Source organism: Chroicocephalus ridibundus, chromosome 12 (assembly GCF_963924245.1).
Source record: "Chroicocephalus ridibundus chromosome 12, bChrRid1.1, whole genome shotgun sequence".
NCBI classification, from domain to species: Eukaryota; Metazoa; Chordata; class Aves; order Charadriiformes; family Laridae; genus Chroicocephalus; species Chroicocephalus ridibundus.
Window position 1 is genome coordinate 17,155,278 of NC_086295.1, and position 68,962 is coordinate 17,224,239.

Below are 68,962 nucleotides of genomic sequence, written 5' to 3' on the forward strand. Positions count from 1 at the left end.
CTTAAAGGCTTGAGTCGCCGGAATGAATGCATCCATGAGCCCTTGTCATAATGTCAGAGGGACTAGGCAAAGATTTGCCCTGCAAAAGTAGCCAGTATCAAAGCAGTCGGACTGATCTGCACGTTTCATAGACTTGCGTGCCTTAAACTTGTTTAAGGTTCAACCTTGAGGTGTTTCAGTTTTAAACACCTTAAAGGTGTTTAAATGCTCGTCAGCTGTCCCTTGTTCCCGTGAAAGCCAAACCAGGCACACAGTGATGGCAGGACGACCAGAGCATCCGCCCAAGAAAGGCAGAAGAGCGTCTTACCGTGTCTCTCGGCCCCTGGAGTCACGCGATTGCCACCTTTATCCCACCGCTGCTTAAACAGGTTGTGCTCTACCTCCAGCTGCTGCTCTCCTGCTCCCTCCATGGCTTCGATGCTCAAATCTGAAAGCAGTGAGCAAGGGAAGTGGTCTGTAAAGGCACAGTCATTATGGCCTGTGGTGGGCTGAGGAAGCATTCAACCCGTGAAAACACAGAATCTTGCAGCCAGGGGGACAAGAATGTGCCAAAGTGAAAGGCTGTGTATGCTTGGGGCCGAGTGTCACCCAGGGAAGAAAACGCACGTTGCAGCAGCCAAAATGCCCCTTCCAAATACGGGGTTGGGTTTGGTGTACAAGAAGGACTGTTTCCAGCTGCCACAGAAAGCGTTACCCTGAAGGGTAATACACTTAAGGCCAAACAAATCCACAAACCAAGCCCCTCCAAGCCCATAACCATCTTCACAAACACCGCTTCAGGAGCACAGCTTAAAACGGGTTGAAAGCTGCCTCCTACCTCAACCCCCCCACCTTCGGCTGTCTGACTCCTTCGCAGCTGTGGTCAGGGATCCCAAAGCTGCTGTTCTGGAGGCAGAGACCCAGAAGCTCGATTGGTCTCTGAACCTTTTCTTTTTCCAATACACTCATTTCTCCAAAACCCGGGACAGGCTCTGGGCAGAAATCTCCTTGCAGTGATGTCCTGTTGCTCCTCTGCTTTCTTCAGCGGCAGCTCCAGGGGGGCTATTGGTGGTCTTCCTCCCCCTCACTGTCGAAGGGCAGGTGCGCTGCTGGCTCAGACAGTGACCCAAGGTAGGGAAGGTGGCCTCCGAAAGGCCCCAGCCGGCTTCCGCAGCCTGGCGGCAACATCTCTTTTCTCCTGCCGAGCGTTTGAGACATGAACTCTTCTGGCTTCTCAGCCTCTTACACCACCCCGTGGCTCAAACAGGCGGGTGAATCTCACTCCTGTACGGCCCGTCTTCTTCTCGGGTGGTGATCCGTCCATAGCGAGCAGAGGGTGAAAGGAGAGAGGAAGCCGAAGAGAATAAACGATTAATCATACATCGCACAAGCCAATAATCAGAAATTTAAAATCCACATAACAGCGTTCGCCTGATACTCAGTAGCCACTTTCCCCACCCGGTGAGTCCCAACCCCCTCAGAATTGGCACTCCATCCGTCAAAGCAGTCCTTGAGCTGCACACTGTAGAATAGTTCCCCAGCCCGGGCAGCGATTTGCTTTGTCTTAGCGCGAGCTTCTTCCGTCGGGGGAGTGGCCTTGTGAACTGTAACACAGCCTTCTTCTTCAGTATGATACCGCAAACTCCATGGTCTTTTAAGAACAGCAAATCCAAGGCCAACCTGGTTTGTCATGTCCTTCTAGATACCTGTTGCAATTGAGTGTTCATTTTCCCAAAGGCGTACCGGGCCCAGGTACTTAAAATAGGCATTTTACATTTTTGTACATACATTTTTGTTCCTTGTGCTTGATTTTCTCTAATTGACTTTATGGACCAGGCCCACTGGAGTTGTGTCCTGTCCGTAAAGAGGGTCCATTCGTAGGGATTTGGAAGTTGGATGCACCACCCCGAGTCCCACTTGAAATGAGAGTCAAACACAAATTTGTGACTGGCTGTAGTGGGAGCGGGGTGTCTCTGAGGGTGCCAGGGATAATTTAGACATTTCCCAACAGCGGTTTCCGAAGATTTCCGAAGGGCAAACTTTGGCCTGCTTAGGAGCATGGTTGAGAGTGTCCCTTGGGGGACAGTCCTGAAGGGCAAAGGTGCCCAGGAAGGCTGGTCTTACTTCAAGGAGGAACTCCTAAAAGCTCAGGAGAAGGCCATCCCCAAGTCCCAGAAAACAAGCAGACAGGGAAGAAGACCAGCCTGGCTAAATAGAGAGCTTAGGCTGGCTATCAGGAGAAAAAAAGAAAGTTTATGATCCTTGAAAAAGGGGGTTGGCTACTTATGAAGAATAGCAAGATGTAGTGAAGCTGTGCAGGGCGAAAATCAGAAGGGCCAAAGCTCAAGCAGAACTCGTCTTGGCCACCACGGTTAAAGAGAACAAGAGGTTCTTTCAGTATATCAATAGCAAAAGGAAGAGTAGGGAAAATGTAGGCCCACTAACGAATGAGATGGGCGCCCTAGTGGTGGAAGACACAGAGAAGGCAGAGCTACCGAATGCCTTCTTTGCTTCAGCCCTCACTGCTAAAGCCGACCCGCATGAATCCCAGGCCCTGGAGGCAAGGGGGAAGGTCTGGAGGGAGGAAGAGTTTTCCCCAGTAGAGGAAGATCAGGTTAGAGACCACTGGCCAAACTGGACATCCATAAGTCCGTGGGCCCTGACCAGATGCACCCGCGAGTGCCGAGAGAGCTGGCAGATGTTATTGCTTGGCCACTCTCCATCATCTTTGGAAGGTCATGGAGAAGAGGAGAGGTGCCTGAGGACTGGAGGAAGGCCAATATCACTCCAGTCTTCAAAAAGGGCAGGAAGGAGCACCCAGGGAACTACAGACCAGTTAGTCTCACCTCCGGCCCGGGAAGGTAATGGAGCGACTCGTTCTGGATGTCGTATCCACGCACGTTCAGGAGCAGGAAGTGATTGGAAGTGATCAACATGGATTTCCCAAGGGTAAATCATGCTTGACCAATCTCAGAGCCCTCTATGATGTTATAACTGGTTGGCTGGATGAGGGCAGAGCGGCAGGTGTCACCTACCTTGGCTTCAGCAAGGCTTTTGACACTGTCTCTCATAACATCCTCCTTAGGAAACTGAGGAAGTGTGGACTAGACGAGGGGACAGTGAGGTGGATTGAGAGCTGGCTGTGTGACAGGACTCAGAGGGTCGTCGTTAATGGAGCAGGGTTGAGTTGGAGGCCTGTAACCAGTGGTGTCCCCCAGGGGTCAATCCTTGGACCAGTATTGTTTAACGTATTCATCAACGGCCTGGACGAGGGGACAGAGCGTATGCTCAGCAAGTTCGCGATGACACCAAAGCGGGTGGGGTGGCTGACACCCCAGAGGGCCGTGCTGCCATCCAGCGTGACCCGGACAGGCTGGAGAGCTGGGCAGAGAAAAAACTAATGAGGTTCAACAAGGACAAGTGTAGGGTCCTGCACCTGGGGAGGAAGAGTGTCAGGCACCAGTAGAGGTGAGGGGTGGACCTGCTGGAAAGCAGCTCTGGAGAAAAGGATCTGGGGGTCTTGGTAGACAGTAAATTATCCATGAGCAAGGAATGTGCCCTTGTCGCCAAGGCGGACAATGGAATTCTGGGCTGCAGAGGGAAGAGTGTGGCCAGCAGGTCCAGGGAGGTCATTCTCCCCCTCTACTCTGCACTGGTGAGGCCACAACTGGAATACTGTGTCCAGTTCTGGGCTCCCCAGTTCAAGAGAGACAGGGAACTGCCGGAGAGAGTCCAGCGTAGGGCAACAAAGACGATGGAGGCATTGGAGCATCTCCCTTATGAGGAAAGGCTGAGAGAGCTGGGACTCTTTAGCCTGGAGAAGAGAAGGCCGAGGGGAGACCTTATTAATGTTGCCAAGTATCTAAAGGGTGGGTTTAAAGAGGATGGAGACAGACTCTTTTCAGTGGTTCCCAGTAACAGGTGATGGGCACAAGGAGCCTTGGGGCCTCCCTGTAGGGCTGCCTACACTTTCTGCATTCCTTGTGCAGTGGAAAGGGTCCCCGTCTTGACCTCTCCTGTCAGGGGACACTACACCCAGGAATCAGCAGCTCTCTGCCGTTTGGCAGGACTCGGAGCGAACCCACCTTCTGCAGCCTTAAAGCCCTCCCCTGAGCAGCCCGTGGGGGCGAGCAGCCCGTGCAGAGCAGGGTCGGGAGAACTGGACCTGGCGAAGCAAAGCTCCTGCTGCGCTGGTGGATGAGCCTGGGACCCCCGGCTCTGCAGCGCAGTCGGGGCTCTGCCCCTTATCTCAGCCCTTTGCCGGCCAGGGCTGCTGCGGGGGCACCAAAACTCTTCATTCCTGCACCTGTGAGCAAAAAATAAACAAGTCCTTTCCCCAGCCAACGGTGAGAGTGCTCATCCCTCCTCCTCCCCCCTCACCTCCTCCTTTTGCCAGTGGGCAGCAACCCCACTCCCGACACCAACCTGGGGGGGATTCTGCATCTCCGGGGCCTCAGCCCAGAGAGAATTTTCATCCCGAGCCAGCCTGTCCCGTGGAGAAGGGGCAATAAAGAGCAGGACACAGACAACCTCCCATCGGCATTTTGCTGGCAGAAGAAACAGTTTGCTGCCCCCCGCCCGCCTCAGCCCTGACACATGCCAGCCAGCGGGGCTGGCACCAAGGAGCGCGTCCCACAGCCTCCACCCCACCGCTGAGGGCGATGCCTTCCCCTCCCAGCCCACGGGGGGCTCGGCAGCAGCTTGGGAAGCCTGACCCACCGGGCACTCGGCCCCCGCCTTGCCCTGGCACCTTTCCTCCGAGCCAAGGCACCGGGGCTTTCCCTTTATCGCTCCCTGCGGTTCTCCGAGTGGAGACCGGGTGCAGGCTGCTCCCTGCAGCGCCTGACCCTGGGACAGCCCGGACACCTGCGAGTCCCTGGCTGAAGCCCCTGTGTCCAGGGGAGCCTTGACAGCCGGGGGGGCACGGACAGCTCGGCTCCGCCAGCCGACACCCCCCGGACACACACACACAGCCCCGACCCAGCCACACGGAGAGAGGGGACCCCGCATCGCCCCCCGACTCCGCACCCCAGGCAGCGGCCCCTCCGCAGCCCGGCCCCCGCAGCCCGACCCCCGCCCGGGCAGCCTCCCCCAGGGACAGGAGCAGCACGGCGGGGCGCCGCCGCCCGCAACCCCCATGGCCGGCAGCGCTCCCCGACCGCCTCCGCGGGGAGGGCACCACGCCCCGGCCGCCGCTAATGAGGCGCTAATGAGGCGCGGGTAATGAGGGGGCGGGCGGGGCCGCGGCTCCCGAGCGGCCGGGGGCAGCCCCGTGCCCGCAGCCCCGGCCCCCCGCGGCTCCCCGCATCCCGCACCCCCGGCCCGCACGGCATCGCCCCCCCTCGCCACTCTGCCGGCACCCACGGCTCCCCGCACCCCGACACCCTGCGCCCACCGCACCCCTGCACCAGCTCCCTCTCCCCAAAGCCCCCCGCAGCCTGCGCTGCCCCCTCCACGGCTCGCCCCGAGTGGGGACCAGGGCCCGGGGCCGCTGCCGGCAGCAGGAATGCCGGAGGGCAAGGAGGGCTTTGCTCCGGGCTTCGGCTCTGGGCACGGCCCCGGGTAAAGCACGGCAGGACCAGAAGCAAAGACCCGAGCGTGGGGAGGTTCACACCATTAAACATCAGCCCCTGCAGCTCCAAAACCTTCTCCCCTGAGCCTTGTACCAGCCATTCCCAAGGATGTCATGGCCCTCGGCTGATCAGTTTGCATTTTGCAGCTCTACGGCCCCATCCTGGCTTGTGCCCCGTCCCTCCCTTTCCTTTCCCTCCAGCAGCAAGGCAGCAGCAGGTTTCCTGCCTGCTTTGATGGCATCATGGCAGGGGTCGGTCATGGCAGAGTCCGTGCTTGGCTGGGGACCCCTTTGCTGTTGGGGACCCCACTCCCCAGCAGCCCATGAACCCCGCTGGTGCCCAGGGACGTCCCTTTCATCAGCCACATCCCATCTGTGCACAGGGACCCCCGGGGTGGCCGTGCCACCACCCCCAGCCGCTTCCAGCGCCGCCATCCCCGAGACACTGGAACCACAACTCTGCAAAGGCCGCGGCTCCCAAGAAATGCACACAGAGCTTGGGTGTGAAAAACAGGAACACAACTCTTTATTAACAACAACACAACTACCTACAACTACTGACAACCAGTAACAACTCTTACAACTCTTAACAACTCTGAACAACTAACAAAAATATTAACAACTAACAAAACTATTAACAAACACCAAAACTATTAACAAACTGTAGACAGCTATTTACAACACTTCCTCTTCCTTGGTCTGCTCTTGGTCTGGCCTCCGCACGCCTGCTGCCCCTGGAAGAAAAGCCAGCGGCACGGCCGTTTGGCTAACGAGCAGCGCCTCACCCAGCAGAGCTGGGGCTTCCCGAGCCGGCTCAGCGGCAGCAGCTGCTTCGGGTCGGGCTTCGCCCCGACGGGCGTTCCATGGCCACAGCCCTGGGACACGCTGGGGACAGGGGGACTCTGCCACCAGCGCTGAGCCCCACCTGGGCTCGGGCTTACACTTGCCTGTCCCGGCCCTAAGGAATCGCTCCCGGCCCAAACCGGACGGGGGCTCAGGGCAGCGCGGTGGGGGCCGTTGTGCCGCCAGCACGAGGGCAGCGGGCGCCATGTCCCTGCAGCGGGGACCACCCAGCCCAGCCCCAGCCCCATCCCGGTGGCAGGAGACCCTCCCTCCCTGCGGGCAGCGCATGGTGAGCACGTGCCTGTCCTCCTGATGGCGGGTCCACATCCATCGCCTCCTCCTCCTCCACATCCACCTCCATCTCCTCCTCCTCAGCCACATCCACCTCCATCGCCATCTCTTCCTCCGTCCCCACACTCCTGGCAGCCGCCTCTGCAGCCTCCAGCGCAGTCTGGCACATCCTAAGCCGAAAGGCAAGCAGAAAAGGGCATTGGTCCTGCCCTGGCCAGCCCAGCGGACCTGTGGGACGGGGGTCTCCGCACCCCTGCCCCTCTTGCTGCCCGGGGAGAGCCGTGGGGCCATGGGGCTCCAGCAGGAACTGGCTGGACCTGAGTGGCTCCTTGGCCACCAGCACCCACCAGCACTGACGCCCCAGTGCCTGCAGCTGGAGGCTCCTCTTCTTCCTCTCCTTCAGCAGCTTGGAGTGCGGCACGGTCCTGTGGATCTGGCGGAGCAGAGAGGGCAGGGGTGAGCAGCCCTGCTCCCTGCCCCACGGGGCTCTGGGCACAGTCCCCGGCGCCCCCCGCTTAGACCCCGGCCCCGCGCCTGCCCTGGCGCCCAGAAGCTCCTTACTCGGTGCAGGCGGCCTTTGGGCTCGGCGCTGCTCCGCTGGCAGGGCTCAGCTCCCACGGCTCCAGCCTGGAAAGGGGCAGCGCAGGCACCGGCTCAGGCTCCGGCCAGCACCCGCCTGCTCCCGGCGAGCATCCCTGCGGCACCAGCCCGGGGCAGCCTGGGCTGTGTGTGGGGACGTGTCCCCCCGGCGCAGGGATGCTGCATCCCAGCAGGGCATGAGCAGCCCAGAAGGGCTTCTGCCAGCCCCTGGCCTTGCAGGGGTGGGGGGAGAGGGCGAGACAAGGTCTCGGCCCCCCAGCCACTGCGGGCTGCCCACCTCCAGGGAACAGGGATGTACCTCTGCCAGTACACATGGATTCTTCTTCATCGCCTTCATTATCACAACGCTAGGGGAAAGAAACTGGGATCAGGCGGGATGGGAAGGGAAGGGCTGGGTGGAGGGTAGGAGCTGTGAGGAGCAGGAGAGCAGGGCTGTGTGGGGAGCAGGAGAGAAGGGCTGTCGGGCGCAGGGCAGAGGGGATGCGTTGTGCCCGTCGCCAGGGACTGGCAGTTACAGATGGAACACGGGCCATGGCAACGGGAGCGCAGTGGGGAGGGGGACGAGCCCCCTTAAAGAGGGGGGCAGCTGAATACATACCTACCCCCCAAAGTTAAGAATCCCAACACATTACACTTCAGTCCTGTCTTCAGCGGCTCTTCCTGACCATCCCCTCATGCCTGACCATCCCCTCATGCCAAGCTGCTCCTCAGGTTAGTCTCAGAAGCGTGCCAGAGAAGACGTGCCCAACAGCATCCAGCCTACGCTGCTGCGGGCTACGCTGGCCGAAGAGCAGGAGCTTAAAGAGGAGGCTGAGACCGTGGTCGGGGAAGTGCTGGATGGGGGAAGGCGCTGGATCAGCCCCTCCACGTCTTCAGGAGGGCTCCCCATGGGGTCGGCGGGAGGTTGTTTGCCAGTGCCAGAGAGGCAGAGCCTTTGGACACTTCTCCTGCGGAGCGATGGGAGGAATTTGGACTGGAGGCTCGAGAGATTGTGGCGAGCGTGTTGGGGAGCTTTGGGCAGCGTTTGGTCCTGAGGAGGTTTGCGGCTCCTGGGGCACAGAGCCCCCGCGCAGCTCCACCAGGCGGACAATAAAACCTTTGCTCCCAGGGGGTGCCTTGTGCCTTCCTTCCTTCAGGCCAGGCCATACTGTGTCTGTCTGGGCATCTTCCCTGCAATGATTTCCCTCTTCTTCCTCCCGCCCACAGCCTGGGTCAGGCGAAGACCCAGCTTTTGTCTCCTTTGGGAAGCTTTGTGGCCGGGCTATCGGAGGGGCTGCTCCAGCTCTGCTGAGCCGGGGTTCTGGCGGTCCTTGTGTCGAGATCCTTTCTCCAGGGCTCTTTCTCCTCAGAGCAAGCAGCCCTGCACAAAACCCTTGTTCCCGCCGCTCTGGGGACGGACGCTGGCGTCTCCCCCTGGGGACCGCTCTGCCACCTGTCCTTTGGGTCTCCTCGCTGCGCAGCGGGGAGGCAGGTCTATTGTGGAGGCCCAGAACGGTGCAGCGGAGCAGGTTCGAGCAGCCGGTGCCAGGGCTCACCCAAAGGGAGCTGCAAGCAGGGAATGGGAAAAACCAGGGCCGGAGGAGATGGCCCTAAATCAGGGTTCTTCACCCGCTGGGCAAAAACCAATCAACACACTGAGTCGAGATATTTGGCTTTATTTCAGTTCTGCAGAATCGGGTGCCGGGCCTTTAACAACAGCCAGCACACCACGCGTTTCCGACAGTCCCAGGTTCACAGTGATGAGATACAGCCCATGAGTGAGCTACAGTTCCCTTACCAGCCCTCATCAGACACATGCATTCAAGTCCAAGTTTGGAACGGTTTGGGAGATCCCCCTAATTAGGCCAATTAAGGATTAATTTCAGGAGTTCAGCTCAAGCTCCATCAAAGGTCTACTACAATTCTATACAAAGCGCTCCTGGAACTTTTTAACCATATTCTTTTGACATCCCTACTCTAACATTTTCCTGACCCATGAATGTACCAAGCACTCTCCTTTAACTTCAAGAAACAGTACAAAATGGCTTTTATTACAAAAAAGGTAAAAACCCCACTCTCTCTTTCCTTCAGAAACAGTACAAAATGGCTTTTATTACAAAAACATAAAAACCCCTCTCCCTTTTCCCTTCAGAAATAGTACAAAACGGCTTTTAGTACAAAAACATAAACCCCCACTATCACTAGCACATGCTGCAAAATCTAAACAGAACAAATGCACCCCCCCTGCCCGCAGGAAAACAAACACAGTCCAGGGAAGGGCCCAAGACGGGAACCCCGCGATGCTGCAGCTGCTCCGCGGCAGGACAAGGTTCAGCGCAGCTCCCGAGTCTCTGCCACCGGAGCAGCAGCTTTGGCCTTCAAGGTCTTCAAGTTCCTGGCCGGTCTTTGCACAGCACTCAATCCAGTCCCGCTTCTATTTTCCGTCTTGCGCCAGCTGCGTCTGCGGAAGGGACACCTGAAAGAGGCCAAAGGCCGAGCTCAGACAAGCCCACGCTGGTAGGACCAGCCCTAGCTCCACGGTACCGGCTCTCGGGGAAGACGCACCCTCTAACGCCAGCCCCGACAAACACTTGCTCTTCGGGGAATGGAAGTCACAGGCTCCCAGAGTCACCCTGGCCTCACCTCACACTATCAACACGTTGACTTTCTCTCTGGCTCACCATTCACACGTACAACCCCGAGACATCCCATGGATATGAGAGAGAGAGGTTCCTACGGGATTAAGTCACCCAACTCCCCTTTCCGAGGGAGAGACCGGGGCTACTGCCACCTTACTGCCACAGGCTTTTTCCTCAGCAGGAGAGTTACTGGTGACACAAGGCACTGAGGAACTCTTCTGCTCTCATCTGCCTTGAAAACGTGACAGCTAGCGCGTGAAAAGGGAAAATGGGAAAGCTCAACAAGACGAGCAAGACTCAAGGGGGACGTCCTTAGACTATTCTCTGTTTCCCATCCATTCCGTTTTCTGAGTTTCCTCCAATCCCTCTCCCACCCTGCCTGACCCACAGGCACCACAGAGACCAGACCTCGGGGAACGATGCTGTCTGGCCATGGCCAAGGGACGCGTCTGACTGGGTATTCCCACCGCCTGCCGGCCTCCCTTCCTGATGGCCAAACAAAACTCGGGCCACAGCATCGTGCAGAGCTGTGCCCACCAGCACAGCCACAGCGGCTCTGGATGAGAGCTTTCCTGCTCCTCACCCGCTCTATACTGGGGGGCTGCTGCCATCGTTCCTCCATCTGGCCAGAGCCTCCTCCCACCAAGGAAGATCCTGGTCTCACCTGCTGAGACGCCGGCATCTTGTGCTGGTCAGACTCGGAGAGAGAAGATCCGCCTGCATCTGGCAGCGCCCGACCTCTGCAATATCTCCTCAGCCTCCTCCATTCACGTTCCACCTGCACGTTGGATAGGAGAAAGGGTCACAGAAACCTGCCACCACACAAGGAGCAAAAGGACCTCTGGGCATCCTGGCAAGGAGATGGCTGCTCAGAGACTGTGAATTGCACCACAGAACGCTGGGGCCAAAAAGCACTCCAAGCAGCCCACGGAAGAGAGCGAGCAGGAGGAAAGAGTTCCTGACACAAGAGTGTCCAGTGGGTGTGGATGGGGACACTGGGGCAAGAAGGCTGGTACCGCAGTGAACGTGCATTTGCGAAGGCAACGGGGTGCCAGAAGAGAGAGAAAAGACAAAAGCGTGTGGCCACGGGGGACAGTGGGAGAGGGAAGGAAACAAGCCGAGGACTCCACAGTGCTGCCTCTGGAAATGCGGTGCCTTCCAGAGGACCGTGATGCTGCGCAGAGGCAGCGAAAGCCTGGTCTACCTCCTCCAGAGTCCTCCTGAGCTCAGCACTGTATTGCTTCAGCTCCGTCTTCTCCCGGTCCAGCCTTGCAACTGCTCGCTGCAGACGTTCCAGCCGCTGCGACAGGAGTCTCTTCTCCGAGAGCCAGGACAGCCGCTGCCCTTCTGCAATCGCCTGCTGGGCATTCAGAGAGCAGATGATGGGAGTGGTGCCACAGAAAGGAGAGAAGGGCCAGAGTCAACACATCGCGGAGAGTGACCATGGAGGAGAGGACAGTGCTACGTCCCTTCTCCTCCTCCTCCCGGCCCACAGCCCAAAACAACACTCTCCCTTCCCAGGGGCCCTCCTCCACATCACCTCGGAGAAATCCCTGCGCCAAAAGAACACCCTGAAAGCGCAATGAAGCCTTCAACCTCACCAGCCAACGGTACCATTTCCATTCTCTCTAATACCCTGGGAAAGCTGGACCTCAGGAGTCTCCATCTCTGAAAGCCTCCTCTAAGCACCATCAGTGTCGCTGCTGTTCAGCCATCCTTACAACATTCTACTACGTTTAGTACATTCGCTTGGTCAACTGTGCCCTTTCCAGGCCAAATCCCAACCGCCACACATTGCTTCATCTTGCCTAGATAGGAGAGAACCAACCACCCACGCACAGCTCTTGGACTCGCATTCATTTTAACGGCAAGCTGCATAGTTCTTTCATTAGTTCTGGGCTTGACGGAAAGCGTTTGAGCAGCTGAATGGTCAATTACTAGCAAACATTTTCTTCTCGGCCCAAGCACAAACACAGGCTGGGCAGAGAATGGATTGAGAGAGCCCTGAGCAGAAGGACTTGGGGGTGATGGTCGATGAGAGCCGGCAACGTGCACTTGCAGCCCAGAAAGCCCCCCGTATCCTGGGCTGCATCCCCAGTAGCGTGGCCAGCAGAGCGAGGGAGGGGATTCTGCCCCTCTGCTCTGCTCTGCTCTGGGGAGAACCCCTGCAGTGCTGCCTCCAGCTCTGGGGCCATGAATATCAGCACACGGACCTGTTGGAGCGGGGACAGAGGAGGCCACAGAGATGCTGGGAGGGCTGGAGCTGGGAGGACAGGCTGAGAGAGCTGGGGGGGTTCAGCCCGGAGAAGAGCAGGCCCCGGGGAGACCTTAGAGCCCCTTCCAGTCCCTAAAGGGGCTCGGGGGGAACGGTTTTAGACTGAAAGAAGGGAGACTGAGATGAGATATTAGGAAGAAAGTCTTTGCTGTGAGGGGGGTGAGACGCTGGCCCAGGTTGCCCAGAGAAGCTGTGGCTGGCCCATCCCTGGAGGTGCTCAAGGCCAGGCTGGACGGGGCTTGGAGCAACCTGGTCTAGTGGGAGGTGTCCCACTGGCATGGGGGTAGGAACTAGAAGATCTTTAAGGTCTCTTCCAACCCAAACCATTCAGTCATTTGATGAAGTCTCGGCCAAGCTCCTCAGAACAGCGTAGGCTCACAGCCTCCATTGTCACAGCTCGGCTCCCTTTTCATCAAGGAAAAGGTGCAGACGGACTGCAGGGTCAGAAAGGGACCAGACCCTCGTGCCCTCCTCACAAGACAGGCCGCGAACGCCAGTCCCAGGAACAAGGGGCCTGTTCCGTCTGCTCCAACACCTCTGTCAGCCGCCAAAGGACAGAAAGGAAGGAACAAAGTTCCCCCGCCTGCAGCTGGCAGCAGCGTTAGGAGTCTACTCCATGGCGGGCGGGAGGCTGCTGAGATCCCAGCCCTTTGCTGCCGTGCTTTGGCTGGGGACCACCCAACCTTCTGTTGAACTCCTCTTACGCCCACACGCAACCCGTGCCTGCATTTACTGTCCCACCAGAGTCCTGGGGGTCTCCACGCTCCTTCCAGGACGAGCCACTGGCTCTGCTGCCTGGCCCGGCACCGTGTCGCCCGGGACAGACCATTGCTGCCATTTCCCACGCTCAGGCTGTTCTTCTCCTCAAGCCAGCCCACAAAGCTGGCTTGAAGCATTCAGAAGCATAGTGTTTCCTACCACGTCTTGCAGGAGCTTGTTTATCTCCCCTTGGTGGTCGGCCTCCCGAACTTTGAGGGTGTCGGTATGCTGCTGTCCTTCCTGCAGGAGCTCTTGCGCCATGTTTTGCCGTTCCCGCTTCAGGAGAGACCTCTCCGCTTCCAGCTCCCACTGAAGGCACTTCACTTCCCCTGCAAACACGACAAATGGCAAGAGTCAGAGTCTGCACAAACAGCGGCTCTGACTTTACTGACCTTACGCCCTTTGAGTTTCCGTGGAGGAGGGGTCTGTCTCCAGCTCCTTCACTCCTCAGAAGCACTGCGGACAGAGAGCTGCTTTCATACCACCTTCCCCAGGCACGGGATCACCAGAAACGGGAGGCTCTCACCTTGGATCACCTCCTTGGCCTGCGCCACCGCGTGGAGCTGGGTTTCGAGATGACTCCTGCTGATCTCCAGCTCAGACAAGTGCTGCTGAGCCTCCAACAGGCTGCATTCCAGGGTCTCCTTCCCTGACCTGCAAATCGTGAATACAGAGAGAAAGGAGCTGCTTGCTCCTGACACCCACAGGGAGTTGTTCCAGGAAGAAGCGGTGCAAGATCCCTACCCCTGCCTACGGAAAAAGGCTCGCGTGGAAACTCCTACACAGAGAGCCTATTTCTGCCCTTCCAAATAGCAATGCGGGCCCCTGCCAGGGGATGGCCAGGCTTCCCTTGTCACCTGGCAGCACACAGAAAGCCCAGCCGAATTGGACTGCAATAGCCAGATCTTCACTTGCTGGGGTCTGATCCACGACACACGGGTAGCTGCGCCCACCAAGCCTGTGCCAGCAAGCAAAACTTGGATGGACAACGGAGGACGTATCTTCAAGAAGGAGAACAAGCACACAGTTCCGATTACACCGGTCTCTGGCAGGCCAAAGTAACTATGTCCATTTTAACAGACATCAGTGATGGGCAGGAACCCCTGAAGGCTGGCGAGAATTCAAGAGAGGGTTCCCTGCTGCTGGTGTCACCAGCTCTAGCTCCTGCACCACACTAACACCAGTTAGCTTAGAAACAGAAGGCCCTCCACATTTTCTGCAGGAGCCTCTGGCTTCTCCCGAAGGGCAGCGTCCTGCTCACAACCTCCATAAGCAACAGCCGTCAATTCTGAAGATCCCACCTCAAACTACGTGACAAGGAAAGATCGATGTTCAAATGCACAGAACAAGAATCCAAGACCAGAGAGAAACTTCACGTTCTGGGAAACGTCTGCGTGGTTTAATTATGGCTCCGTTCAGAGCCCACTCGGCTTGCTGTGGACGTCACAGAGGAACACGTAAGGGGGCAGAAACATGAGCCCAACGCTCAGGAGAGCTTTGCCAGCTTCAGCTGTCAGAAAAATAACCTTCAAATCAAGGTAGACTTTTTTTTTTTTTGCTTGAAATTCTTCCATTTTCTGTCCATGGAAGCGAAAACATGTGAAAAGCACACAGGATGCAATCAATCCCCGTGGAACCACTGTCACCTTGACCATTACAGACATTAAAGAACGTCCTGCCCAGGGTCTCCTCCCTGCCCTTACCTGGCCTCTGCCAGCTGCTCCGAAAGGCCTTGTCTCTCCCGCTCCAGGGCTGCCAGTCGCACCTCCAGGGCAGCCTTCTCCCGCACCAGCAACTCCTTCTCTGCGCACACCTCGGCCAGCGCGTGCCCTTGGCGAGAGGACTCCTGGCGCAACTGCTCCAGGCCACTGCGAGACGACTCTTGCTGGCGGGAAACCTGGAAGCGGGACAAAAGGCAGTGAGAGTCCTTGCGTGCAGCCCTGGCTTTTGCCCCAGACAAAGGCTCCAGAGCTACACAGTTTGCTGCTTTTGCCACACGGGAGAACAGTAGAGTCGTGGATGCAGTCCTCTCTCTGCAACTCACCAGAAGCCAAAAAGGAGGCCAACACGCACAGCTTCACCCAGCCAAGCAGCCACATGCCCACCCAGAAGCACCAGGTCTTTGGTCTCACCTCAAGGAGTTTCTCTTGGGCTTCTTCCTTCTCCTCTGCCAGGACCCCCAGCTCTACCCGCAGCTCCTCTTGTTGCTCCTCTGCTTTCTTCAGCAGCTGCTCCAGGTGGCCTTTCTCTGCACAGAGCTCGCTCTTTGTTCTTTCACACAAGCTCAGCTTCTCCTGGGCAGAGATCTTTGCTCTCTCCATCTCATCCACTTTACACAACAGAGCCTCATTCTCTTGCTCCAGCTGCAATCACAGAAGCACAGAGGAAATCAAATACAGCAAGACTTACTCTGAAGAAGAGGAGAGCAGCAACTCCACATCCCCTGCGTCTCGCTGACATACTCCCAGGTCAGCGCTCCCAATAAGCACGTGCCCACAAACTACCCCAAGGAGCCTGCGTGGTCTCATCACCATTTCCCAAGGAGGAGAACAGCACGTTCCCTGGCCTCTACTGACACCAAAAAAGCATCTGTGCTGGTCTTGCTATCACAAGGTGGCCATACCTTCTCCAGGGCCACTCTAAGCTCATGCTTCTCTTCCTTCAGCACATCCCTCTCAAGGTGCGATTCCTCCAGCGCCTCTCTCGCAACTACCAACTCATGCTGTAACACGCAGTGTTTGTCTTCGAGTGCCACTAAGTCCTTCAGTCTGTGAGAAGGGGAAAGACAAACAAGTTGTCAATGTAAAAACCTTCTCGTTTCCAAAACCAGGAGCACATACTGTGTCCCAGATATGGCAGTTGGAATGATTTCCAACGGCTTTGGACCTACACCTAAACGCCACCGGCATTTCCTGACTAGAGCTGCATCGCTCTTTGTCACGGATGAAACGTTCGTCATTGAGAAAGTAAATCAAGCTTCCAGACATCACAGAACGTTTCCAAAACGTTCAGGTACTGGCAACAGCTTCCTGCCTCTTAGTTCTCTCTCTCCTCTTTCATACGTTGGATACAAGCCTTGCACAAGTTCTTCTTGGGCTAAAACAGACTTTGAAAGTCCAGACTACGACTCCCACAATTACTTTTGCCTTCTGCAGTGAATGAATCCAAGGCCCTGCAAGCTGTCTGGGGAGACGGCTATGAATGTCCAATCCAATAACCATGGGATCACAGGAGGGGCCCGGTTAATACGCTGCATGTTGCAAAATGGCCCTTCTTGCCCCAAAGGCCTTCTGCACTCAGTCTCGCAAGGAACTGTCAGCACAGAGGTGCTACAGTGCTTAGGATGGTGCTGGGCAAATTCCTGCCAACTCCTCTAGCACCGCCCCGGGGAGCAAAAGGGCTGTACCAGAGACAGAGCTCTCTTTAGGCTGCTCTCGCTTGCTCACCAAGAACCAGTTCACAGCAAAAGCACTGGAATACGCCACCTCTTTGCCAGTCTGGTCTTACCCAGAGGAGCTTCTGGCAGTCAGACGATTTTTGCCGTCCTTTCTGTTGAAGGCAACCGTTTGACTCGGGACAGAAACAAGGCCGTGCAGAACGGGTGTGTTTGCAATGTGAACACAGCCCATCTATGAATGCAAGAGGCAGCCCCAGAAGAGAACGGTGCTAACAGCAAAGTTTAAAACACCTTTACCTGTCCTGAAGCTCCTTCTTCTCCAGCTCCCCCTTGGCTTGGAAGGACATCACGCTGCAGTTTAGACAGGAGCAGTTTGCCATTACAGACCCAGAAAGCCTCGTTTGCTCTGCCTTCAGCTCTGACAAATCTCTGCAGAAGAACAAAGGAAGAGCCAACGTTCACACCACCAGCTCTCTCAGCTGACTCGCTTCTCACGCACGTAATGGCGCAAAGAGGAAAAGCTGCCAGGAAAGATGACATCTCGGCTGGGGACAAATCATTCCCCTGACACTCTGGGGTCAGGACACACCTTGGCGAGCGACTGCTCAGAGGCTCACGACAACAGCCACATAATAAACTTTTCAGGAAGGTGGAGGAAGAATAAGCCTAAAACGGCGTAACGAAAAAGCACAAAGAACTCCAGAACCAAGGCACGCTCGACGCATTAAGGAAGGTTCATCATCCAGGAAGATAAATGGCTGACAGTAACCCAGAGTCTGAAGTCGCCTGCTGACACCAGCAGCAGACACTCTCACGGCTACGCTGCTCTTGTTTGTGTAGAAGGCAACTGTGAGAAAGGAACCTCAGAGAGGTGTGAAGGGAAGGTACATCTTTTCTGCCAGAGATCGGGCCTCAACTTCTACTCACCGGTTCGTGGCAGTCTTCATTTCCAGGAAATGACGGCGGAAGGTGACCATCTGATGCCACAGCCCGAGCAGACGGTCACGGTCACCCCTGAAGTAGTTCTCATAGAGCTACAGATGCAAAGACAAAAAGAAATGCCAGTTCAGCCTCCGCCATCACTGTACGAGTCTTTCCGCTGGCAGAGAGCACAACCACCATCGCCAGCTCTCCTTGAATAACTATTCCGACAGGGCACCAAGGACTGAAGAGGCACCGCAGAAGCAGCCCCAGCAGACCTGCCACCTGCCTTCAAAGAAGGCAACATCCACCCTTCTCCTGCGGGAGGGGACATCAGCAAAGCAAGCTGACCCCGAGTCAGCACCTCGCCTTGCAGAGCTGTCTCACACTCTTGGTGGAGGAAGACAAAGACAAGCCCCTCCAAGACCACCGTCCCATTTGCTAGCGGTGACGGAGGCCTGTCTTCTTCTTCCCTTGGCTGCTCTGAATCTCAAAACACACAGACCTCTCTGCTCTCACGGCTCTAGACGCAGATTTAAGAACCATCAAAAAGACGAGCACTCCTGTGTCGCTGCCCTACAGCGTCCAGCAGCAGCAAGCATTTGCCTTCAGGACCCAGCAGCACGGCCACAGCAGGTGGGCCTCTTCCGTCACCACGATTTGCTGACACTCCCCCAGCACCCTCTTAGAACTGTCGCGTCTGCTATCGACTTGGTCAAATCATTGGTTTATATCAATAAATATATTGCTGCTTCTCTCTTAGGAGTGAAGTCTATCGCTCCATCCGCGACAACCCCTCTCTTCTGCTCGTCAACACCAACACATCCTCAACAGAGCCACAACCTTCTCACAGCAAGTTCTCTGGGCCAGAAACAAAACGCGTTCTCACGCCACGCTGGCACCACCTCTGACATTCCCGCAGCTGAGCCTCACCTCACGTTCCTGGCGCCATTCGCGCTCCTTCGCTTCCAGCTCCTCCCGCGCCCTCATCCAATCCACCGTCAGCTTTCCAACATCTTCTCTGAGGGCTGAATTCACCTCTTTCGCTTTCTCCAGGTGCTCCCGCAGCAGACTGTTCGCTTCGGCCAGATCCTCGCACCTTGCAAAGGGAGGAACAGCCATGAGGTCACTGAACAACCCCTATCCACAAGCAGCATCCCCGGGATTTCCCGGCTCCCCCAACACTGACTTTGTTCTCAAACTGAGAGGCAGGAAAAGCGCTTTCTAGGATGAACTGAGATCTCTCGCTGATGGCCAACTCATGTGCTTCTCCTTGCTTTAAGCCTTCAGTTTCCACCTACAGGTTGGCTTTCCCCTTCCTCTGCAACTCGGACGATGCCCACAGTTGACGGCTGCCTCCCCTTCGTGCTGCCTCATCACTGGACGCATCACCTTTCTCTAGCGTTGCCCCCAGCCCCTCACCTACTGCACCAGGGCAGCGTTTAGGCTGGAAAGGGACCCTTGGAGCTCACCCGCAGGAACGCCCCGCTCCAAACAGAAGCGGTCAGCACACACCACTATTACTGCCCCACAGAACAGGTTGTGCACCTCTCTCCTTTCCAAAGGGCTTGCCCCAACACTTCCCTTGCGGAGACTGCCTACCACGGACAGGTTTTCCCTCCCTGCCGTGAGCATCCAGGATACCGAGTAGGAGGGAACGCTTCTTCCTTGTACCTTTGCTGCTCCTCTTTCACCTCAAGCAGGGCTTTCTCCAGGGCCTCCGTGCCTTCCCACCTGCCTGGGAGGCATCCCTGAAGAAGAAAGCAAATGGTTGGTCCAATTCTTCCACCTGAAGCCCAGGAATGCTCTCCTACGCTCCCGCCCTTTCTTTCCTAGCTCTGCTTTAGCCGGCAAGCAGAACGAAAAGCACAGAGCCAGCTCTCTCTGCCCGACGCCAGCATTCTCGCCTTCCAAAACACTGTCTGTCCACCCATTCTATTTCAGAGACAGCCCTAGAACAGGCAGCAAAGCCCTCTCCCGAGACCCAGGACGAAACGCTCCCCGCCAATAAAGCACTCCCGCACACAACTCCAATCCTGCATTTCTGGGACCGCTGGCTGCTCTGAGAGCGGCAACTGGGCAGAACAGGGGCGGGCAAACTCGCAGCGCTTCTTGAAACCCTCCGGGAGCACAATCTTGCTTTCCCCTGCCATGGCTCGGGGAGCTTTTTCGCTCCCGAACGCTCCGGCCGCTCTCTTCAGTTCGCGCCCTGCGCACTCACCGCTCCTGCTTCCAGCTGCTGCTCCAGCTCTCGGCAGCGGGTCCGGTACTGCAGGACCTGGGCGCAGACACGGCATGAAGATGAGCGACTGCAGCCGGGGACGGACCCGGCTCCTCCGGCACCGGCTTTTCTCTCGCTCTCTGCAGCCCGAGCTCAGCCCGCGCCACGGCGCTGCCGCTCCGACACCGAGTCCCTTCGGGACCGGGAAGCTTCGCTTCCCCCGAGCCCGGCCAAGCCCCGGCGAGCGGCTCGGGGGTGACCGCCGACGGGACGGGACGGGACGGGACGGGACGGGACGGGACGGGACGGCTCCCGGGGCCTCCCTCCCTCCCTCCCCCGAGCTCCGGGCTCGGCGCCGTCCCGCCCGCGGCAGCGCAGGGCAGGGCCCGGGCAGGACCCCGCCGGGGCCGCGCCTTCGCCCCCCGAGGGCTCCGCCGCCGAGTCCCGTCCGCGGACGGCGCGGGCACCCCGGCCCGGCCTCGGGGAGCTCCCCCCGGGCAGGCGCCCCCGCTCCTCACCTTCGCCTGCAGCTTCCGCACCAGCACCGCTTGCCGGTGCCGCGCCTCCTGCGAGCTCTGCAGCCGGCGCTGCAGGGAGGCCGGGCCCGGCGCCGCCATGCCCCCGCTCGCCGGCCGGGCTCCGCCGCCTGACGGGCGCCGCCGGGAGCCGCGGGGCGGGAGGGACGGGCTCGCTCGGGGCCGCTCTGCGGCGGCGCTTTCCTGCGGGCTGCGGGGCTGCCGCGGGGGAAGAGGCCGCTCCGGCCGCGGTTCGCTCCGGCCGGCTCCGCTCGGAGACCGTTACCGGCCCCGGCCGACGCTGGGGGCGGGAGCGGGGGGAAACGGTCCCCGCGAGCCGCGTGTCGGGGGGGCCCCGAGACGGCGGGCGAGAGCCGGGGCCGCGGGGACGGGCCGTCGCCCGGGGAAGGCGGCGGCAGCGCCGGAGCCTCTGCCGGAGGCTGCGGCTTCGGCCCGGGCTGCCGCGGGAGCGGGGGGCCCGGCCCGGGGCGAAACGCCGACGTGCCCGGGGGGAGCTCCCGGACCTTGTCCTCCCCGACGGGCGGCGCGAAGGGCCCGGGCCGCCAGCAGGGAACGGGGAAGCCGGGGCGGGAGGGAAAGCTTCCGAGTTCCAGGGCAACGGGCTCCGGGAATAAAGCGCTATTTCGTGGGCTCAGGAGGAAACACGACAAACGGGGCTCAGTCCCCTTTGCCCCCCGGCCTCGTCTGTCCCGGGAGTAGAGAAAGGCTGCCAAGGGACACCGCAGCGAGAGCACTATCACCACACTCCCGCGACAACGGGAGAAATCCTCGTACCTCCCCATCATTCAGCTCTCGCCTTAGTTTAGCCTTTCGGCTTCAACACCAGAAAGTTACATCCAAGTGATGCAAACCAACAAATTCCCTTTATGCTGACACACAGAATGACGCTGTCTCCCAGAAAAGGTAGTCAGGAGATCACGTTTTGGAAAGGAGAAGTCAGGACAGCATTCCTGTTAGACTGCAACACTTTGCCAGAATCCTCTCTGGTTTGTATCGAAGAACGAGGGTGAGTCAGAACAGGTAGAAAGGGCAGAGGAGAGGGTCACGTAGCCAAGGGCCACTTCCTACAACTTGTAACCGATAAGTCAACTACAATATATTTCTCAGGTCTGCATGAACACACACAAAGTGCCTGCACTAAGGGGCAAGGTTAGGCTTAAAGGCTTGAGTCGCCGGAACCTTCCCTGGGGAGAGGCTCTTTCCTCTAACCAGGTCATCCCATTTGTCAGCCCACTGTGATTTAAAGATACAACCAAAGCCAAGCTTGGCCAGAACAGCTGCTTCCTTTCTAGTCGTCAAAGACCATTAACTTGGGAGCTTTATTCCTGAAATGCATCCATGAGCCCTTGTCATAATGTCAGAGGGACTAGGCAAAGATTTGCCCCGCAAAAGTAGCCAGTATCAAAGCAGTCGGACTGATCTGCACGTTTCATAGACTTGCGTGCCTTAAACGTGTTTAAGGTTCAACCTTAAGGTGTTTCAGTTTTAAACACCTTAAAGGTGTTTAAATGCTCGTCAGCTGTCCCTTGTTCCCGTGAAAGCCAAACCAGGCACACAGTGATGGCAGGACGACCAGAGCATCTGCCCAAGAAAGGCAGAAGAGCGTCTTACCCTGTCTCTCGGCCCCTGGAGTCACGCGATTGCCACCTTTATCCCACCGCTGCTTAAACAGGTTGTGCTCTACCTCCAGCTGCTGCTCTCCTGCTCCCTCCATGGCTTCGATGCTCAAATCTGAAAGCAGTGAGCAAGGGAAGTGGTCTGTAAAGGCACAGTCATTATGGCCTGTGGTGGGCTGAGGAAGCATTCAACCCGTGAAAACACAGAATCTTTCAGCCAGGGGGACAAGAATGTGCCAAAGTGAAAGGCTGTGTATGCCTGGGGCCGAGTGTCACCCAGGGAAGAAAACGCACGTTGCAGCAGCCGAAATGCCCCTTCCAAATACGGGGTTGGGTTTGGTGTACAAGAAGGACTGTTTCCAGCTGCCACAGAAAGCGTTACCCTGAAGGGTAATACACTTAAGGCCAAACAAATCCACAAACCAAGCCCCTCCAAGCCCATAACCATCTTCACAAACACCGCTTCAGGAGCACAGCTTAAAACGGGTTGAAAGCTGCCTGCTACCTCAACCCCCCCACCTTCAGCTGTCTGACTCCTTGTCGGACTCCTTGGGGGAGTGGGGTGTCTCTGAGGGTGCCAGGGATAATTTAGACGTTTCCCGAGAGCGGTTCCAGAAGGTTTCCGAAGGGCAAACTTTGGCCTGCTTAGGAGCATGGTTGAGAGTGTCCCTTGGGGGACAGTCCTGAAGGGCAAAGGTGCCCAGGAAGGCTGGTCTCACTTCAAGGAGGAACTCCTAAAAGCTCAGGAGAAGGCCACATCCCCAAGTCCCAGAAAACGAGCAGACAGGGAAGAAGACCAGTAAATTATCCACGAGCAAGCAATGTGCCCTTGTCGCCAAGGCAGCCAACGGAATTCTGGGCTGCATAGGGAAGAGTGTGGCCAGCAGGTCCAGGGAGGTCATTCTCCCCCTCTACTCTGCACTGGTGAGGCCACAACTGGAATACTGTGTCCAGTTCTGGGCTCCCCAGTTCAAGAGAGACAGGGAACTGCCGGAGAGAGTCCAGCGTAGGGCAACAAACACGATGGAGGCATTGGAGCATCTCCCTTATGAGGAAAGGCTGAGAGAGCTGGGACTCTTTAGCCTGGAGAAGAGAAGGCTGAGGGGAGACCTTATTAATGTTGACAAGTATCTAAAGGGTGGGTTTAAAGAGGATGGAGACAGACTCTTTTCAGTGGTTCCCAGTAACAGGTGATGGGCACAAGGAGCCTTGGGGCCTCCCTGTAGGGCTGCCTACACTTTCTGCATTCCTTGTGCAGTGGAAAGGGTCCCCTTCTTGACCTCTCCTGTCAGGGGACACTACACCCAGGAATCAGCAGCTCTCTGCCGTTTGGCAGGACTCGGAGCGAACCCACCTTCTGCAGCCTTAAACCCCTCCCCTGAGCAGCCCGTGGGGGCGAGCAGCCCGTGCAGAGCAGGGTCGGGAGAACTGGACCTGGCGAAGCAAAGCTCCTGCTGCGCTGGTGGATGAGCCTGGGACCCCCGGCTCTGCAGCGCAGTCGGGGCTCTGCCCCTTATCTCAGCCCTTTGCCGGCCAGGGCTGCTGCGGGGGCACCAAAACTCTTCATTCCTGCACCTGTGAGCAAAAAATAAACAAGTCCTTTCCCCAGCCAACGGTGAGAGTGCTCATCCCTCCTCCTCCCCCCTCCCCTCCTCCTTTCGCCAGTGGGCAGCAACCCCACTCCCGACACCAACCTGGGGGGGATTCTGCATCTCCGGGGCCTCAGCCCAGAGAGAATTTTCATCCCGAGCCAGCCTGTCCCGTGGAGAAGGGGCAATAAAGAGCAGGTCACAGACAACCTCCCATCGGCATTTTGCTGGCAGAAGAATGCAAGCACCAAATAAAGACATTTTCAAAAAACGAGCAGTACTATGTTTTCCATTCTCCTTGAGCAAAAGAGTTTTGCTGAAGTGTTTTCCCCTTCTGGCAACAACCAAAGTTCCCTATTTTGGCTGGGGCAGGCGGCAGGGCTGAGGACCCTCCGCTTGCCTCGGCAGCGGCACTGGCACCTCGTCCCGGCTTGTTGAGACCCCCCCCTGCTGCCACCCCCCGCCCCATCCCGATTGTCCCCCGCCCGCCTCAGCCCTGACACATGCCAGCCAGCGGGGCTGGCACCAAGGAGTGTGTCCCACAGCCTCCACCCCACCGCTGAGGGCGATGCCTTCCCCTCCCAGCCCACGGGGGGCTCGGCAGCAGCTTGGGAAGCCTGACCCACCGGGCACTCGGCCCCCGCCTTGCCCTGGCACCTTTCCTCCGAGCCAAGGCACCGGGGCTTTCCCTTCATCGCTCCCTGCAGTTCCTCGCAACTCCTTTGCGCTCCCCACAACTCACTGCCGGGCACAAAAAGATGCCCCCAGTCATCCCCGCAAACGTTTCATTGCTGACTTCCCACTTGCCCCCCACCTTGCCCCTTCTGCTCCATTGCTCTTTAAGCAGACCTTTCCCCAAACCCGCCCAACACCACCCTCCTTACCCAGCTCATCTGGGATTGTTACAGCTCTGCTGAAGTTAATGCCCTCCCAACACCATCATCTTGGGGCACTCGCTACAAACTCACCAACACCAGGGGGGAGCTCAACTCAAGCCACAAGGAGGAAAGCTCTCGCAGGAAGGGTCTCAGCATGCGGGGGGGAAGGGAGAAGGACGGCTTTGGGCAGCAGGATCCGAGTGGAGACCGGGTGCAGGCTGCTCCCTGCAGCGCCTGACCCTGGGACAGCCCGGACACCTGCGAGTCCCTGGCTGAAGCCCCTGTGTCCAGGGGAGCCTTGACAGCCGGGGGGGCACGGACAGCTCGGCTCCGCCAGCCGACACCCCCCGGACACACACACACAGCCCCGACCCAGCCACACGGAGAGAGGGGACCCCGCATCGCCCCCCGACTCCGCACCCCAGGCAGCGGCCCCTCCGCAGCCCGGCCCCCGCAGCCCGACCCCCGCCCGGGCAGCCTCCCCCAGGGACAGGAGCAGCACGGCGGGGCGCCGCCGCCCGCAACCCCCATGGCCGGCAGCGCTCCCCGACCGCCTCCGCGGGGAGGGCACCACGCCCCGGCCGCCGCTAATGAGGCGCTAATGAGGCGCGGGTAATGAGGGGGCGGGCGGGGCCGCGGCTCCCGAGCGGCCGGGGGCAGCCCCGTGCCCGCAGCCCCGGCCCCCCGCGGCTCCCCGCATCCCGCACCCCCGGCCCGCACGGCATTGCCCCCCCTCGCCACTCTGCCGGCACCCACGGCTCCCCGCACCCCGACACCCTGCGCCCACCGCACCCCTGCACTAGCTCCCTCTCCCCAAAGCCCCCCGCAGCCTGCGCTGCCCCCTCCACGGCTCGCCCCGAGTGGGGACCAGGGCCCGGGGCCGCTGCCGGCAGCAGGAATGCCGGAGGGCAAGGAGGGCTTTGCTCCGGGCTTCGGCTCTGGGCACGGCCCCGGGTAAAGCACGGCAGGACCAGAAGCAAAGACCCGAGCGTGGGGAGGTTCACACCATTAAACATCAGCCCCTGCAGCTCCAAAACCTTCTCCCCTCATCCTTGTACCAGCCATTCCCAAGGATGTCATGGCCCTCGGCTGATCAGTTTGCATTTTGCAGCTCTGCAGCCCCATCCTGGCTTGTGCCCCGTCCCTCCCTTTCCTTTCCCTCCAGCAGCAAGGCAGCAGCAGGTTTCCTGCCTGCTTTGATGGCATCATGGCAGGGGTCGGTCATGGCAGAGTCCGTGCTTGGCTGGGGACCCCTTTGCTGTTGGGGACCCCACTCCCCAGCAGCCCATGAACCCCGCTGGTGCCCAGGGACGTCCCTTCCATCAGCCACATCCCATCTGTGCACAGGGACCCCCGGTGTGGCCGTGCCACCACCCCCAGCCGCTTCCAGCGCCGCCATCCCCGAGACACTGGAACCACAACTCTGCAAAGGCCGCGGCTCCCAAGAAATGCACACAGAGCTTGGGTGTGAAAAACAGGAACACAACTCTTTATTAACAACAACACAACTACCTACAACTCTTAACAACCAGTAACAACTCTTACAACTCTTTACAACTCTGAACAACTAACAAAAATATTAACAACTAACAAAACTATTAACAAACACCAAAACTATTAACAAGCTGTAGACAACTATTTACAACTCTTCCTCTTCCTTGGTCTGCTCTTGGTCTGGCCTCCGCACGCCTGCTGCCCCTGGAAGAAAAGCCAGCGGCACGGCCGTTTGGCTAACGAGCAGCGCTTCACCCAGCAGAGCTGGGGCTTCCCGAGCCGGCTCAGCGGCAGCAGCTGCTTCGGGTCGGGCTTCGCCCCGACGAGCGTTCCATGGCCACAGCCCTGGGACGCGCTGGGGACAGCGGGACTCTGCCACCAGCGCTGAGCCCCGCCTGGGCTCGGGCTTACACTTGCCTGTCCCGGCCCTAAGGAACCGCTCCCGGCCCAAAGCGGAGGGGGGCTCAGGGCAGCGCGGTGGGGGCCGTTGTGCCGCCAGCACGAGGGCAGCGGGCGCCGTGTCCTTGCAGCGGGGACCACCCAGCCCAGCCCCAGCCCCAGCCCCATCCCGGTGGCAGGAGACCCTCCCTCCCTGTGGGCAGCGCATGGCGAGCACGTGCCTGTCCTGATGGCGGGTCCACATCCATCGCCTCCTCCTCCTCCACATCCACCTCCATCTCCTCCTCCTCAGCCACATCCACCTCCATCGCCATCTCTTCCTCCGTCCCCACACTCCTGGCAGCCGCCTCTGCAGCCTCCAGCGCAGTCTGGCACATCCTAAGCCGAAAGGCAAGCAGAAAAGGGCATTGGTCCTGCCCGGGCCAGCCCAGCGGACCTGTGGGACGGGGGTCTCCGCACCCCTGCCCCTCTTGCTGCCCGGGGAGAGCCGTGGGGCCATGGGGCTCCAGCAGGAACTGGCTGGACCTGAGTGGCTCCTTGGCCACCAGCACCCACCAACACTGACGCCCCAGCGCCTGCAGCTGGAGGCTCCTCTTCTTCCTCTCCTTCAGCAGCTTGGAGTGCGGCACGGTCCTGTGGATCTGGCGGAGCAGAGAGGGCAGGGGTGAGCAGCCCTGCTCCCTGCCCCACGGGGCTCTGGGCACAGTCCCCGGCGCCCCCCGCTTAGACCCCGGCCCCGCGCCTGCCCTGGCGCCCAGAAGCTCCTTACTCGGTGCAGGCGGCCTTTGGGCTCGGCGCTGCTCCGCTGGCAGGGCTCAGCTCCCACGGCTCCATCCTGGAAAGGGGCAGCGCAGGCACCGGCTCAGGCTCCGGCCAGCACCCGCCTGCTCCCGCCGAGCATCCCTGCGGCACCAGCCCGGGGCAGCCTGGGCTGTGTGTGGGGACGTGTCCCCCCGGCGCAGGGATGCTGCACCCCAGCAGGGCATGAGCAGCCCAGAAGGGCTTCTGCCAGCCCCTGGCCTTGCAGGGGTGGGGGGAGAGGGCGAGACAAGATCTCAGCCCCCCAGCCACTGCGGGCTGCCCACCTCCAGGGAACAGGCATGTACCTCTGCCAGCACACATGGATTCTTCTTCATCGCCTTCATTACCACAACGCTAGGGGAAAGAAATTGGGATCAGGCGGGATGGGAAGGGAAGGGCTGGGTGGAGGGTAGGAGCTGTGAGGAGCAGGAGAGCAGGGCTGTGTGGGGAGCAGGAGAGAAGGGCTGTCGGGCACAGGGCAGAGGGGATGCGTTGTGCCCGTCGCCAGGGACTGGCAGTTACAGATGGAACACGGGCCATGGCAACGGGAGCGCAGTGGGGATGGGGACGAGCCCCCTTACAGGGGGGGCAGCTGAATACATACACTACCCCCCAAAGTTAAGAATCCCAACACATTACACTTCAGTCCTGTCTTCAGCGGCTCTTCCTGACCATCCCCTCATGCCTGACCATCCCCTCATGCCAAGCTGCTCCTCAGTTTAGTCTCAGAAGCGTGCCGGAGAAGACGTGCCCAACAGCATCCAGCCTACGCTGCTGCGGGCTACGCTGGCCGAAGAGCAGGAGCTTAAAGAGGAGGCTGAGACCGTGGTCGGGGAAGTGCTGGATGGGGGAAGGCGCTGGATCAGCCCCTCCATGTCTTCAGGAGGGCTCCCCATGGGGTCGGCGGGAGGTTGTTTGCCAGTGCCAGAGAGGCAGAGCCTTTGGACACTTCTCCTGCGGAGCGATGGGAGGAATTTGGACTGGAGGCTCGAGAGATTGTGGCGAGCGTGTTGGGGAGCTTTGGGCAGCGTTTGGTCCTGAGGAGGTGTGCGGCTCCTGGGGCACAGAGCCCCCGCGCAGCTCCACCAGGCGGACAATAAAACCTTTGCTCCCAGGGGGTGCCTTGTGCCTTCCTTCCTTCAGGCCAGGCCATACTGTGTCTGTCTGGGCATCTTCCCTGCAATGATTTCCCTCTTCTTCCTCCCTCCCACAGCCTGGGTCAGGCGAAGACCCAGCTTTTGTCTCCTTTGGGAAGCTTTGTGGCCGGGCTATCGGAGGGGCTGCTCCAGCTCTGCGGAGCCGGGGTTCTGGCGGTCCTTGTGTCGAGATCCTTTCTCCAGGGCTCTTTCTCCTCAGAGCAAGCAGCCCTGCACAAAACCCTTGTTCCCGCCGCTCTGGGGACGGACGCTGGCGTCTCCCCCTGGGGACCGCTCTGCCACCTGTCCTTTGGGTCTCCTCGCTGCGCAGCGGGGAGGCAGGTCTATTGTGGAGGCCCAGAACGGTGCAGCGGAGCAGGTTCGAGCAGCCGGTGCCAGGGCTCACCCAAAGGGAGCTGCAAGCAGGGAATGGGAAAAACCGGGGCCGGAGGAGATGGCCCTAAATCAGGGTTCTTCACCCGCTGGGCAAAAACCAATCAACACACTGAGTCGAGATATTTGGCTTTATTTCAGTTCTGCAGAATCGGGTGCCGGGCCTTTAACAACAGCCAGCACACCACGCGTTTCCGACAGTCCCAGGTTCACAGTGATGAGATACAGCCCATGGGTGAGCTACAGTTCCCTTACCAGCCCTCATCAGACACATGCATTCAAGTCCAAGTTTGGAACGGTTTGGGAGATCCCCCTAATTAGGCCAATTAAGGATTAATTTCAGGAGTTCAGCTCAAGTTCCATCAAAGTTCTACTACAATTCTATACAAAGCGCTACTGGAACTTTTTAACCATATTCTTTTGACGTCCCTACTCTAACATTTTTCTAACCCATGAACGTACCAAGCACTCTCCTTTTCCTTCAGAAACAGTACAAAATGGCTTTTATTACAAAAAAGGTAAAAACCCCACTCCCCCTTTCCTTCAGAAACAGTACAAAATGGCTTTTATTACAAAAACATAAAAACCCCTCTCCCTTTTCCCTTCAGAAATAGTACAAAACGGCTTTTAGTACAAAAACATAAACCCCCACTATCACTAGCACATGCTGCAAAATCTAAACAGAACAAATGCACCCCCCCTGCCCGCAGGAAAACAAACACAGTCCAGGGAAGGGCCCAAGACGGGAACCCCGCGACGCTGCAGCTGCTCCGCGGCAGGACAAGGTTCAGCGCAGCTCCCGAGTCTCTGCCACCGGAGCAGCAGCTTTGGCCTTCAAGGTCTTCAAGTTCCTGGCCGGTCTTTGCACAGCACTCAATCCAGTCCCGCTTCTATTTTCCGTCTTGCGCCAGCTGCGTCTGCGGAAGGGACACCTGAAAGAGGCCAAAGGCCGAGCTCAGACAAGCCCACGCTGGTAGGACCAGCCCTAGCTCCACGGTACCGGCTCTCGGGGAAGACGCACCCTCTAACGCCAGCCCCGACAAACACTTGCTCTTCGGGGAATGGAAGTCACAGGCTCCCAGAGTCACCCTGGCCTCACCTCACACTATCAACACGTTGACTTTCTCTCTGGCTCACCATTCACACGTACAACCCCGAGACATCCCATGGATATGAGAGAGAGAGGTTCCTACAGGATTAAGTCACCCAACTCCCCTTTCCGAGGGAGAGACTGGGGCTGCTGCCACCTTACTGCCACAGGCTTTTTCCTCAGCAGGAGAGTTACTGGTTACACAAGGCACTGAGGAACTCTTCTGCTCTCATCTGCCTTGAAAACGTGACAGCTAGCGCGTGAAAAGGGAAAATGGGAAAGCTCAACAAGACGAGCAAGACTCAAGGGGAACGTCCTTAGACTATTCTCTATTTCCCATCCATTCCGTTTTCTGAGTTTCCTCCAATCCCTCTCCCACCCTGCCTGACCCACAGGCACCACAGAGACCAGACCTCGGGGAACGATGCTGTCTGGCCATGGCCAAGGGACGCGTCTGACTGGGTATTCCCACCGCCTGCCGGCCTCCCTTCCTGATGGCCAAACAAAACTCGGGCCACAGCATCGTGCAGAGCTGTGCCCATCAGCACAGCCACAGCGGCTCTGGATGAGAGCTTTCCTGCTCCTCACCCGGTCTATACTGGGGGGCTGCTGCCATCGTTCCTCCATCTGGCCAGAGCCTCCTCCCACCAAGTAAGATCCTGGTCTCACCTGCTGAGACGCCGGCATCTTGTGCTGGTCAGACTCGGAGAGAGAAGATCCGCCTGCATCTGGCAGCGCCCGACCTCTGCAATATCTCCTCAGCCTCCTCCGTTCACGTTCCACCTGCACGTTGGATAGGAGAAAGGGTCACAGAAACCTGCCACCACACAAGGAGCAAAAGGACCTCTGGACATCCTGGCAAGGAGATGGCTGCTCAGAGACTGTGAATTGCACCACAGAACGCTGGGGCCAAAAAGCACTCCAAGCAGCCCACGGAAGAGAGCGAGCAGGAGGAAAGAGTTCCTGACACAAGAGTGTCCAGTGGGTGTGGATGGGGACACTGGGGCAAGAAGGCTGGTACCGCAGTGAACGTGCATTTGCGAAGGCAACGGGGTGCCAGAAGAGAGAGAAAAGACAAAAGCGTGTGGCCACAGGGGACAGTGGGAGAGGGAAGGAAACAAGCCGAGGACTCCACAGTGCTGCCTCTGGAAATGCGGTGCCTTCCAGAGGACCGTGATGCTGCGCAGAGGCAGCGAAAGCCTGGTCTACCTCCTCCAGAGTCCTCCTGAGCTCAGCACTGTATTGCTTCAGCTCCGTCTTCTCCCGGTCCAGCCTTGCAACTGCTCGCTGCAGACGTTCCAGCCGCTGCGACAGGAGTCTCTTCTCCGAGAGCCAGGACAGCCGCTGCCCTTCTGCAATCGCCTGCTGGGCATTCAGAGAGCAGATGATGGGAGTGGTGCCACAGAAAGGAGAGAAGGGCCAGAGTCAACACATCGCGGAGAGTGACCATGGAGGAGAGGACAGTGCTACGTCCCTTCTCCTCCTCCTCCCGGCCCACAGCCCAAAACAACACTCTCCCTTCCCAGGGGCCCTCCTCCACATCACCTCGGAGAAATCCCTGCGCCAAAAGAACACCCTGAAAGCGCAATGAAGCCTTCAACCTCACCAGCCAACGGTACCATTTCCATTCTCTCTAATACCCTGGGAAAGCTGGACCTCAGGAGTCTCCATCTCTGAAAGCCTCCTCTAAGCACCATCAGTGTCGCTGCTGTTCAGCCATCCTTACAACATTCTACTACGTTTAGTACATTCGCTTGGTCAACTGTGCCCTTTCCAGGCCAAATCCCAACCGCCACACATGCTTCATCTTGCCTAGATAGGAGAGAACCAACCACCCACGCACAGCTCTTGGACTCGCATTCATTTTAACGGCAAGCTGCGTAGTTCTTTCATTAGTTCTGGGCTTGACGGAAAGCGTTTGAGCAGCTGAATGGTGAATTACTAGCAAACATTTTCTTCTCGGCCCAAGCACAAACACAAACAAGAAGTCTCAGCCAAGCTCCTCAGAACAGCGTAGGCTCACAGCCTCCATTGTCACAGCTCGGCTCCCTTTTCATCAAGGAAAAGGTGCAGACGGACTGCAGGGTCAGAAAGGGACCAGACCCTCGTGCCCTCCTCACAAGACAGGCCGCGAACGCCAGTACCAGCAACAAGGGGCCTGTTCCGTCTGCTCCAACACCTCTGTCAGCCGCCAAAGGACAGAAAGGAAGGAACAAAGTTCCCCCGCCTGCAGCTGGCAGCAGCGTTAGGAGTCTACTCCATGGCGGGCGGGAGGCTGGGAAGATCCCAGCCCTTTGCTGCCGTGCTTTGGCTGGGGACCACCCAACCTTCTGTTGAACTCCTCTTACGCCCACACGCAACCCGTGCCTGCATTTACTGTCCCACCAGAGTCCTGGGGGTCTCCACGCTCCTTCCAGGACGAGCCACTGGCTCTGCTGCCTGGCCCGGCACCGTGTCGCCCGGGACAGACCATTGCTGCCATTTCCCACACTCAGGCTGTTCTTCTCCTCAAGCCAGCCCACAAAGCTGGCTTGAAGCATTCAGAAGCATAGTGTTTCCTACCACGTCTTGCAGCAGCTTGTTTATCTCCCCTTGGTGGTCGGCCTCCCGAACTTTGAGGGTGTCCGTATGCTGCTCTTCTTTCTGCAGGAGCTCTTGCGCCATGTTTTGCCGTTCCCGCTTCAGGAGAGACCTCTCCGCTTCCAGCTCCCACTGAAGGCACTTCACTTCCCCTGCAAACACGACAAATGGCAAGAGTCAGAGTCTGCACAAACAGCGGCTCTGACTTTACTGACCTTACGCCCTTTGAGTTTCCGTGGAGGAGGGGTCTGTCTCCAGCTCCTTCACTCCTCAGAAGCACTGCGGACACAGAGCTGCTTTCATACCACCTTCCCCAGGCACGGGGTCACCAGAAACGGGAGGCTCTCACCTTGGATCACCTCCTTGGCCTGCGCCACCGCGTGGAGCTGGGTTTCGAGATGACTCCTGCTGATCTCCAGCTCAGACAAGTGCTGCTGAGCCTCCAACAGGCTGCATTCCAGGGTCTCCTTCCCTGACCTGCAAATCGTGAATACAGAGAGAAAGGAGCTGCTTGCTCCTGACACCCACGGGGAGTTGTTCCAGGAAGAAGCGGTGCAAGATCCCTACCCCTGCCTACGGAAAAAGGCTCGCGTGGAAACTCCTACACAGAGAGCCTATTGCTGCCCTTCCAAATAGCAATGCGGGCCCCTGCCAGGGGATGGCCAGGCTTCCCTTGTCACCTGGCAGCACACAGAAAGCCCAGCCGAATTGGACTGCAATAGCCAAATCTTCACTTGCTGGGGTCTGATCCACGACACACGGGTAGCTGCGCCCACCAAGCCTGTGCCAGCAAGCAAAACTTGGATGGACAACGGAGGACGTATCTTCAAGAAGGAGAACAAGCACACAGTTCCGATTACACCAGCCTCTGGCAGGCCAAAGTAACTATGTCCATTTTAACAGACATCAGTGATGGGCAGGAACCCCTGAAGGCTGGCGAGAATTCAAGAGAGGGTTCCCTGCTGCTGGTGTCACCAGCTCTAGCTCCTGCACCACACTAACACCAGTTAGCTTAGAAACAGAAGGCCCTCCACACTTTCTGCGGGAGCCTCTGGCTTCTCCCAAAGGGCAGCGTCCTGCTCACAACCTCCATAAGCAATAGCCGTCAATTCTGAAGATCCCACCTCAAACTACGTGACAAGGAAAGATCGATGTTCAAATGCACAGAACAAGAATCCAAGACCCGAGAGAAACTTCACGTTCTGGGAAACGTCTGCGTGGTTTAATTATGGCTCCGTTCAGAGCCCACTCGGCTTGCTGTGGACGTCACAGAGGAACACGTAAGGGGGCAGAAACATGAGCCCAACGCTCAGGAGAGCTTTGCCAGCTTCAGCTGTCAGAAAAATAACCTTCAAATCAAGGTAGACTTTTTTTTTTTTGCTTGAAATTCTTCCATTTTCTCTCCATGGAAGCGAAAACATGTGAAAAGCACACAGGATGCAATCAATCCCCGTGGAACCACTGTCACCTTTACCATTACAGACATTAAAGAACGTCCTGCCCAGGGTCTCCTCCCTGCCCTTACCTGGCCTCTGCCAGCTGCTCCGAAAGGCCTTGTCTCTCCCGCTCCAGGGCTGCCAGTCGCACCTCCAGGGCAGCCTTCTCCCGCACCAGCAACTCCTTCTCTGCGCACACCTCGGCCAGCGCGTGCCCTTGGCGAGAGGACTCCTGGCGCAACTGCTCCAGGCCACTGCGAGACGACTCTTGCTGGCGGGAAACCTGGAAGCGGGACAAAAGGCAGTGAGAGTCCTTGCGTGCAGCCCTGGCTTTTGCCCCAGACAAAGGCTCCAGAGCTACACAGTTTGCTGCTTTTGCCACACGGGAGAACAGTAGAGTCGTGGATGCAGTCCTCTCTCTGCAACTTACCAGAAGCCAAAAAGGAGGCCAACACGCACAGCTTCACCCAGCCAAGCAGCCACATGCCCACCCAGAAGCACCAGGTCTTTGGTCTCACCTCAAGGAGTTTCTCTTGGGCTTCTTCCTTCTCCTCTGCCAGGACCCCCAGCTCTACCCGCAGCTCCTCTTGTTGCTCCTCTGCTTTCTTCAGCAGCTGCTCCAGGTGGCCTTTCTCTGCACAGAGCTCGCTCTTTGTTCTTTCACACAAGCTCAGCTTCTCCTGGGCAGAGATCTTTGCTCTCTCCATCTCATCCACTTTACACAACAGAGCCTCATTCTCTTGCTCCAGCTGCAATCACAGAAGCACAGAGGAAACCAAATACAGCAAGACTTACTCTGAAGAAGAGGAGAGCAGCAACTCCACATCCCCTGCGTCTCGCTGACATACTCCCAGGTCAGCGCTCCCAATAAGCACGTGCCCACAAACTACCCCAAGGAGCCTGCGTGGTCTCATCACCATTTCCCAAGAAGAAGGAGGACGCTGCATTTAAACAACAGTAGGAGAATGGAAAGGGAGCAACACGGTGTTCAAAGACGGGTAGACGTGGCGCTCAGGGACATGGGTTAGTGGGGTTTTGGCAGTGTTAGGTTCGTGTTTGGACTCAATGATTTTAAAGGTCCCTTCCAACCTAGACAATTCTACGAGTCTATGATTGTCCCTGTCTTCCCCTGCCAGAAACAGCATCTGTGGCGCTCTTGCTAGACTTCCTATGAAGGTTGGGCTTGGACAGAAAAAGGAACAGTTCCATATTCAGTCAGTCACACTGTCAGAAGGCAAGAGGTCTGAGAAGAAGCAGCAGGTGGAGACAAACACCTGCCAAGACCTTTGGCAACTCTGCTCACCTGCAGCACAAGTTTGTTCAGTTGCACTTTGTCCAACGCAAGAGCTTCATTGATACAGCTCATGTTTGCTGTTGCAACACGTAGATCAGCAAGTTCAGCACTCAGCTCACGCTGAGCCCCCGTCAGCTCTGCCACCGACTGCTCGGCCTGAAGAGACAAAAGAACAACATGACAACAAGGGCAGGGAAATCCCTGCCTTCGAGCAGCAACTCCACATCCCCTGCGTCTCGCTGACATACTCCCAGGTCAGCGCTCCCAATAAGCACGTGCCCACAAACTACCCCAAGGAGCCTGCGTGGTCTCATCACCATTTCCCAAGGAGGAGAACAGCACGTTCCCTGGCCTCTACTGACACCAAAAAAGCATCTGTGCTGGTCTTGCTATCACAAGGTGGCCATACCTTCTCCAGGGCCACTCTAAGCTCATGCTTCTCTTCCTTCAGCACATCCCTCTCAAGGTGCGATTCCTCCAGCGCCTCTCTCGCAACTACCAACTCATGCTGTAACACGCAGTGTTTGTCTTCGAGTGCCACTAAGTCCTTCAGTCTGTGAGAAGGGGAAAGACAAACAAGTTGTCAATGTAAAAACATTCTCCTTTCCAAAACCAGGAGCACATACTGTGTCCCAGATATGGCAGTTGGAATGATTTCCAACGGCTTTGGACCTACACCTAAACGCCACCGGCATTTCCTGACTAGAGCTGCATCGCTCTTTGTCACGGATGAAACGTTCGTCATTGAGAAAGTAAATCAAGCTTCCAGACATCACAGAACGTTTCCAAAACGTTCAGGTACTGGCAACAGCTTCCTGCCTCTTAGTTCTCTCTCTCCTCTTTCATACGTTGGATACAAGCCTTGCACAAGTTCTTCTTGGGCTAAAACAGACTTTGAAAGTCCAGACTACGACTCCCACAATTACTTTTGCCTTCTGCAGTGAATGAATCCAAGGCCCTGCAAGCTGTCTGGGGAGACGGCTATGAATGTCCAATCCAATAACCATGGGATCACAGGAGGGGCCCGGTTAATACGCTGCATGTTGCAAAATGGCCCTTCTTGCCCCAAAGGCCTTCTGCACTCAGTCTCGCAAGGAACTGTCAGCACAGAGGTGCTACAGTGCTTAGGATGGTGCCGGGCAAATTCCTGCCAACTCCTCTAGCACCGCCCCGGGGAGCAAAAGGGCTGTAGCAGAGACAGAGCTCTCTTTAGGCTGCTCTCGCTTGCTCACCAAGAACCAGTTCACAGCAAAAGCACTGGAATACGCCACCTCTTTGCCAGTCTGCTCTTACCCAGAGGAGCTTCTGGCAGTCAGACGGTTTTTGCCGTCCTTTCTGTTGAAGGCAACCGTTTGACTCGGGACAGAAACAAGGCCGTGCAGAACGGGTGTGTTTGCAATGTGAACACAGCCCATCTATGAATGCAAGAGGCAGCCCCAGAAGAGAACGGTGCTAACAGCAAAGTTTAAAACACCTTTACCTCTCCTGAAGCTCCTTCTTCTCCAGCTCCCCCTTGCCTTGGAAGGACATCACGCTGCAGTTTAGACGGGAGCAGTTTGCCATTACAGACCCAGAAAGCCTCGTTTGCTCTGCCTTCAGCTCTGACAAATCTCTGCAGAAGAACAAAGGAAGAGCCAACGTTCACACCACCAGCTCTCTCAGCTGACTCGCTTCTCACGCACGTAATGGCGCAAAGAGGAAAAGCTGCCAGGAAAGATGACATCTCGGCTGGGGACAAATCATTCCCCTGACACTCTGGGGTCAGGACACACCTTGGCGAGCGACTGCTCAGAGGCTCACGACAACAGCCACATAATAAACTTTTCAGGAAGGTGGAGGAAGAATAAGCCTAAAACGGCGTAACGAAAAAGCACAAAGAACACAAGAACCAAGGCACGCTCGACGCATTAAGGAAGGTTCATCATCCAGGAAGATAAATGGCTGACAGTAACCCAGAGTCTGAAGTCGCCTGCTGACACCAGCAGCAGACACTCTCACGGCTACGCTGCTCTTGTTTGTGTAGAAGGCAACTGTGAGAAAGGAACCTCAGAGAGGTGTGAAGGGAAGGTACGTCTTTTCTGCCAGAGATCGGGCCTCAACTTCTACTCACCGGTTCGTGGCAGTCTTCATTTCCAGGAAATGACGGCGGAAGGTGACCATCTGATGCCACAGCCCGAGCAGACGGTCACGGTCACCCCTGAAGTAGTTCTCATAGAGCTACAGATGCAAAGACAAAAAGAAATGCCAGTTCAGCCTCCGCCATCACTGTACGAGCAGTAAAAAACCAAGTGGACCTTGCTATAGCACCCCCTTAAAACTGTCGCGTCTACTATCGACTTGGTCAAATCATTGGTTTATATCAATAAATATATTGCTGCTTCTCTCTTAGGAGTGAAGTCTATCGCTCCATCCGCGACAACCCCTCTCTTCTGCTCGTCAACACCAACACATCCTCAACAGAGCCACAACCTTCTCACAGCAAGTTCTCTGGGCCAGAAACAAAACGCGTTCTCATGCCACGCTGGCACCACCTCTGACATTCCCGCAGCTGAGCCTCACCTCACGTTCCTGGCGCCATTCGCGCTCCTTCGCTTCCAGCTCCTCCCGCGCCCTCATCCAATCCACCGTCAGCTTTCCAACATCTTCTTTGAGGGCTGAATTCACCTCTTTCGCTTTCTCCAGGTGCTCCCGCAGCAGACTGTTCGCTTCGGCCAGATCCTCGCACCTTGCAAAGGGAGGAACAGCCATGAGGTCACTGAACAACCCCTATCCACAAGCGGCATCCCCGGGATTTCCCGGCTCCCCCAACACTGACTTTGTTCTCAAACTGAGAGGCAGGAAAAGCGCTTTCTAGGATGAACTAAGATCTCTCGCTGATGGCCAACTCATGTGCTTCTCCTTGCTTTAAGCCTTCAGTTTCCACCTACAGGTTGGCTTTCCCCTTCCTCTGCAACTCGGACGATGCCCACAGTTGACGGCTGCCTCCCCTTCGTGCTGCCTCATCACCGGACGCATCACCTTTCTCTAGCGTTGCCCCCAGCCCCTCACCTACTGCACCAGGGCAGCGTTTAGGCTGGAAAGGGACCCTTGGAGCTCACCCGCAGGAACGCCCCGCTCCAAACAGAAGCGGTCAGCACACACCACTATTACTGCCCCACAGAACAGGTTGTGCACCTCTCTCCTTTCCAAAGGGCTTGCCCCAACACTTCCCTTGCGGAGACTGCCTACCACGGACAGGTTTTCCCTCCCTGCCGTGAGCATCCAGGATACCGAGTAGGAGGGAACGCTTCTTCCTTGTACCTTTGCTGCTCCTCTTTCACCTCAAGCAGGGCTTTCTCCAGGGCCTCCGTGCCTTCCCACCTGCCTGGGAGGCATCCCTGAAGAAGAAAGCGAATGGTTGGTCCAATTCTTCCACCTGAAGCCCAGGAATGCTCTCCTACGCTCCCGCCCTTTCTTTCCTAGATCTGCTTTAGCCGGCAAGCAGAACGAAAAGCACAGAGCCAGCTCTCTCTGCCCGACGCCAGCATTCTCGCCTTCCAAAACACTGTCTGTCCACCCATTCTATTTCAGAGACAGCCCCAGAACAGGCAGCAAAGCCCTCTCCCGAGACCCAGGACGAAACGCTCCCCGCCAATAAAGCACTCCCGCACACAACTCCAATCCTGCATTTCTGGGACCGCTGGCTGCTCTGAGAGCGGCAACTGGGCAGAACAGGGGCGGGCAAACTCGCAGCGCTTCTTGAAACCCTCCGGGAGCACAATCTTGCTTTCCCCTGCCATGGCTCGGGGAGCTTTTTCGCTCCCGAACGCTCCGGCCGCTCTCTTCAGTTCGCGCCCTGCGCACTCACCGCTCCTGCTTCCAGCTGCTGCTCCAGCTCTCGGCAGCGGGTCCGGTACTGCAGGACCTGGGCGCAGACACGGCATGAAGATGAGCGACTGCAGCCGGGGACGGACCCGGCTCCTCCGGCACCGGCTTTTCTCTCGCTCTCTGCAGCCCGAGCTCAGCCCGCGCCACGGCGCTGCCGCTCCGACACCGAGTCCCTTCGGGACCGGGAAGCTTCGCTTCCCCCGAGCCCGGCCAAGCCCCGGCGAGCGGCTCGGGGGTGACCGCCGACGGGACGGGACGGGACGGGACGGGACGGGACGGCTCCCGGGGCCTCCCTCCCTCCCTCCCCCGAGCTCCGGGCTCGGCGCCGTCCCGCCCGCGGCAGCGCAGGGCAGGGCCCGGGCAGGACCCCGCCGGGGCCGCGCCTTCGCCCCCCGAGGGCTCCGCCGCCGAGTCCCGTCCGCGGACGGCGCGGGCACCCCGGCCCGGCCTCGGGGAGCTCCCCCCGGGCAGGCGCCCCCGCTCCTCACCTTCGCCTGCAGCTTCCGCACCAGCACCGCTTGCCGGTGCCGCGCCTCCTGCGAGCTCTGCAGCCGGCGCTGCAGGGAGGCCGGGCCCGGCGCCGCCATGCCCCCGCTCGCCGGCCGGGCTCCGCCGCCTGACGGGCGCCGCCGGGAGCCGCGGGGCGGGAGGGACGGGCTCGCTCGGGGCCGCTCTGCGGCGGCGCTTTCCTGCGGGCTGCGGGGCTGCCGCGGGGGAAGAGGCCGCTCCGGCCGCGGTTCGCTCCGGCCGGCTCCGCTCGGAGACCGTTACCGGCCCCGGCCGACGCTGGGGGCGGGAGCGGGGGGAAACGGTCCCCGCGAGCCGCGTGTCGGGGGGGCCCCGAGACGGCGGGCGAGAGCCGGGGCCGCGGGGACGGGCCGTCGCCCGGGGAAGGCGGCGGCAGCGCCGGAGCCTCTGCCGGAGGCTGCGGCTTCGGCCCGGGCTGCCGCGGGAGCGGGGGGCCCGGCCCGGGGCGAAACGCCGACGTGCCCGGGGGGAGCTCCCGGACCTTGTCCTCCCCGACGGGCGGCGCGAAGGGCCCGGGCCGCCAGCAGGGAACGGGGAAGCCGGGGCGGGAGGGAAAGCTTCCGAGTTCCAGGGCAAGGGACCCCGGGAATACAGCGCTATTTCGTGGGCTCAGGGGGGAAACACGACAAACGGGGCTCAGTCCCCTTTGCCCCCCGGCCTCGTCTGTCCCGGGAGTAGAGAAAGGCTGCCAAGGGACACCGCAGCGAGAGCACTATCACCACACTCCCGCGACAACGGGAGAAATCCTCGTACCTCCCCATCATTCAGCTCTTGCCTCAGTTTAGCCTTTCAGCTTCAACACCAGAAAGTTACATCCAAGTGATGCAAACCAACAAATTCCCTTTATGCTGACACACAGAATGACGCTGTCTCCCAGAAAAGGTAGTCAGGAGATCACGTTTTGGAAAGGAGAAGTCAGAACAGTATTCCTGTTAGACTGCAACACTTTGCCAGAATCCTCTCTGGTTTGTATCGAAGAACGAGGGTGAGTCAGAACAGGTAGAAAGGGTAGAGGAGAGGGTCACGTAGCCAAGGGCCACTTCCTACAACTTGTAACCGATAAGTCAACTACAATATATTTCTCAGGTCTGCGTGAACACACACAAAGTGCCTGCAGTAAGGGGCAAGGTTAGGCTTCAAGGCTTGAGTCGCCGGAACCTTCCCTGGGGAGAGGCTCTTTCCTCTAACCAGGTCATCCCATTTGTCAGCCTGCTGTGATTTAAAGATACTACCAAAGCCAAGCTTGGCCAGAACAGCTGCTTCCTTTCTAGTCGTCAAAGACCATTAACTTGGGAGCTTTATTCCTGAAATGCATCCATGAGCCCTTGTCATAATGTCAGAGGGACTAGGCAAAGATTTGCGCCGCAAAAGTAGCCAGTATCAAAGCAGTCGGACTGATCTGCACGTTTCATAGACTTGCGTGCCTTAAACGTGTTTAAGGTTCAACCTTAAGGTGTTTCAGTTTTAAACACCTTAAAGGTGTTTAAATGCTCGTCAGCTGTCCCTTGTTCCCATGAAAGCCAAACCAGGCACACAGTGATGGCAGGACGACCAGAGCATCCGCCCAAGACAGGCAGAAGAGCGCCTTACCGTGTCTCTCGGCCCCTGGAGTCACGCGATTGCCACCTTTATCCCACCGCTGCTTAAACAGGTTGTGCTCTACATCCAGCTGCTGCTCTCCTGCTCCCTCCATGGCTTCGATGCTCAAATCTGAAAGCAGTGAGCAAGGGAAGTGGTCTGTAAAGGCACAGTCATTATGGCCTGTGGTGGGCTGAGGAAGCATTCAACCCGTGAAAACACAGAATCTTTCAGCCAGGGGGACAAGAATGTGCCAAAGTGAAAGGCTGTGTATGCCTGGGGCCGAGTGTCACCCAGGGAAGAAAACGCACGTTGCAGCAGCCGAAATGCCCCTTCCAAATACGGGGTTGGGTTTGGTGTACAAGAAGGACTGTTTCCAGCTGCCACAGAAAGCGTTACCCTGAAGGGTAATACACTTAAGGCCAAACAAATCCACAAACCAAGCCCCTCCAAGCCCATAACCATCTTCACAAACACCGCTTCAGGAGCACAGCTTAAAACGGGTTGAAAGCTGCCTCCTACCTCAACCCCCCCACCTTCGGCTGTCTGACTCCTTCGCAGCTGTGGTCAGGGATCCCAAAGCTGCTGTTCTGGAGGCAGAGACCCAGAAGCTCGATTGGTCTCTGAACCTTCTGTTTTTCCAATACACTCATTTCTCCAAAACCCGGGACAGGCTCTGGGCAGAAATCTCCTTGCAGTGATGTCCTGTTGCTCCTCTGCTTTCTTCAGAGGCAGCTCCAGGGGGGCTATTGGTGGTCTTCCTCCCCCTCACTGTCGAAGGGCAGGTGCGCTGCTGGCTCAGACAGTGACCCAAGGCAGGGAAGGTGGCCTCCGAAAGGCCCCAGCCGGCTTCCGCAGCCTGGCGGCAACATCTCTTTTCTCCTGCCGAGCGTTTGAGACATGGACTCTTCTGGCTTCTCAGCCTCTTACACCACCCCGTGGCTCAAACAGGCGGGTGAATCTCACTCCTGTACGGCCCGTCTTCTTCTCGGGTGGTGATCCGTCCACAGCGAGCAGAGGGTGAAAGGAGAGAGGAAGCCGAAGAGGATAAACGATTAATCATACATCGCACAAGCCAATAATCAGAAATTTAAAATCCACATAACAGCGTTAGCCTGATACTCAGTAGCCACTTTCCCCATCCGGTGAGTCCCAACCCCCTCAGCATTGGCACTCCATCCGTCAAAGCAGTCCTTGAGCTGCACACTGTAGAATAGTTCCCCAGCCCGGGCAGCGATTTGCTTTGTCTTAGCGCGAGCTTCTTCCGTCGGGGGAGTGGCCTTGTGAACTGTAACACAGCCTTCTTCTTCAGTATGATACCGCAAACTCCACGGTCTTTTAAGAACAGCAAATCCAAGGCCAACCTGGTTTGTCATGTCCTTCTAGATACCTGTTGCAATTGAGTGTTCATTTTCCCAAAGGCGTACCGGGCCCAGGTACTTAAAATAGGCATTTTACATTTTTGTACATACATTTTTGTTCCTTGTTCTTGATTTTCTCTAATTGACTTTATGGACCAGGCCCACTGCAGTTGTGTCCTGTCTGTAAAGAGGGTCCATTCGTAGGGATTTGGAAGTTGGATGCACCACCCCGAGTCCCACTTGAAATGAGAGTCAAACACAAATTTGTGACTGGCTGTAGTGGGAGCGGGGTGTCTCTGAGGGTGCCAGGGATAATTTAGACATTTCTCAACAGCGGTTCCCGAAGGTTTCCGAAGGGCAAACTTTGGCCTGCTTAGGAGCATGGTTGAGAGTGTCCCTTGGGGGACAGTCCTGAAGGGCAAAGGTGCCCAGGAAGGCTGGTCTTACTTCAAGGAGGAACTCTTAAAAGCTCAGGAGAAGGCCACATCCCCAAGTCCCAGAAAACAAGCAGACAGGGAAGAAGACCAGCCTGGCTAAATAGAGAGCTTAGGCTGGCCATCAGGAGAAAAAAAGAAAGTTTATGATCCTTGAAAAAGGGGGTTGGCTACTTATGAAGAATAGCAAGGTGTAGTGAAGCTGTGCAGGGCGAAAATCAGAAGGGCCAAAGCTCAAGCAGAACTCGTCTTGGCCACCACGGTTAAAGAGAACAAGAGGTTCTTTCAGTATATCAATAGCAAAAGGAAGAGTAGGGAAAATGTAGGCCCACTAACGAATGAGATGGGCGCCCTAGTGGTGGAAGACACAGAGAAGGCAGAGCTACCGAATGCCTTCTTTGCTTCAGCCCTCACTGCTAAAGCCGACCCGCATGAATCCCAGGCCCTGGAGGCAAGGGGGAAGGTCTGGAGAGAGGAAGAGTTTTCCCCAGTAGAGGAAGATCAGGTTAGAGACCACTCGGCCAAACTGGACATCCATAAGTCCATGGGCCCTGACCAGATGCACCCGCGAGTGCCAAGAGAGCTGGCAGATGTTATTGCTCGGCCACTCTCCATCATCTTTGAAAGGTCATGGAGAAGAGGAGAGGTGCCTGAGGACTGGAGGAAGGCCAATATCACTCCAGTCTTCAAAAAGGGCAGGAAGGAGCACCCAGGGAACTACAGACCAGTTAGTCTCACCTCCGGCCCTGGGAAGGTAATGGAGCGACTCGTTATGCATGTCGTATCCACGCACGTTCAGGAGCAGGAAGTGATTGGAAGTGATCAACATGGATTTCCCAAGGGTAAATCATGCTTGACCAATCTCAGAGCCCTCTATGATGTTATAACTGGTTGGCTGGATGAGGGCAGAGCAGCAGATGTCACCTACCTTGGCTTCAGCAAGGCTTTTGACACTGTCTCTCATAACATCCTCCTTAGGAAACTGAGGAAGTGTGGACTAGACGAGGGGACAGTGAGGTGGATTGAGAGCTGGCTGTGTGACAGGACTCAGAGGGTCGTCGTTAATGGAGCAGGGTCGAGCTGGAGGCCTGTAACCAGTGGTGTCCCCCAGGGGTCAATCCTTGGACCAGTATTGTTTAACGTATTCATCAAGGGCCTGGACGAGGGGACAGAGCGTATGCTCAGCAAGATCGCGATGACACCAAAGCGGGTGGGGTGGCTGACACCCCAGAGGGCCGTGCTGCCATCCAGCGTGACCCGGACAGGCTGGAGAGCTGGGCAGAGAAAAAACTAATGAGGTTCAACAAGGACAAGTGTAGGGTCCTGCACCTGGGGAGGAAGAATGTCAGGCACCAGTAGAGGTGAGGGGTGGACCTGCTGGAAAGCAGCTCTGGAGAAAAGGATCTGGGGGTCTTGGTAGACAGTAAATTATCCATGAGCAAGCAATGTACCCTTGTCGCCAAGGCGGCCAACGGAATTCTGGGCTGCATAGGGAAGAGTGTGGCCAGCAGGTCCAGGGAGGTCATTCTCCCCCTCTACTCTGCACTGGTGAGGCCACAACTGGAATACTGTGTCCAGTTCTGGGCTCCCCAGTTCAAGAGAGACAGGGAACGGCTGGAGAGAGTCCAGCGTAGGGCAACAAAGACGATGGAGGCATTGGAGCATCTCCCTTATGAGGAAAGGCTGAGAGAGCTGGGACTCTTTAGCCTGGAGAAGAGAAGGCTGAGGGGAGACCTTATTAATGTTGCCAAGTATCTAAAGGGTGGGTTTAAAGAGGATGGAGACAGACTCTTTTCAGTGGTTCCCAGTAACAGGTGATGGGCACAAGGAGCCTTGGGGCCTCCCTGTAGGGCTGCCTACACTTTCTGCATTCCTTGTGCAGTGGAAAGGGTCCCCGTCTTGACCTCTCCTGTCAGGGGACACTACACCCAGGAATCAGCAGCTCTCTGCCGTTTGGCAGGACTCGGAGCGAACCCACCTTCTGCAGCCTTAAAGCCCTCCCCTGAGCAGCCCGTGGGGGCGAGCAGCCCGTGCAGAGCAGGGTCGGGAGAACTGGACCTGGCGAAGCAAAGCTCCTGCTGCGCTGGTGGATGAGCCTGGGACCCCCGGCTCTGCAGCGCAGTCGGGGCTCTGCCCCTTATCTCAGCCCTTTGCCGGCCAGGGCTGCTGCGGGGGCACCAAAACTCTTCATTCCTGCACCTGTGAGCAAAAAATAAACAAGTCCTTTCCCCAGCCAACGGTGAGAGTGCTCATCCCTCCTCCTCCCCCCTCACCTCCTCCTTTCGCCAGTGGGCAGCAACCCCACTCCCGACACCAACCTGGGGGGGATTCTGCATCTCCGGGGCCTCAGCCCAGAGAGAATTTTCATCCCGAGCCAGCCTGTCCCGTGGAGAAGGGGCAATAAAGAGCAGGTCACAGACAACCTCCCATCGGCATTTTGCTGGCAGAAGAAACAGTTTGCTGCCCCCCGCCCGCCTCAGCCCTGACACATGCCAGCCAGCGGGGCTGGCACCAAGGAGCGCGTCCCACAGCCTCCACCCCACCGCTGAGGGCGAAGCCTTCCCCTCCCAGCCCACGGGGGGCTCGGCAGCAGCTTGGGAAGCCTGACCCACCGGGCACTCAGCCCCCGCCTTGCCCTGGCACCTTTCCTCCGAGCTAAGGCACCGGGGCTTTCCCTTCATCGCTCCCTGCAGTTCCTCGCAACTCCTTTGCGCTCCCCACAACTCACTGCCGGGCACAAAAAGATGCCCCCAGTCATCCCCGCAAACATTTCATTGCTGACTTCCCACTTGCCCCCCACCTTGCCCCTTCTGCTCCATTGCTCTTTAAGCAGACCTTTCCCCAAACCCGCCCAACAGCACCCTCCTTACCCAGCTCATCTGGGATTGTTACAGCTCTGCTGAAGTTAATGCCCTCCCAACACCATCATCTTGGGGCACTCGCTACAAACTCACCAACACCAGGGGGGAGCTCAACTCAAGCCACAAGGAGGAAAGCTCTCGCAGGAAGGGTCTCAGCATGCGGGGGGGAGGGAGAAGGACGGCTTTGGGCAGCAGGATCCGAGTGGAGACCGGGTGCAGGCTGCTCCCTGCAGCGCCTGACCCTGGGACAGCCCGGACACCTGCGAGTCCCTGGCTGAAGCCCCTGTGTCCAGGGGAGCCTTGACAGCCGGGGGGGCACGGACAGCTCGGCTCCGCCAGCCGACACCCCCCGGACACACACAGCCCCGACCCAGCCACACGGAGAGAGGGGACCCCGCATCGCCCCCCGACTCCGCACCCCAGGCAGCGGCCCCTCCGCAGCCCGGCCCCCGCAGCCCGACCCCCGCCCGGGCAGCCTCCCCCAGGGACAGGAGCAGCACGGCGGGGCGCCGCCGCCCGCAACCCCCATGGCCGGCAGCGCTCCCCGACCGCCTCCGCGGGGAGGGCACCACGCCCCGGCCGCCGCTAATGAGGCGCTAATGAGGCGCGGGTAATGAGGGGGCGGGCGGGGCCGCGGCTCCCGAGCGGCCGGGGGCAGCCCCGTGCCCGCAGCCCCGGCCCCCCGCGGCTCCCCGCATCCCGCACCCCCGGCCCGCACGGCATCGCCCCCCCTCGCCACTCTGCCGGCACCCACGGCTCCCCGCACCCCGACACCCTGCGCCCACCGCACCCCTGCACCAGCTCCCTCTCCCCAAAGCCCCCCGCAGCCTGCGCTGCCCCCTCCACGGCTCGCCCCGAGTGGGGACCAGGGCCCGGGGCCGCTGCCGGCAGCAGGAATGCCGGAGGGCAAGGAGGGCTTTGCTCCGGGCTTCGGCTCTGGGCACGGCCCCGGGTAAAGCACGGCAGGACCAGAAGCAAAGACCCGAGCGTGGGGAGGTTCACACCATTAAACATCAGCCCCTGCAGCTCCAAAACCTTCTCCCCTCATCCTTGTACCAGCCATTCCCAAGGATGTCATGGCCCTCGGCTGATCAGTTTGCATTTTGCAGCTCTACGGCCCCATCCTGGCTTGTGCCCCGTCCCTCCCTTTCCTTTCCCTCCAGCAGCAAGGGCAGCAGCAGGTTTCCTGCCTGCTTTGATGGCATCATGGCAGGGGTCGGTCATGGCAGAGACCGTGCTTGGCTGGGGACCCCTTTGCTGTTGGGGACCCCACTCCCCAGCAGCCCATGAACCCCGCTGGTGCCCAGGGACGTCCCTTTCATCAGCCGCATCCCATCTGTGCACAGGGACCCCCGGGGTGGCCGTGCCACCACCCCCAGCCGCCTCCAGCGCCGCCATCCCCGAGACACTGGAACCACAACTCTGCAAAGGCCGCGGCTCCCAAGAAATGCACACAGAGCTTGGGTGTGAAAAACAGGAACACAACTCTTTATTAACAACAACACAACTACCTACAACTCTTAACAACCAGTAACAACTCTTACAACTCTTAACAACTCTGAACAACTAACAAAAATATTAACAACTAACAAAACTATTAACAAACACCAAAACTATTAACAAGCTGTAGACAACTATTTACAACTCTTCCTCTTCCTTGGTCTGCTCTTGGTCTGGCCTCCGCACGCCTGCTGCCCCTGGAAGAAAAGCCAGCGGCACGGCCGTTTGGCTAACGAGCAGCGCCTCACCCAGCAGAGCTGGGGCTTCCCGAGCCGGCTCAGCGGCAGCAGCTGCTTCGGGTCGGGCTTCGCCCCGACGGGCGTTCCATGGCCACAGCCCTGGGACACGCTGGGGACAGGGGGACTCTGCCACCAGCGCTGAGCCCCGCCTGGGCTTGGGCTTACACTTGCCTGTCCCGGCCCTAAGGAATCGCTCCCGGCCCAAAGCGGAGGGGGGCTCAGGGCAGCGCGATGGGGGCCGTTGTGCTGCCAGCACGAGGGCAGCGGGCGCCGTGTCCCTGTAGCGGGGACCACCCAGCCCAGCCCCAGCCCCAGCCCCATCCCGGTGGCAGGAGACCCTCCCTCCCTGCGGGCAGCGCATGGCGAGCACGTGCCTGTCCTCCTGATGGCGGGTCCACATCCATCGCCTCCTCCTCCTCCACATCCACCTCCATCTCCTCCTCCTCAGCCACATCCACCTCCATCGCCATCTCTTCCTCCGTCCCCACACTCCTGGCAGCCGCCTCTGCAGCCTCCAGCGCAGTCTGGCACATCCTAAGCCGAAAGGCAAGCAGAAAAGGGCATTGGTCCTGCCCTGGCCAGCCCAGTGGACCTGTGGGACGGGGGTCTCCGCACCCCTGCCCCTCTTGCTGCCCGGGGAGAGCCGTGGGGCCATGGGGCTCCAGCAGGAACTGGCTGGACCTGAGTGGCTCCTTGGCCACCAGCACCCACCAACACTGATGCCCCAGCGCCTGCAGCTGGAGGCTCCTCTTCTTCCTCTCCTTCAGCAGCTTGGAGTGTGGCACGGTCCTGTGGATCTGGCGGAGCAGAGAGGGCAGGGGTGAGCAGCCCTGCTCCCTGCCCCACGGGGCTCTGGGCACAGTCCCCGGCGCCCCCCGCTTAGACCCCGTCCCTGCGCCTGCCCTGGCGCCCAGAAGCTCCTTACTCGGTGCAGGCGGCCTTTGGGCTCGGCGCTGCTCCGCTGGCAGGGCTCAGCTCCCACGGCTCCAGCCTGGAAAGGGGCAGCGCAGGCACCGGCTCAGGCTCCGGCCAGCACCCGCCTGCTCCCGCCGAGCATCCCTGCGGCACCAGCCCGGGGCAGCCTGGGCTGTGTGTGGGGACGTGTCCCCCCCGCGCAGGGATGCTGCACCCCAGCAGGGCATGAGCCGCCCAGAAGGGCTTCTGCCAGCCCCTGGCCTTGCAGGGGTGGGGGGAGAGGGCGAGACAAGGTCTCGGCCCCCCAGCCACTGCGGGCTGCCCACCTCCAGGGAACAGGGATGTACCTCTGCCAGCACACATGGATTCTTCTTCATCGCCTTCATTATCACAACGCTCAGGGAAAGAAGTTGGGATCAGGCGGGATGGGAAGGGAAGGGCTGGGTGGAGGGTAGGAGCTGTGAGGAGCAGGAGAGCAGGGCTGTGTGGGGAGCAGGAGAGAAGGGCTGTCGGGCACAGGGCAGAGGGGATGCGTTGTGCCCGTCGCCAGGGACTGGCAGTTACAGATGGAACACGGGCCATGGCAACGGGAGCGCAGTGGGGATGGGGACGAGCCCCCTTAAAGAGGGGGGCAGCTGAATACATACCTACCCCCCAAAGTTAAGAATCCCAACACATTACACTTCAGTCCTGTCTTCAGCGGCTCTTCCTGACCATCCCCTCATGCCTGACCATCCCCTCATGCCAAGCTGCTCCTCAGTTTAGTCTCAGAAGCGTGCCGGAGAAGACGTGCCCAACAGCATCCAGCCTACGCTGCTGCGGGCTACGCTGGCCGAAGAGCAGGAGCTTAAAGAGGAGGCTGAGACCGTGGTCGGGGAAGTGCTGGATGGGGGAAGGCGCTGGATCAGCCCCTCCACGTCTTCAGGAGGGCTCCCCATGGGGTCGGCGGGAGGTTGTTTGCCAGTGCCAGAGAGGCAGAGCCTTTGGACACTTCTCCTGCGGAGCGATGGGAGGAATTTGGACTGGAGGCTCGAGAGATTGTGGCGAGCGTGTTGGGGAGCTTTGGGCAGCGTTTGGTCCTGAGGAGGTGTGCGGCTCCTGGGGCACAGAGCCCCCGCGCAGCTCCACCAGGCGGACAAGAAAACCTTTGCTCCCAGGGGGTGCCTTGTGCCTTCCTTCCTTCAGGCCAGGCCATACTGTGTCTGTCTGGGCATCTTCCCTGCAATGATTTCCCTCCTCTTCCTCCCTCCCACAGCCTGGGTCAGGCGAAGACCCAGCTTTTGTCTCCTTTGGGAAGCTTTGTGGCCGGGCTATCGGAGGGGCTGCTCCAGCTCTGCTGAGCCGGGGTTCTGGCGGTCCTTGTGTCGAGATCCTTTCTCCAGGGCTCTTTCTCCTCAGAGCAAGCAGCCCTGCACAAAACCCTTGTTCCCGCCGCTCTGGGGACGGACGCTGGCGTCTCCCCCTGGGGACCGCTCTGCCACCTGTCCTTTGGGTCTCCTCGCTGCGCAGCGGGGAGGCAGGTCTATTGTGGAGGCCCAGAACGGTGCAGCGGAGCAGGTTCGAGCAGCCGGTGCCAGGGCTCACCCAAAGGGAGCTGCAAGCAGGGAATGGGAAAAACCAGGGCCGGAGGAGATGGCCCTAAATCAGGGTTCTTCACCCGCTGGGCAAAAACCAATCAACACACTGAGTCGAGATATTTGGCTTTATTTCAGTTCTGCAGAATCGGGTGCCGGGCGTTTAACAACAGCCAGCACACCACGCGTTTCCGACAGTCCCAGGTTCACAGTGATGAGATACAGCCCATGAGTGAGCTACAGTTCCCTTACCAGCCCTCATCAGACACATGCATTCAAGTCCAAGTTTGGGAGATCCCCCTAATTAGGCCAATTAAGGATTAATTTCAGGAGTTCAGCTCAAGCTCCATCAAAGTTCTACTACAATTCTATACAAAGCGCTCCTGGAACTTTTTAACCATATTCTTTTGACGTCCCTACTCTAACATTTTTCTAACCCATGAACGTACCAAGCACTCTCCTTTTCCTTCAAGAAACAGTACAAAATGGCTTTTATTACAAAAAGGTATAAACCCCACTCCCCCTTTCCTTCAGAAACAGTACAAAATGGCTTTTATTACAAAAACAGAAAAACCCCTCTCCCTTTTCCCTTCAGAAATAGTACAAAACGGCTTTTAGTACAAAACCATAAACCCCCACTATCACTAGCACATGCTGCAAAATCTAAACAGAACAAATGCACCCCCCCTGCCCGCAGGAAAACAAACACAGTCCAGGGAAGGGCCCAAGACGGGAACCCCGCGATGCTGCAGCTGCTCCGCGGCAGGACAAGGTTCAGCGCAGCTCCCGAGTCTCTGCCACCGGAGCAGCAGCTTTGGCCTTCAAGGTCTTCAAGTTCCTGGCCGGTCTTTGCACAGCACTCAATCCAGTCCCGCTTCTATTTTCCGTCTTGCGCCAGCTGCGTCTGCGGAAGGGACACCTGAAAGAGGCCAAAGGCCGAGCTCAGACAAGCCCACGCTGGTAGGACCAGCCCTAGCTCCACGGTACCGGCTCTCGGGGAAGACGCACCCTCTAACGCCAGCCCCGACAAACACTTGCTCTTCGGGGAATGGAAGTCACAGGCTCCCAGAGTCACCCTGGCCTCACCTCACACTATCAACACGTTGACTTTCTCTCTGGCTCACCATTCACACGTACAACCCCGAGACATCCCATGGATATGAGAGAGAGAGGTTCCTACAGGATTAAGTCACCCAACTCCCCTTTCCAAGGGAGAGACTGGGGCTGCTGCCACCTTACTGCCACAGGCTTTTTCCTCAGCAGGAGAGTTACTGGTGACACAAGGCACTGAGGAACTCTTCTGCTCTCATCTGCCTTGAAAACGTGACAGCTAGCGCGTGAAAAGGGAAAATGGGAAAGCTCAACAAGACGAGCAAGACTCAAGGGGGACGTCCTTAGACTATTCTCTATTTCCCATCCATTCCGTTTTCTGAGTTTCCTCCAATCCCTCTCCCACCCTGCCTGACCCACAGGCACCACAGAGACCAGACCTCGGGGAACGATGCTGTCTGGCCATGGCCAAGGGACGCGTCTGACTGGGTATTCCCACCGCCTGCCGGCCTCCCTTCCTGATGGCCAAACAAAACTCGGGCCACAGCATCGTGCAGAGCTGTGCCCATCAGCACAGCCACAGCGGCTCTGGATGAGAGCTTTCCTGCTCCTCACCCGCTCTATACTGGGGGGCTGCTGCCATCGTTCCTCCATCTGGCCAGAGCCTCCTCCCACCAAGTAAGATCCTGGTCTCACCTGCTGAGACGCCGGCATCTTGTGCTGGTCAGACTCGGAGAGAGAAGATCCGCCTGCATCTGGCAGTGCCCGACCTCTGCAATATCTTCTTAGCCTCCTCCGTTCACGTTCCACCTGCACGTTGGATAGGAGAAAGGGTCACAGAAACCTGCCACCACACAAGGAGCAAAAGGACCTCTGGACATCCTGGCAAGGAGATGGCTGCTCCGAGACTGTGAATTGCACCACAGAACGCTGGGGCCAAAAAGCACTCCAAGCAGCCCACGGAAGAGAGCGAGCAGGAGGAAAGAGTTCCTGACACAAGAGTGTCCAGTGGGTGCGGATGGGGACACTGGGGCAAGAAGGCTGGTACCGCAGTGAACGTGCATTTGCGAAGGCAACGGGGTGCCAGAAGAGAGAGAAAAGACAAAAGCGTGTGGCCACGGGGGACAGTGGGAGAGGGAAGGAAACAAGCCGAGGACTCCACAGTGCTGCCTCTGGAAATGCGGTGCCTTCCAGAGGACCGTGATGCTGCGCAGAGGCAGCGAAAGCCTGGTCTACCTCCTCCAGAGTCCTCCTGAGCTCAGCACTGTATTGCTTCAGCTCCGTCTTCTCCCGGTCCAGCCTTGCAACTGCTCGCTGCAGACGTTCCAGCCGCTGCGACAGGAGTCTCTTCTCCGAGAGCCAGGACAGCCGCTGCCCTTCTGCAATCGCCTGCTGGGCATTCAGAGAGCAGATGATGGGAGTGGTGCCACAGAAAGGAGAGAAGGGCCAGAGTCAACACATCGCGGAGAGTGACCATGGAGGAGAGGACAGTGCTACGTCCCTTCTCCTCCTCCTCCCGGCCCACAGCCCAAAACAACACTCTGCCTTCCCAGGGGCCCTCCTCCACATCACCTCGGAGAAATCCCTGCGCCAAAAGAACACCCTGAAAGCGCAATGAAGCCTTCAACCTCACCAGCCAACGGTACCATTTCCATTCTCTCTAATACCCTGGGAAAGCTGGACCTCAGGAGGCTCCATCTCTGAAAGCCTCCTCTAAGCACCATCAGTGTCGCTGCTGTTCAGCCATCCTTACAACATTCTACTACGTTTAGTACATTCGCTTGGTCAACTGTGCCCTTTCCAGGCCAAATCCCAACCGCCACACATTGCTTCATCTTGCCTAGATAGGAGAGAACCAACCACCCACGCACAGCTCTTGGACTCGCATTCATTTTAACGGCAAGCTGCGTAGTTCTTTCATTAGTTCTGGGCTTGACGGAAAGCGTTTGAGCAGCTGAATGGTGAATTACTAGCAAACATTTTCTTCTCGGCCCAAGCACAAACACAAACAAGAAGTCTCAGCCAAGCTCCTCAGAACAGCGTAGGCTCACAGCCTCCATTGTCACAGCTCGGCTCCCTTTTCATCAAGGAAAAGGTGCAGACGGACTGCAGGGTCAGAAAGGGACCAGACCCTCGTGCCCTCCTCACAAGACAGGCCGCGAACGCCAGTACCAGCAACAAGGGGCTTGTTCCGTCTGCTCCAACACCTCTGTCAGCCGCCAAAGGACAGAAAGGAAGGAACAAAGTTCCCCCGCCTGCAGCTGGCAGCAGCGTTAGGAGTCTACTCCATGGCGGGCGGGAGGCTGGGAAGATCCCAGCCCTTTGCTGCCGTGCTTTGGCTGGGGACCACCCAACCTTCTGTTGAACTCCTCTTACGCCCACACGCAACCCGTGCCTGCATTTACTGTCCCACCAGAGTCCTGGGGGTCTCCACGCTCCTTCCAGGACGAGCCACTGGCTCTGCTGCCTGGCCCGGCACCGTGTCGCCCGGGACAGACCATTGCTGCCATTTCCCACGCTCAGGCTGTTCTTCTCCTCAAGCCAGCCCACAAAGCTGGCTTGAAGCATTCAGAAGCATAGTGTTTCCTACCACGTCTTGCAGCAGCTTGTTTATCTCCCCTTGGTGGTCGGCCTCCCGAACTTTGAGGGTGTCGGTATGCTGCTGTTCTTTCTGCAGGAGCTCTTGCGCCATGTTTTGCCGTTCCCGCTTCAGGAGAGACCTCTCCGCTTCCAGCTCCCACTGAAGGCACTTCACTTCCCCTGCAAACACGACAAATGGCAAGAGTCAGAGTCTGCACAAACAGCGGCTCTGACTTTACTGACCTTACGCCCTTTGAGTTTCCGTGGAGGAGGGGTCTGTCTCCAGCTCCTTCACTCCTCAGAAGCACTGCGGACAGAGAGCTGCTTTCATACCACCTTCCCCAGGCACGGGGTCACCAGAAACGGGAGGCTCTCACCTTGGATCACCTCCTTGGCCTGCGCCACCGCGTGGAGCTGGGTTTCGAGATGACTCCTGCTGATCTCCAGCTCAGACAAGTGCTGCTGAGCCTCCAACAGGCTGCATTCCAGGGTCTCCTTCCCTGACCTGCAAATCGTGAATACAGAGAGAAAGGAGCTGCTTGCTCCTGACACCCACGGGGAGTTGTTCCAGGAAGAAGCGGTGCAAGATCCCTACCCCTGCCTACGGAAAAAGGCTCGCGTGGAAACTCCTACACAGAGAGCCTATTGCTGCCCTTCCAAATAGCAATGCGGGCCCCTGCCAGGGGATGGCCAGGCTTCCCTTGTCACCTGGCAGCACACAGAAAGCCCAGCCGAATTGGACTGCAATAGCCAAATCTTCACTTGCTGGGGTCTGATCCACGACACACGGGTAGCTGCGCCCACCAAGCCTGTGCCAGCAAGCAAAACTTGGATGGACAACGGAGGACGTATCTTCAAGAAGGAGAACAAGCACACAGTTCCGATTACACCAGTCTCTGGCAGGCCAAAGTAACTATGTCCATTTTAACAGACATCAGTGATGGGCAGAAACCCCTGAAGGCTGGCGAGAATTCAAGAGAGGGTTCCCTGCTGCTGGTGTCACCAGCTCTAGCTCCTGCACCACACTAACACCAGTTAGCTTAGAAACAGAAGGCCCTCCACATTTTCTGCAGGAGCCTCTGGCTTCTCCCGAAGGGCAGCGTCCTGCTCACAACCTCCATAAGCAATAGCCGTCAATTCTGAAGATCCCACCTCAAACTACGTGACAAGGAAAGATCGATGTCCAAATGCACAGAACAAGAATCCAAGACCAGAGAGAAACTTCACGTTCTGGGAAACGTCTGCGTGGTTTAATTATGGCTCCGTTCAGAGCCCACTCGGCTTGCTGTGGACGTCACAGAGGAACACGTAAGGGGGCAGAAACATGAGCCCAACGCTCAGGAGAGCTTTGCCAGCTTTAGCTGTCAGAAAAATAACCTTCAAATCAAGGTTGACTTTTTTTTTTTGCTTGAATTGGAATTCTTCCATTTTCTGTCCATGGAAGCGAAAACATGTGAAAAGCACACAGGATGCAATCAATCCCCGTGGAACCACTGTCACCTTGACCATTACAGACATTAAAGAACGTCCTGCCCAGGGTCTCCTCCCTGCCCTTACCTGGCCTCTGCCAGCTGCTCCGAAAGGCCTTGTCTCTCCCGCTCCAGGGCTGCCAGTCGCACCTCCAGGGCAGCCTTCTCCCGCACCAGCAACTCCTTCTCTGCGCACACCTCGGCCAGCGCGTGCCCTTGGCGAGAGGACTCCTGGCGCAACTGCTCCAGGCCACTGCGAGACGACTCTTGCTGGCGGGAAACCTGGAAGCGGGACAAAATGCAGTGAGAGTCCTTGCGTGCAGCCCTGGCTTTTGCCCCAGACAAAGGCTCCAGAGCTACACAGTTTGCTGCTTTTGCCACACGGGAGAACAGTAGAGTCGTGGATGCAGTCCTCTCTCTGCAACTTACCAGAAGCCAAAAAGGAGGCCAACACGCACAGCTTCACCCAGCCAAGCAGCCACATGCCCACCCAGAAGCACCAGGTCTTTGGTCTCACCTCAAGGAGTTTCTCTTGGGCTTCTTCCTTCTCCTCTGCCAGGACCCCCAGCTCTACCCGCAGCTCCTCTTGTTGCTCCTCTGCTTTCTTCAGCAGCTGCTCCAGGTGGCCTTTCTCTGCACAGAGCTCGCTCTTTGTTCTTTCACACAAGCTCAGCTTCTCCTGGGCAGAGATCTTTGCTCTCTCCATCTCATCCACTTTACACAACAGAGCCTCATTCTCTTGCTCCAGCTGCAATCACAGAAGCACAGAGGAAATCAAATACAGCAAGACTTACTCTGAAGAAGAGGAGAGCAGCAACTCCACATCCCCTGCGTCTCGCTGACATACTCCCAGGTCAGCGCTCCCAATAAGCACGTGCCCACAAACTACCCCAAGGAGCCTGCGTGGTCTCATCACCATTTCCCAAGGAGGAGAACAGCACGTTCCCTGGCCTCTACTGACACCAAAAAAGCATCTGTGCTGGTCTTGCTATCACAAGGTGGCCATACCTTCTCCAGGGCCACTCTAAGCTCATGCTTCTCTTCCTTCAGCACATCCCTCTCAAGGTGCGATTCCTCCAGCGCCTCTCTCGCAACTACCAACTCATGCTGTAACACGCAGTGTTTGTCTTCGAGTGCCACTAAGTCCTTCAGTCTGTGAGAAGGGGAAAGACAAACAAGTTGTCAATGTAAAAACATTCTCCTTTCCAAAACCAGGAGCACATACTGTGTCCCAGATATGGCAGTTGGAATGATTTCCAACGGCTTTGGACCTACACCTAAACACCACCGGCATTTCCTGACTAGAGCTGCATCGCTCTTTGTCATGGATGAAACGTTCCTCATTGAGAAAGTAAATCAAGCTTCCAGACATCACAGAACGTTTCCAAAACGTTCAGGTACTGGCAACAGCTTCCTGCCTCTTAGTTCTCTCTCTCCTCTTTCATACGTTGGATACAAGCCTTGCACAAGTTCTTCTTGGGCTAAAACAGACTTTGAAAGTCCAGACTACGACTCCCACAATTACTTTTGCCTTCTGCAGTGAATGAATCCCAGGCCCTGCAAGCTGTCTGGGGAGACGGCTATGAATGTCCAATCCAATAACCATGGGATCACAGGAGGGGCCCGGTTAATACGCTGCATGTTGCAAAATGGCCCTTCTTGCCCCAAAGGCCTTCTGCACTCAGTCTCGCAAGGAACTGTCAGCACAGAGGTGCTACAGTGCTTAGGATGGTGCTGGGCAAATTCCTGCCGACTCCTCTAGCACCGCCCCGGGGAGCAAAAGGGCTGTAGCAGAGACAGAGCTCTCTTTAGGCTGCTCTCGCTTGCTCACCAAGAACCAGTTCACAGCAAAAGCACTGGAATACGCCACCTCTTTGCCAGTCTGCTCTTACCCAGAGGAGCTTCTGGCAGTCAGACGATTTTTGCCGTCCTTTCTGTTGAAGGCAACCGTTTGACTCGGGACAGAAACAAGGCCGTGCAGAACGGGTGTGTTTGCAATGTGAACACAGCCCATCTATGGATGCAAGAGGCAGCCCCAGAAGAGAACGGTGCTAACAGCAAAGTTTAAAACACCTTTACCTCTCCTGAAGCTCCTTCTTCTCCAGCTCCCCCTTGCCTTGGAAGGACATCACGCTGCAGTTTAGACGGGAGCAGTTTGCCATTACAGACCCAGAAAGCCTCGTTTGCTCTGCCTTCAGCTCTGACAAATCTCTGCAGAAGAACAAAGGAAGAGCCAACGTTCACACCACCAGCTCTCTCAGCTGACTCGCTTCTCACGCACGTAATGGCGCCAAGAGGAAAAGCTGCCAGGAAAGATGACATCTCGGCTGGGGACAAATCATTCCCCTGACACTCTGGGGTCAGGACACACCTTGGCGAGCGACTGCTCAGAGGCTCACGACAACAGCCACATAATAAACTTTTCAGGAAGGTGGAGGAAGAATAAGCCTAAAACGGCGTAACGAAAAAGCACAAGGAACACAAGAACCAAGGCACGCTCGACGCATTAAGGAAGGTTCATCATCCAGGAAGAGAAATGGCTGACAGTAACCCAGAGTCTGAAGTCGCCTGCTGACACCAGCAGCAGACACTCTCACGGCTACGCTGCTCTTGTTTGTGTAGAAGGCAACTGTGAGAAAGGAACCTCAGAGAGGTGTGAAGGGAAGGTACATCTTTTCTGCCAGAGATCGGGCCTCAACTTCTACTCACCGGTTCGTGGCAGCCTTCATTTCCAGGAAATGACGGCGGAAGGTGACCATCTGATGCCACAGCCCGAGCAGACGGTCACGGTCACCCCTGAAGTAGTTCTCATAGAGCTACAGATGCAAAGACAAAAAGAAATGCCAGTTCAGCCTCCGCCATCACTGTACGAGTCTTTCAGCTGGCAGAGAGCACAACCACCATCGCCAGCTCTCCTTGAACAACTATTCCGACAGGGCACCAAGGACTGAAGAGGCACCGCAGAAGCAGCCCCAGCAGACCTGCCACCTGCCTTCAAAGAAGGCAACATCCACCCTTCTCCTGCGGGAGGGGACATCAGCAAAGCAAGCTGACCCCGAGTCAGCACCTCGCCTTGCAGAGCTGTCTCACACTCTTGGTGGAGGAAGACAAAGACAAGCCCCTCCAAGACCACCGTCCCATTTGCTAGCGGTGACGGAGGCCTGTCTTCTTCTTCCCTTGGCTGCTCTGAATCTCAAAACACACAGACCTCTCTGCTCTCACGGCTCTAGACGCAGATTTAAGAACCATCAAAAAGACGAGCGCTCCTGTGTCGCTGCCCTACAGCGTCCAGCAGCAGCAAGCATTTGCCTTCAGGACCCAGCAGCACGGCCACAGCAGGTGGGCCTCTTCCGTCACCACGATTTGCTGACACTCCTCCATCTCCCACCCCTGCCACGCTGAGCTCCCCCTCCCATGCACCAACTTGATCTTTGTCTCCCATAACCCTGCCCAAGCGATAACCACCCCTGGAGGTCAGCATGGGCGCATCTCGTCGTGATGGCGGCATCCGGGGCTCACAGGGGGTCTCAGGGAGACGCATAACACCACAACAGCCAAGGGGTGACGCGAGCAATGCGCCCACCTCACCGCGATACTGGTACTGTGGTCAATGTGCAAATACGACTGGAAGTCGTCATCTTCCCCCCATAAATAGTCAAGAGCCCAAGGGCATTTGGAGCTCTCCTGCTCGGCAGCGGGCTGCGGCCGGGATCTCCCCGTGAGCAGGGACGCTGCTCAGGATTACTCCTCCAGGTTAAGAGATTCCTGGCTGCAACAGATCCTCACTAAATTGGTTTATAGCATGCTGAACTTTGACATTCTGTGATAGAAAGCATTGCTTGTGCACATATAATCCTTTAGCCATAAACCATTGACCAAGTCTGCGACTAGGATTGGGTCCAGCCGCACCCAGACTCCTCTCTCAGAAGGCCTTTAGAAAGCCAGGGGTCCTTTCTGAACCTTGACTCAACGGGAGGGTCTCCCTGACAGCTCTCTCTGACCCCGTCCTCTGTGCAGTAAAAAACCAAGTGGACCTTGCTATAGCACCCCCTTAAAACTGTCGCGTCTGCTATCGACTTGGTCAAATCATTGGTTTATATCAATAAATATATTGCTGCTTCTCTCTTAGGAGTGAAGTCTATCGCTCCATCCGCGACAACCCCTCTCTTCTGCTCGTCAACACCAACACATCCTCAACAGAGCCACAACCTTCTCACAGCAAGTTCTCTGGGCCAGAAACAAAACGCGTTCTCATGCCACGCTGGCACCACCTCTGACATTCCCGCAGCTGAGCCTCACCTCACGTTCCTGCCGCCATTCGCGCTCCTTCGCTTCCAGCTCCTCCCGCGCCCTCATCCAATCCACCGTCAGCTTTCCAACATCTTCTTTGAGGGCTGAATTCACCTCTTTCGCTTTCTCCAGGTGCTCCCGCAGCAGACTGTTCGCTTCGGCCAGATCCTCGCACCTTGCAAAGGGAGGAACAGCCATGAGGTCACTGAACAACCCCTGTCCACAAGCGGCATCCCCGGGATTTCCCGGCTCCCCCAACACTGACTTTGTTCTCAAACTGAGAGGCAGGAAAAGCGCTTTCTAGGATGAAGTAAGATCTCTGGGTGATGGCCAACTCATGTGCTTCTCCTTGCTTTAAGCCTTCAGTTTCCACCTACAGGTTGGGTTTCCCCTTCCTCTGCAACTCGGACGATGCCCACAGTTGACGGCTGCCTCCCCTTCGTGCTGCCTCATCACTGGACGCATCACCTTTCTCTAGCGTTGCCCCCAGCCCCTCACCTACTGCACCAGGGCAGCGTTTAGGCTGGAAAGGGACCCTTGGAGCTCACCCGCAGGAACGCCCCGCTCCAAACAGAAGCGGTCAGCACACACCACTATTACTGCCCCACAGAACAGGTTGTGCACCTCTCTCCTTTCCAAAGGGCTTGCCCCAACACTTCCCTTGCGGAGACTGCCTACCACGGACAGGTTTTCCCTCCCTGCCGTGAGCATCCAGGATACCGAGTAGGAGGGAACGCTTCTTCCTTGTACCTTTGCTGCTCCTCTTTCACCTCAAGCAGGGCTTTCTCCAGGGCCTCCGTGCCTTCCCACCTGCCTGGGAGGCATCCCTGAAGAAGAAAGGGAATGGTTGGTCCAATTCTTCCACCTGAAGCCCAGGAATGCTCTCCTACGCTCCCGCCCTTGCTTTCCTAGATCTGCTTTAGCCGGCAAGCAGAACGAAAAGCACAGAGCCAGCTCTCTCTGCCCGACGCCAGCATTCTCGCCTTCCAAAACACTGTCTGTCCACCCATTCTATTTCAGAGACAGCCCCAGAACAGGCAGCAAAGCCCTCTCCCGAGACCCAGGACGAAACGCTCCCCGCCAATAAAGCACTCCCGCACACAACTCCAATCCTGCATTTCTGGGACCGCTGGCTGCTCTGAGAGCGGCAACTGGGCAGAACAGGGGCGGGCAAACTCGCAGCGCTTCTTGAAACCCTCCGGGAGCACAATCTTGCTTTCCCCTGCCATGGCTCGGGGAGCTTTTTCGCTCCCGAACGCTCCGGCCGCTCTCTTCAGTTCGCGCCCTGCGCACTCACCGCTCCTGCTTCCAGCTGCTGCTCCAGCTCTCGGCAGCGGGTCCGGTACTGCAGGACCTGGGCGCAGACACGGCATGAAGATGAGCGACTGCAGCCGGGGACGGACCCGGCTCCTCCGGCACCGGCTTTTCTCTCGCTCTCTGCAGCCCGAGCTCAGCCCGCGCCACGGCGCTGCCGCTCCGACACCGAGTCCCTTCGGGACCGGGAAGCTTCGCTTCCCCCGAGCCCGGCCAAGCCCCGGCGAGCGGCTCGGGGGTGACCGCCGACGGGACGGGACGGGACGGGACGGGGCGGGGCGGCTCCCGGGGCCTCCCTCCCTCCCTCCCCCGAGCTCCGGGCTCGGCGCCGTCCCGCCCGCGGCAGCGCAGGGCAGGGCCCGGGCAGGACCCCGCCGGGGCCGCGCCTTCGCCCCCCGAGGGCTCCGCCGCCGAGTCCCGTCCGCGGACGGCGCGGGCACCCCGGCCCGGCCTCGGGGAGCTCCCCCCGGGCAGGCGCCCCCGCTCCTCACCTTCGCCTGCAGCTTCCGCACCAGCACCGCTTGCCGGTGCCGCGCCTCCTGCGAGCTCTGCAGCCGGCGCTGCAGGGAGGCCGGGCCCGGCGCCGCCATGCCCCCGCTCGCCGGCCGGGCTCCGCCGCCTGACGGGCGCCGCCGGGAGCCGCGGGGCGGGAGGGACGGGCTCGCTCGGGGCCGCTCTGCGGCGGCGCTTTCCTGCGGGCTGCGGGGCTGCCGCGGGGGAAGAGGCCGCTCCGGCCGCGGTTCGCTCCGGCCGGCTCCGCTCGGAGACCGTTACCGGCCCCGGCCGACGCTGGGGGCGGGAGCGGGGGGAAACGGTCCCCGCGAGCCGCGTGTCGGGGGGGCCCCGAGACGGCGGGCGAGAGCCGGGGCCGCGGGGACGGGCCGTCGCCCGGGGAAGGCGGCGGCAGCGCCGGAGCCTCTGCCGGAGGCTGCGGCTTCGGCCCGGGCTGCCGCGGGAGCGGGGGGCCCGGCCCGGGGCGAAACGCCGACGTGCCCGGGGGGAGCTCCCGGACCTTGTCCTCCCCGACGGGCGGCGCGAAGGGCCCGGGCCGCCAGCAGGGAACGGGGAAGCCGGGGCGGGAGGGAAAGCTTCCGAGTTCCAGGGCAAGGGACCCCGGGAATACAGCGCTATTTCGTGGGCTCAGGGGGGAAACACGACAAATGGGGCTCAGTCCCCTTTGCCCCCCGGCCTCGTCTGTCCTGGGAGTAGAGAAAGGCTGCCAAGGGACACCGCAGCGAGAGCACTATCACCACACTCCCGCGACAACGGGAGAAATCCTCGTACCTCCCCATCATTCACCTGAAATGCATCCATGAGCCCTTGTCATAATGTCAGAGGGACTAGGCAAAGATTTGCCCTGCAAAAGTAGCCAGTATCAAAGCAGTCGGACTGATCTGCACGTTTCATAGACTTGCGTGCCTTAAACTTGTTTAAGGTTCAACCTTGAGGTGTTTCAGTTTTAAACACCTTAAAGGTGTTTAAATGCTCGTCAGCTGTCCCTTGTTCCCGTGAAAGCCAAACCAGGCACACAGTGATGGCAGGACGACCAGAGCATCCGCCCAAGACAGGCAGAAGAGCGCCTTACCCTGTCTCTCGGCCCCTGGAGTCACGCGATTGCCACCTTTATCCCACCGCTGCTTAAACAGGTTGTGCTCTACCTCCAGCTGCTGCTCTCCTGCTCCCTCCATGGCTTCGATGCTCAAATCTGAAAGCAGTGAGCAAGGGAAGTGGTCTGTAAAGGCACAGTCATTATGGCCTGTGGTGGGCTGAGGAAGCATTCAACCCGTGAAAACACAGAATCTTTCAGCCAGGGGGACAAGAATGTGCCAAAGTGAAAGGCTGTGTATGCCTGGGGCCGAGTGTCACCCAGGGAAGAAAACGCACGTTGCAGCAGCCGAAATGCCCCTTCCAAATACGGGGTTGGGTTTGGTGTACAAGAAGGACTGTTTCCAGCTGCCACAGAAAGCGTTACCCTGAAGGGTAATACACTTAAGGCCAAACAAATCCACAAACCAAGCCCCTCCAAGCCCATAACCATCTTCACAAACACCGCTTCAGGAGCACAGCTTAAAACGGGTTGAAAGCTGCCTCCTACCTCAACCCCCCCACCTTCAGCTGTCTGACTCCTTTGCAGCTGTGGTCAGGGATCCCAAAGCTGCTGTTCTGGAGGCAGAGACCCAGAAGCTCGATTGGTCTCTGAACCTTGTGTTTTTCCAATACACTCATTTCTCCAAAACCCGGGACAGGCTCTGGGCAGAAATCTCCTTGCAGTGATGTCCTGTTGCTCCTCTGCTTTCTTCAGCGGCAGCTCCAGGGGGGCTATTGGTGGTCTTCCTCCCCCTCACTGTCGAAGGGCAGGTGCGCTGCTGGCTCAGACAGTGACCCAAGGCAGGGAAGGTGGCCTCCGAAAGGCCCCAGCCGGCTTCCGCAGGCTGGCGGCAACATCTCTTTTCTCCTGCCGAGCGTTTGAGACATGAACTCTTCTGGCTTCTCAGTCTCTTACACCACCCCGTGGCTCAAACAGGCGGGTGAATCTCACTCCTGTACGGCCCGTCTTCTTCTCGGGTGGTGATCTGTCCATAGCGAGCAGAGGGTGAAAGGAGAGAGGAAGCCGAAGAGAATAAACGATTAATCATACATCGCACAAGCCAATAATCAGAAATTTAAAATCCACATAACATCGTTCGCCTGATACTCAGTAGCCACTTTCCCCACCCGGTGAGTCCCAACCCCCTCAGAATTGGCACTCCATCCGTCAAAGCAGTCCTTGAGCTGCACACTGTAGAATAGTTCCCCAGCCCGGGCAGCGATTTGCTTTGTCTTAGCGCGAGCTTCTTCCGTCGGGGGAGTGGCCTTGTGAACTGTAACACAGCCTTCTTCTTCAGTATGATACCGCAAACTCCATGGTCTTTTAAGAACAGCAAATCCAAGGCCAACCTGGTTTGTCATGTCCTTCTAGATACCTGTTGCAATTGAGTGTTCATTTTCCCAAAGGCGTACCGGGCCCAGGTACTTAAAATAGGCATTTTACATTTTTGTACATACATTTTTGTTCCTTGTGCTTGATTTTCTCTAATTGACTTTATGGACCAGGCCCACTGGAGTTGTGTCCTGTCCGTAAAGAGGGTCCATTCGTAGGGATTTGGAAGTTGGATGCACCACCCCGAGTCCCACTTGAAATGAGAGTCAAACACAAATTTGTGACTGGCTGTAGTGGGAGCGGGGTGTCTCTGAGGGTGCCAGGGATAATTTAGACATTTCCCAACAGCGGTTCCCGAAGATTTCCGAAGGGCAAACTTTGGCCTGCTTAGGAGCATGGTTGAGAGTGTCCCTTGGGGGACAGTCCTGAAGGGCAAAGGTGCCCAGGAAGGCTGGTCTTACTTCAAGGAGGAACTCTTAAAAGCTCAGGAGAAGGCCACATCCCCAAGTCCCAGAAAACGAGCAGACAGGGAAGAAGACCAGCCTGGCTAAATAGAGAGCTTAGGCTGGCCATCAGGAGAAAAAAAGAAAGTTTATGATCCTTGGAAAAGGGGCTTGGCTACTTATGAAGAATAGCAAGATGTAGTGAAGCTGTGCAGGGCGAAAATCAGAAGGGCCAAAGCTCAAGCAGAACTCGTCTTGGCCACCACGGTTAAAGAGAACAAGAGGTTCTTTCAGTATATCAATAGCAAAAGGAAGAGTAGGGAAAATGTAGGCCCACTAACGAATGAGATGGGCGCCCTAGTGGTGGAAGACACAGAGAAGGCAGAGCTACCGAATGCCTTCTTTGCTTCAGCCCTCACTGCCAAAGCTGACCCGCAGGAATCCCAGGCCCTGGAGGCAAGGGGGAAGGTCTGGAGAGAGGAAGAGTTTTCCCCAGTAGAGGAAGATCAGGTTAGAGACCACTCGGCCAAACTGGACATCCATAAGTCCATGGGCCCTCACCAGATGCACCCGCGAGTGCCGAGAGAGCTGGCAGATGTTATTGCTCGGCCACTCTCCATCATCTTTGAAAGGTCATGGAGAAGAGGAGAGGTGCCTGAGGACTGGAGGAAGGCCAATATCACTCCAGTCTTCAAAAAGGGCAGGAAGGAGCACCCAGGGAACTACAGACCAGTTAGTCTCACCTCCGGCCCCGGGAAGGTAATGGAGCGACTCGTTCTGGAGGTCATATCCACACGCATTCAGGAGCAGGAAGTGATTGGAAGTGGTCAACATGGATTTCCCAAGGGTAAATCATGCTTGACCAATCTCAGAGCCCTCTATGATGTTATAACTGGTTGGCTGGATGAGGGCAGAGCAGCAGATGTCACCTACCTTGGCTTCAGCAAGGCTTTTGACACTGTCTCTCATAACATCCTCCTTAGGAAACTGAGGAAGTGTGGACTAGACGAGGGGACAGTGAGGTGGATTGAGAGCTGGCTGTGTGACAGGACTCAGAGGGTCGTCGTTAATGGAGCAGGGTCGAGCTGGAGGCCTGTAACCAGTGGTGTCCCCCAGGGGTCAATCCTTGGACCAGTGTTGTTTAACGTATTCATCAAGGGCCTGGACGAGGGGACAGAGCGTATGCTCAGCAAGTTCGCGATGACACCAAAGCGGGTGGGGTGGCTGACACCCCAGAGGGCCGTGCTGCCATCCAGCATGACCCGGACAGGCTGGAGAGCTGGGCAGAGAAAAAACTAATGAGGTTCAACAAGGACAAGTGTAGGGTCCTGCACCTGGGGAGGAAGAGTGTCAGGCACCAGTAGAGGTGAGGGGTGGACCTGCTGGAAAGCAGCTCTGAAGAAAAGAATCTGGGGGTCTTGGTAGACAGTAAATTATCCACGAGCAAGGAATGTGCCCTTGTCGCCAAGGCGGCCAACGGAATTCTGGGCTGCAGAGGGAAGAGTGTGGCCAGCAGGTCCAGGGAGGTCATTCTCCCCCTCTACTCTGCACTGGTGAGGCCACAACTGGAATACTGTGTCCAGTTCTGGGCTCCCCAGTTCAAGAGAGACAGGGAACTGCCGGAGAGAGTCTAGTGTAGGGCACCAAAGACGATGGAGGCATTGGAGCATCTCCCTTATGAGGAAAGGCTGAGAGAGCTGGGACTCTTTAGCCTGGAGAAGAGAAGGCTGAGGGGAGACCTTATTAATGTTGCCAAGTATCTAAAGGGTGGGTTTAAAGAGGATGGAGACAGACTCTTTTCAGTGGTTCCCAGTAACGGCCGATGGGCACAAGGACCCTTGGGGCCTCCCTGTAGGGCTGCCTACACTTTCTGCATTCCTTGTGCAGTGGAAAGGGTCCCCGTCTTGACCTCTCCTGTCAGGGGACACTACACCCAGGAATCAGCAGCTCTCTGCCGTTTGGCAGGACTCGGAGCGAACCCACCTTCTGCAGCCTTAAAGCCCTCCCCTGAGCAGCCCGTGGGGGCGAGCAGCCCGTGCAGAGCAGGGTCGGGAGAACTGGACCTGGCGAAGCAAAGCTCCTGCTGCGCTGGTGGATGAGCCTGGGACCCCCGGCTCTGCAGCGCAGTCGGGGCTCTGCCCCTTATCTCAGCCCTTTGCCGGCCAGGGCTGCTGCGGGGGCACCAAAACTCTTCATTCCTGCACCTGTGAGCAAAAAATAAACAAGTCCTTTCCCCAGCCAACGGTGAGAGTGCTCATCCCTCCTCCTCCCCCCTCACCTCCTCCTTTCGCCAGTGGGCAGCAACCCCACTCCCGACACCAACCTGGGGGGGATTCTGCATCTCCGGGGCCTCAGCCCAGAGAGAATTTTCATCCCGAGCCAGCCTGTCCCGTGGAGAAGGGGCAATAAAGAGCAGGTCCCAGACAACCTCCCATCGGCATTTTGCTGGCAGAAGAATGCAAGCACCAAATAAAGACATTTTCAAAAAACGAGCAGTACTATGTTTTCCATTCTCCTTGAGCAAGAGAGTTTTGCTGAAGTGTTTTCCCCTTCTGGCAACGACCAAAGTTCCCTATTTTGGCTGGGGCAGGCGGCAGGGCTGAGGACCCTCCGCTTGCCTCGGCAGCGGCACTGGCACCTCGTCCCGGCTTGTTGAGACCCCCCCCTGCCGCCACCCCCTGCCCCATCCCGGTTGTCCCCCACCCGCCTCAGCCCTGACACATGCCAGCCAGCGGGGCTGGCACCAAGGAGCGCGTCCCACAGCCTCCACCCCACCGCTGAGGGCGATGCCTTCCCCTCCCAGCCCACGGGGGGCTCGGCAGCACCTTGGGAAGCCTGACCCACCGGGCACTCGGCCCCCGCCTTGCCCTGGCACCTTTCCTCCGAGCCAAGGCACCGGGGCTTTCCCTTCATCGCTCCCTGCAGTTCCTTGAAACTCCTTTGCGCTCCCCACAACTCACTGCCGGGCACAAAAAGATGCCCCCAGTCATCCCCGCAAACATTTCATTGCTGACTTCCCACTTGCCCCCCACCTTGCCCCTTCTGCTCCATTGCTCTTTAAGCAGACCTTTCCCCAAACCCGCCCAACACCACCCTCCTTACCCAGCTCATCTGGGATTGTTACAGCTCTGCTGAAGTTAATGCCCTCCCAACACCATAATCTTGGGGCACTCGCTACAAACTCACCAACACCAGGGGGGAGCTCAACTCAAGCCACAAGGAGGAAAGCTCTCGCAGGAAGGGTCTCAGCATGCGGGGGGGAAGGGAGAAGGACGGCTTTGGGCAGCAGGATCCGAGTGGAGACCGGGTGCAGGCTGCTCCCTGCAGCGCCTGACCCTGGGACAGCCCGGACACCTGCGAGTCCCTGGCTGAAGCCCCTGTGTCCAGGGGAGCCTTGACAGCCGGGGGGGCACGGACAGCTCGGCTCCGCCAGCCGACACCCCCCGGACACACACACACAGCCCCGACCCAGCCACACGGAGAGAGGGGACCCCGCATCGCCCCCCGACTCCGCACCCCAGGCAGCGGCCCCTCCGCAGCCCGGCCCCCGCAGCCCGACCCCCGCCCGGGCAGCCTCCCCCAGGGACAGGAGCAGCACGGCGGGGCGCCGCCGCCCGCAACCCCCATGGCCGGCAGCGCTCCCCGACCGCCTCCGCGGGGAGGGCACCACGCCCCGGCCGCCGCTAATGAGGCGCTAATGAGGCGCGGGTAATGAGGGGGCGGGCGGGGCCGCGGCTCCCGAGCGGCCGGGGGCAGCCCCGTGCCCGCAGCCCCGGCCCCCCGCGGCTCCCCGCATCCCGCACCCCCGGCCCGCACGGCATCGCCCCCCCTCGCCACTCTGCCGGCACCCACGGCTCCCCGCACCCCGACACCCTGCGCCCACCGCACCCCTGCACCAGCTCCCTCTGCCCAAAGCCCCCCGCAGCCTGCGCTGCCCCCTCCACGGCTCGCCCCGAGTGGGGACCAGGGCCCGGGGCCGCTGCCGGCAGCAGGAATGCCGGAGGGCAAGGAGGGCTTTGCTCCGGGCTTCGGCTCTGGGCACGGCCCCGGGTAAAGCACGGCAGGACCAGAAGCAAAGACCCGAGCGTGGGGAGGTTCACACCATTAAACATCAGCCCCTGCAGCTCCAAAACCTTCTCCCCTCATCCTTGTACCAGCCATTCCCAAGGATGTCATGGCCCTCGGCTGATCAGTTTGCATTTTGCAGCTCTGCGGTCCCATCCTGGCTTGTGCCCCGTCCCTCCCTTTCCTTTCCCTCCAGCAGCAAGGGCAGCAGCAGGTTTCCTGCCTGCTTTGATGGCATCATGGCAGGGGTCGGTCATGGCAGAGCTGATGCTTGGTTGGGGACCCCTTTGCTGTTGGGGACCCCACTCCCCAGCAGCCCATGAACCCCGCTGGTGCCCAGAGCCGTCCCTTTCATCAGCCGCATCCCATCTGTGCACAGGGACCCCCGGGGTGGCCGTGCCACCACCCCCAGCCGCCTCCAGCGCCGCCATCCCCAAGACACTGGAACCACAACTCTGCAAAGGCCGCGGCTCCCAAGAAATGCACACAGAGCTTGGGTGTGAAAAACAGGAACACAACTCTTTATTAACAACAACACAACTACCTACAACTCTTAACAACCAGTAACAACTCTTACAACTCTTAACAACTCTGAACAACTAACAAAAATATTAACAACTAACAAAACTATTAACAAACACCAAAACTATTAACAAGCTGTAGACAACTATTTACAACTCTTCCTCTTCCTTGGTCTGCTCTTGGTCTGGCCTCCGCACGCCTGCTGCCCCTGGAAGAAAAGCCAGCGGCACGGCCGTTTGGCTAACGAGCAGCGCCTCACCCAGCAGAGCTGGGGCTTCCCGAGCCGGCTCAGCGGCAGCACCTCCTTCGGGCTGGGCTTCACCCGATGGGCATTCAATGGCCACAGCCCTGGGACACGCTGGGGACAGCGGGACTCTGCCACCAGCGCTGAGCCCCACCTGGGCTCGGGCTTACACTTGCCTGTCCCGGCCCTAAGGAACCGCTCCCGGCCCAAAGCAGACGGGGGCTCAGGGCAGCGCGGTGGGGGCCGTTGTGCCGCCAGCAGGAGGGCAGCGGGCGCCGTGTCCCTGCAGCGGGGACCACCCAGCCCCAGCCCCAGCCCCATCCCGGTGGCAGGAGACCCTCCCTCCCTGCGGGCAGCGCATGGCGAGCACGTGCCTGTCCTCCTGATGGCGGGTCCACATCCATCGCCTCCTCCTCCTCCACATCCACCTCCATCTCCTCCTCCTCAGCCACATCCACCTCCATCGCCATCTCTTCCTCCGTCCCCACAC

The 68,962-nt window shown here is 58.1% G+C and overlaps 2 protein-coding genes and 1 long non-coding RNA gene across 3 annotated transcripts; all 3 read right to left on the bottom strand.

Annotated features, from left to right (window-relative positions):
* Nucleotides 1–33,000: 33,000 nt before the first annotated feature.
* On the bottom strand, nucleotides 33,001–34,169 carry LOC134522584 (centrosome-associated protein CEP250-like). The gene is made up of 3 exons (XM_063350355.1): nucleotides 33,943–34,169; nucleotides 33,529–33,707; nucleotides 33,001–33,043 (listed from the first exon to the last, which is right to left on the bottom strand). Exons 1-3 carry the CDS (start codon nucleotides 34,129–34,131, stop codon nucleotides 33,001–33,003), a joined length of 411 nt encoding a protein of 136 aa, XP_063206425.1. The 5' UTR covers nucleotides 34,132–34,169.
* Nucleotides 34,170–36,281: 2,112 nt separating this feature from the next.
* LOC134522658 (uncharacterized) lies at nucleotides 36,282–37,440 on the bottom strand. The gene is made up of 3 exons (XR_010073089.1): nucleotides 37,278–37,440; nucleotides 36,829–36,935; nucleotides 36,282–36,330 (listed from the first exon to the last, which is right to left on the bottom strand). It is a non-coding gene; the product is annotated as an uncharacterized LOC134522658 (long non-coding RNA).
* A 5,220-nt stretch (nucleotides 37,441–42,660) lies between these two features.
* On the bottom strand, nucleotides 42,661–55,418 carry LOC134522585 (centrosome-associated protein CEP250-like). The gene is made up of 3 exons (XM_063350356.1): nucleotides 55,192–55,418; nucleotides 54,778–54,956; nucleotides 42,661–42,688 (listed from the first exon to the last, which is right to left on the bottom strand). Exons 1-3 carry the CDS (start codon nucleotides 55,378–55,380, stop codon nucleotides 42,661–42,663), a joined length of 396 nt encoding a protein of 131 aa, XP_063206426.1. The 5' UTR covers nucleotides 55,381–55,418.
* Between the last annotated feature and the right edge of the window lie 13,544 nt (nucleotides 55,419–68,962).

Bases quoted from the DNA above. Each gene is read 5' to 3' on its own strand.
- LOC134522584 (XM_063350355.1), bottom strand. From the start codon at position 34,131: ATGGAGAGAGCAAAGATCTCTGCCCAGGAGAAGCTGAGCTTGTGTGAA. The intron at 33,708-33,942 runs GTGAGACCAAAG...TCCCGCTTCCAG, and splicing joins CCCAAGAGAAACTCCTTGAG to GTTTCCCGCCAGCAAGAGTC. The intron at 33,044-33,528 runs GCTGGCAGAGGC...CTTTGGGAGAAG, and splicing joins AGACAAGGCCTTTCGGAGCA to CCAGAGGCTCCCGCAGAAAG.
- LOC134522585 (XM_063350356.1), bottom strand. From the start codon at position 55,380: ATGGAGAGAGCAAAGATCTCTGCCCAGGAGAAGCTGAGCTTGTGTGAA. The intron at 54,957-55,191 runs GTGAGACCAAAG...TCCCGCTTCCAG, and splicing joins CCCAAGAGAAACTCCTTGAG to GTTTCCCGCCAGCAAGAGTC. The intron at 42,689-54,777 runs GCTGGCAGAGGC...CGCCCTGCACAG, and splicing joins AGACAAGGCCTTTCGGAGCA to CTTCACTACACCTTGCTATT.